The sequence below is a fragment of the Coloeus monedula genome (genome assembly GCF_965178545.1).
Source record: "Coloeus monedula genome assembly, chromosome: 8".
Classification (NCBI taxonomy): Eukaryota; Metazoa; Chordata; class Aves; order Passeriformes; family Corvidae; genus Coloeus; species Coloeus monedula.
Window position 1 is genome coordinate 21922439 of NC_138788.1, and position 72089 is coordinate 21994527.

The following is a 72089-nucleotide window of genomic DNA, read 5'->3' on the forward strand; positions in this document are numbered from 1 at the left end:
GAGCTCATTCTCTTGATTACTGTCTTTGACTCCTGATTGCAAATGAGCTTTCAACAATAAAACCATACAAAAGAAATTAGAAAAGTGTCAGGGCCAGATCCACCAGTCCCTCCTGAGGACTGCAGGATTGACAGAAATACTCAGTATAGCTGATGAAATGAGAAAAATAATAGCTCATCTCTGAGCTCTGAGCTATAAACCTTTCCACTTAGCAGAGCTCACATTTGCTTGAGTTGTTTGTTAAAGCATCTCGTATCTCTGATCTGTCTCTCGTATCTCTGATCTGTCTCTCAAATGCAGTTTGATCACATTTATCTACTTAATATTTTAGGAAGAGAAGTTCTGAACCTTAGGGAAAAGTGATACATTGACTTTTATTTGACAGTTTAGTATATTGCAAAGGACATTGCATTTCATGGAAAGCTGACCCAGTGACATCAACAAGTGCCTCTGAGGGCTAATTTAATGCTTTCCAGCTTCTCTGTAAGTGAAACTTTTCCTGCACAGTGTTTCTATTCATTAACAGCAATTCCAGGCATGTCTCATTGAACCCCCCCTTCCCAAATCAAATTGCCTTGCAAGTCATTAACATTTTTACTGGATTTTTAAAGTGTTTTTAATGTATAGTGTGGTTTTCAGGTCTTTCAAATCTCTCTAGAAGAATGAGCTTTTAATCATCAGAAAATACTTTAAAGTCCACTGACAGAATTGAACTTCTCTCAAAACAGTATGGAATATTATCCCCCTTCTTGCCACTCTATCACAAAATCCATTAATGTGGCATTAGAGAACCTACATGTAGGAAAGAGAAGTCCAATTTTTAAATAAATCCAAGATAATGAAAATCCCCTCTTTCAACCCTGAGAGAACTGTTCTAATATACCAGATCGCACAGCAAGGGAGGAATACCTCCCTTCTCCACTTTCAGTTCCCTTGTGCAGAAAATCATTTAACTGGAAGCGCAGTCAGGTTAGATCCAAACATTATAGACCAGCAGCTAGGGCATTAACCTTGGAGACAGGAGTCACTGGTTCAAGTTCCCTCTTTGAGTACTTCTTTAGAAGTTAAATCAAACATTCCTAGAACATAAACCATAAACTGGCACTCTGCTTCCAGAAGAGTGCCTTAATCAGTGAGCTTCAGAGCCATGCTCATGCTTGCCATCACGTTCTGGTTCCACACAGAGACATAAAAAAGCATATCTGTGTTTCCATAACTGGAAAACCATTAAGTGGTGTTAGATGAACGGATTAAGTCTCTATTTACATAATGCATGTGGTTTTGCATTAAGGCAGTCAAACTACCTTTCAAGAATTGTTACAAGGTTTGTCTTATATGGAGACAGGCTTAAGCTGGAAATACTTTCATCATATCAGAGCACCTTTTTTTTTTTTGCACTACTTTGTTTTGCAGTCAAGTAAGTTGTTTTATTGTAGATTGTTGATTTTTTTTTTTCTGAAAGAACTTATTTTGAAAGTAATTTTTTTCTAATGCCAGCTTCTCAGATCCAACAGATCAGGATTTAGATAATAGCGTTTCTCATTTAACTGTCTTGCATGGGATCTGTGTGTTTTGAGGACTGGTACTGATTCATAGATTCAGCCTTTAAAGGCATTTGGAGATGCTGCAACTTTTGGTTAAAGTTTTAGTCTTAATAGACCACTTCAACTAGAAAAATGTAGCTTTTTAATATCAATCTGAAGAAGTGGTCATACATTTTGAACAAAATATCTGCTTTGCTATTTTTATTATTATTATTAGTCTTTGCTTAAAAGAAGACATTTTTATGCAAAGAGAGCTGCTTAACAAACATTTTTTGCAGCCATTTAAAAACAGAACCATTTGGTAGGATGTGTTCCATAGCCTCTGTTTGGAGGCAAAAAGATGATGAGCAGAACTCCAAAAGTAGGAGGACAGTCCCTTAAATAAGCTTTTATGTTTTGTCCAGACATTTCTGAAGCTCCTTACTCTTGTTTTGTCCATTAATGTTTTATTCTGATAATGTGTGTTATTTTGGTTTGCCCTGAGATTAAAATTGAATTACTATTGCTTGGGCAAATCCCTCTAGGGATGATTTAGAAATCTTTACAAAATCAAACTAATTGCAGAATGATAAATTAATTAAACTCCTCAACATTTATTCACTTGGAATAATTCCCAGATAATAAAATATAGTAAAACAAGTCATTTGTTAGAATAATATTCTTTTGCTGGATGTAAAAATATGAGTGTAGCTTCTTACTACTGGAGTATCTCTAACATAAGAGTGTAGATCACTGTAAATGAGCTTTGTTTTGAAAGTTCGGTGATTTAGAAGCAACATTTGAAGTCAGAATTTCTGTGGAGAGCAGAGGTCTCTGAGATAAGCAGTCTGTTGCCTGTGAAAAATATGTTCAAGTGACATATGGCTCACTGTAGGTGTGTATGGTATCTGTAGGCCATATAATGATTCATGACTTATACACGAGTACTAGTCATAATAAAGAAGCACAAAAGGAAAACAGATTATTCAATTTCAGCCTATTCACATTAAGTTTTGTTGCTCCTGTTAACAAATTATTCAGTCTAGCAATATATATGCAAATAGAGGTGGGATTAGGAATACCTATATTGAGAAGGACTATGCTTGCTTCAGGAATTAGACTTCACCTGAATTTCTCAAGCAGGAAGGAGATGAAGCACAGTCCAAATGACTCAGCTCCTCTCAAGTTCAGGATTTCTTATTCAAACACACCACGGCACAAGAGTGGATGGCAGCCTCCCTGAAAGACACCAGAATCTTACTCTGCACTTTCCAAGCAAAAGAGAAACCAGCTGCACCTCCCTTGCTATAGATTCCAATGTGGCAGGCGGGGCACCTTCAGTAAGTGGACAGCCCTTTATATGTAGTGCTGGACAAAGTGTATTTTTCTGGCTACTTAATTTTTTTACACAGCAAGTGCTGCTCCTTGTTCATGCAAAAGGCTCCTCTGATTCTGCAAGTGAAGTGTGCTGAGGTAATGCCTTGTAGGAGTTGTATTTTACTTTGCTCACGTCTCACGGATTTTTGTGGCCCACGTAGCTGACAAATACTCAGATAGGCATTCCCAGATGTGTCTCGCTTCCTTTGCCACGTGCATGGAAATATAATGTGCATAAAGACTTGGCACTGTCAGGATAAGATCAGAAGGCACCCAGCTGTATTACTCAGGAGGTACCACAGCAACATTTGTAATTCAGATGTTTGAACAAGCAGGAGCAATCTTAAGAAATCGTGGAGAAGAGCAAAAGGTAGCTCTTGTTCCTTCCTGTCAGGCTTAGCACATATGAGTTCTTACACTTAGATCGTGGAAAGGAATTGAGGGGATACATGGAGCAAAGCTTGCTTGTGCTCCTGTGCTCGATAGGTGATGGTGACACTGCTGGTTTGTACCAGTCTGACCTGGACCTGTGCTGGCCAGAAAGGAGGGTGTGGCCTGCTCTGCCATCTGCTGGGCTGAGAGGGGCTTGGGGCGTTGGAGTGCTAGGTCTGGGTTTCAGAATGAGCTTCTGGGAAAAGGGTGTAGAAGAGAAATCTTTGCACTTGTAGGCCGTTGCAAACATTGTCACATTTTTTAAATTTATGTATGTTCTCTACTTTTTCCTCATGGAATAAGCATTAAGTGCAAAGTTAGTTACTCTTACCTCTGTAATGTACTCTTACCTTTCTGCCATGATCCATTCTCTCTATTTTTGCCTCTCATTTCCAGGAGCACAACTATTTTGCAACTGGTTGGGTTTTTTTCAAGTTGTGTTTCTTTTCATGATCTATCCTAGCTTTGCAGAGAAGCTCTAATATATTAAACATTTGTATGCTCTAAGCAATGTGCCAATTTGATGTGAGTGCCTGACAAATAACCAACATTTTCTACATCTTGCATGGATCTAAGACGGAGGGACAATCATGTAATTCCCTGTCACTGGCTCTGCCAACTACTCACATTTTTTTGCTTCCCAAAGCCAGCAGTTAGTAAGGTTGACTGAACAGGGCTGGACAGAACTAGCACTTGGTATGTATCAAATTTCCCAACATTTTAATCTATACCAGAAAAAATTGAGTTGGAAGCAGAAGTGGTCCCCTACTTTCTGAATGAAAGCTGCAGCATGTTACATACTTTCAGTCTTAATAGTACACCTTCCTCAGGTGGAAACCAGAAATGTGTTCTGCACTGAAAAACCATGGTTTATCCACCTTAATCATATCGCAGCAGGTTCAGATTGTGCCTGAAAATGTTTTCCAATCAAAAGAGCCCAGGATAATTTTTAAAAATACGCTGATACTCTTCTGAAAGCTGTCAGCATCAGAATAGCAACAGTTGGGCTCTTTCCATCTGTACTTTTTGTTGCTGGATTAATTTTAGCTGTGCTGCATATGGATTATGCATAAAATGTTGCCTCCCTGCTTTTGTTGTTGCTGCAATTAGCTTCGCGGTGAGTAACTCTTCCGGGGATTTCATGGTCCAGCACGTGAGCCTCTCTGACAGGGCTCTTGGCTCTGGGAGCAGACACCTACTGAAACCTAAGAAGTCGTTAGAGGTGTATTCAAAAAAGGTACTCGTGGTTCTGACACTACCTGTGGCGGGCAACTGGAGAGGCATGGCCCCAGCACAGATTCCATCAGCTAGCTGTGTGCTCTGTCCAGAGCTGGGGGTTGGTAGCGATGTGCTGGGCATCCCTTCCTTCAGCTGTGAAGCTCTTGAAACTATCACACTCTAGAATTCAAGTTAATTCAGATGCAAGTAGCATATCTAGTTTGATTTGCTACATATTACCCCTCAAATATTTTCTAGTGGCATCAGGGAAACAGAATTATTATTATTAATGATGGTTAAATTATAAAAATGTGTCCTCTGGTGACTGTCATTTAGTGTTTCTCTGTGGATTTCCTCCATTTTACAGCTGCTGGTTCTTTAAATGGTATATATTATCTGTTATCTAGTATTATCTGTTATCTAATGTTTAAATGTGTCTATTGCCATTTGCATTCCTCAGTAATTCCTGAAAATACAGCTAGCACAGGGAAACAGGGCTTTTGTGTTCTTTTAATTGAAAAAGTTGAAATCCTGCTTTAGAAAGAAAAGCATCCCTTGGTGATAATATTCACGTAAAGTCATGTAAACAAAGCCAAAGAACAAAATATAGCCTTTTTAAACTTGGAACCTTTTCTAGCACTGCACCATTCTTGTAAAATATGCACCAGAATAAATACTATTGCTTTTTTTAAAGCACTTAATTAAACTTCTAACTTCTTAAGTGTTGCCCTTTTGGTTTTTTTTTAATGATTTTTTACTGAATGTAACAAGGATAAATGGTTTAAAATGATTGTCTAGTTAGTGGACTAACATTAGTATTAAAGTTTCTCTTCTGGACTGTTTTCTATTCAGCATCACATCCAATGCAAGTACACTATTTTTCTCCTTAGGCTTGTCAGTGTTCTGGTGCTTCCAGTGAGTATTGGCATTTCCAGCATAGGTCAGTATCACACAGAAAAATCATAAGCAAGAGTTAATTTTTTGTACAATGGATAAAATGTTTATTTTGTGAAATTTTCTATGTAACTATATTTTTTATGTCAAATCAAAATTCTAACTACATTGTGAATAGGAACTTAAAACCTCCTTTGCAAGGTAACTATGCACTGAGCTGAATAACAATGAGAGGAGATAAACATTAAAGTAATCTTTCTGTAGTGTTTCCTATTAATTAATGCTAATGTGGCTCTTCAGACACTGCAGCATTACAGATGCATTTATATGCCTTTTTGGGGCAAAGTACACATCAGAGCGATAGTTGTACCTCAAACGGAAGGTGGAATAGTAATATATATTTACAATTCTTTTAAAGAAAATTAAGTTTATCTTATGTAAATTGTAAACTAAGGCTTGTACACAAGCCTACTCCATGACTGCTTGTACACAACACAGAACGCAGCTCTTCCTCTTGTGCTCCCTGGATGCTCCAGTAAGTGCAAGAGCTGTTTGTGTAGGGCTGTTTCAAAGTTAGACCCCAGAGATTTCAGCTCACGCAGGATGATATGAATGCACAAACCACATGGTACCACTCCTTCAAATATTAGGAGTAGCCAAAAGCCTGGCTAGAAATCCTCATTTCTCATGTTTGAAACATTATAAGTGTGTTTATTTTATGATACTGAATATAACTACTATACTACATTGCAAATGCTGTCATTTTATAGGTTGTCTTCTTTATAACAAGAATCTCATATCATAGCTTATTTCCCTACAATATACTGGTTGCCATTCATGTAAGAAATATTAGTGTATATAGAGGAACACAGACACTTTCCCAAATATGTCAGATTTTGTCAATAGGATTAAACTCAAGTGGGTAAAACATTAATGTCCAGAAGAACAGACTGGGAAAGTGTGTTCATTATGTAGGAGAGCATGTCCTCAGCTGTCTACTTAGTATGCTGAAGTCTCTGGATTATGGAAAACAGAAACTTCTATAGTATATAGATGAACACATTCAAGTAGAAAATCAGAAGTACAAACTGATGAAAATTGAGCTAATTAAGATTAACAGCTTTGTTCTTCCTCCAGTTATTTTGTTCCGTCGTACTAGAAGTCTTTTCCCACCTTCTTGCTGGTGCCCTACTCTCTTCCCTAAGATGCAGCCTGAGCTGTGATATTGTTGCTCCAGTTAAAAGGCCACCACCTCACCAGCTGCTTTGGAGCAGCATGAGGAGAGTTTTAGCACTTGCTTTTTGACAGTTAAAGGAGCAACAGATCTGTTCCTTCACAAGTGGATACAGAGTCCCTGGGGGAAGGAAATGAGTTGCAGTTTTCTTCTCACATTTTCCATGGTTGTGCTCTAAGCTGCCCTTTTCATTCCCACAGGAGATCAATGTAACATCCCTGTCTTCTTACTAAGTAGTAAATGACAGAGTTACATCTCTGTGATGTGTGTAGGTGAGCTAAGTAGGAGAAACTCTCAAGGATGTTTTTGAGGGACCTTTTCTCAGGCAGGAAAAAAAGCCATCATGAGAAAAATCATAAAATTTCTCCTGTGAGAGAAGCTGAGGGGTGGACTATAAAGACTAAGGATGTCGGTATGATGATGTTAGAGATGACCATCACAATGGTCAGTTATGACTAGGATGGACCAAATGATACAAGGACTCAATAGGCAATGAGAAGGCTTGCAGGGACAAAAGGGCAACTAGCACAGGATTAGATGGTGGAGCATAGAGGATCTACAAAAATTGTTTCAGTGACATTTTATTGAATAGAGAGAAAAAAGTTGGTAGAGTCAAGGTTTAAAAAAGATAAATTTAAACATAATGTGTTCAGATCTTGGAGCTGTGGGTGGAGTGACAGAAAGATGCCATAGTCTTTCTGAATACTAGGTAAAGGAAACCAGCAAAATCTGGAAAACAGCCTAAAAGTGGGCTACTGCCCCCAGAGGGCTTGTTGAAACTATTAATAAAGCGGGGAGTAATTCAGAAATTCCGGGACTTTCATAAAATATTTTTGACAAGAGTGAGATTTTTCTTCATCTGAAATGGAGTACTTGGGTCACAAAATGCCCAGAGTTGATCATTCATTACACGTATTCTCATAATCAGAAGAATTTTTTGTCTAAATCAGCATTCTTGACATATAAACTAATTTATTTCAAGTATCTAAAGGCCTTTTATCTGAACTAATCACCTCCCACTGAAATACCACTAAGACTTCTGTGAAAAGAGCAGACTGTACCTGCAGTTTACAAAATTAAACAAAAAGTAGTTAATCTGAAATACTTTGAGAATATTTAATATCAATGCCTGCAAGCTGCCTTCAAATATATCTAATAGTGAAACATTTTTGGGAATGTGCTGATAGTAATACACCAGCTTGTCACCTTGTTTAGAAACTGTTTCTCTACAGAAAAGCAAAAATCAGATTCCCAGTCATGGTTGTCTCCTCCTGACATCCAGCAATATCACTACCAGGTAAGTTATGTGATTTCATAGTTATTCCTGCCTAAATACCTAAGTGGAAAATGGGCTTTCTGATTTTCTTTACATCTTCCTGCTTCTATATCCATTCTCAAACATTCACAAAATATTTCAGACTATCACTTTTATTATAATTGTGCTGTTAGTATTCAAGTACATGAGTAAGTTCATTTTTAATTTTGAATTTTATTTAATACTTTAAATAATATAACTAATAGTTAAATTATATAGAAGAATGTTATACTGCATGTTAGATGAAAAACATGGATAACAACATTTTAAGCTACAAAAGGAACATCTTCTAAAGTGAACTGATGCATGCAAAAAGATTACAGAGATAGAAAAAAAAGATAAAACAAGATTACAAAATATTTGCTGACTTTTTTTTTTTCAAAGGTGCTTCCTAGAAATCTATTGATCTAGGATCAAAGCTTAAAAGATCATATTATAGTGTCTGTTGAAGTATCAACCTAGAAATCTGACTCCACAGTGGTTTTGACTGCCAGGCCAGCTCTTAGTAAATAAAATCTTAGATAAGATGCCCTGGTTTTAGTGTTCTCAGTTGAATTCTCTGTAAAAATAGGAAAGCTTCCTTTCTTCTTTGAATCCATAGATAAAATGTGCAATTATTTGTTACCAGCCACTTCTGAAACACTGAGGAACAGAGGGACTGGGAAACTTTGAGCTCATTCAAATGCCGGTCCTGTTACCAGAGGTTAGTAAAGGTTTTACTATAGAATAAAAGTTTTGGAAGTGCAGAACACCCATAATCCCTTTTCCTTTGTGTTACATGACAAATCAATTATAAAATGTTGTTTTTCTTCAAATCCATTAAATTTCAGTTTCCATTCTAAACACAGCTGGATGAATAACACCAGCTAAAAGAGCTTTAATCTGTAGCTCAGATCTGTTAACATTTAATTACAAATGTCATTCACCTATTACAACACTTAAATGTTAATATTCTGAGTACATGTGCATTAAATCATATAGCTTCTTGAACATCTGTCTCATATCCTTTTGGTCAACAAAGGCAAGTATCAAGTTTAAAGTAAAGACTTAAAATAAATTTATCTGCAAGTCTATATATGTCAATAATTTCTAATTAATGAGAATTACTCCTTTTCAAAGACAGGAGGAAGCACAAACGAGAAGACTAAAACAGATCTGTTAACTCTAGATTTATTGTTTGCTGGCTTAAATCTTGAGCAAAAAGACCATTTAAGAATTTCAGTTTACCAGTATTGCACAACAGCTAAAAACTGGTCTAGCTGCTGATTTTTAGACTAATTTTAAAGAGAAAGTGAACTTACAAAAGCATAATTTTTTTTTTGTGCTGAATCATCACCATGGAAGAGCAAGAAAGCATAGGAAGAGAAACTTTTCTGACCTTTGTGGCCTTTCAGTAAGCATACACTAAAACTTACTATCAGGTGACTTGGTGTACAAGGATACAGGGATGCAGAGAGATGCATCCAGACTCAACCATGCAACCCACAGGATGTTTTATTAATCACAGGCCCATCAACTTGAGCTAGTTGTGTGCTGGGAGAAAACCCATAATAAAAACAGAAAGTATGATCTGTCTTCTCTTCCTATAGGGAAAAAATTAATCCTCCATCTTCTAATGAACAACAACTGGAAAAAATTTGCTTCATGGGCCCACGTGGATCCAAATTAGCCAGCCAGCAATGATCTTTGCATGGTACAGCAAGAGACAGAGCTGCTTGTTTACACTATAATCCACAAAGGGTCAATGTTTTCCAGTTCCTTTCAAAGCCTTTGCTAGCCAAGAAGTAAAATCTGTACTACAAATTAAAAAGGTTGAAATATTATCAAATGTCAGTTGGAGGACAGAGATACCTATATGAGTTTGTATCCCAAGTAATCTCAGGACCATTTTCTCCAATAAAGGCTTAATCTTTCTCTGTGTTTTATCAGAACTAGTCAGTCTTTTCTACTACTTTGTTCACTAAATCACAGTTTAGGCTCTACAGACTGTAACGTGAAGATAAGAGCTTGAAGTCCAAATGGAAAAGGACTTATCTATGTGAGCTGCAGTTTATAGCAGATAAAGAGAAATGTATTTTTGGACCTCATTCAGGTTATTTTTCTTCTGCAATCTGCTGTGCTGCTTAACCAGTGAATTAGGTAGGCCAATTCATGGAAATTGAGAACATTATAATCTGTTTACCATCTCTTCTAGGTGATAATTTAAAAAACAACATTTTTTTGCCCTATCAATTATCTGGGACAGTTCTAAAGGGAGCATTATAAAGACTAGAATGTTCCTTTGTGACAACAGAACAATTTTGAATAACATTTTAAAACTTGCTTTGATAAAAAACCTTTTATGCTCATCAGTCTGAAGATCTTTCACTCAGGAAAGTCATATTGGAGCAAAAGACTGAGACCATGCATTATAAAAGTCATGTTAAATTCTCTGGTTTTCAGGGTTGCATTTTGATTTTTTTTTTTGAGTGTTACATAGGCTTCCCCTGCCAAATTCAAGCTTACAGCAGGTAAAATATTCATTTATTAGATGCAACAGGTACTTTTTTAGCTTCAGTTGTGAAAGTGGAAGTATTTCTGCCATCTAAACTTTTGTGGATAGCTAGGAATCAGGGATAAATTCACTTGGACAAATCCAAATAACAGAGCTTGCCCAATTTCTCATGAATTCCAACTGCTGCGTGTCAGGATGTCAAATATTCTTCATAAGGCCTCACTGAAGCAGGTAGTACCACATCAATATGTTATGGCTGAAGAAGTGCCTCTGGTCTGAAGCCCTCCCTAGGAGAGCAGTAAGTTATATATTTCATGTTGTGCTTAATGGTTCTGTAGGATGATGTAAAGCACATCTGGACAACAGTAAACTTGAGTCCTGCTTTCTGCTCCCGGAATTTTATCAACAACTTTGACTGTACTTCTACAAAATATTCACTGGATAAAGAACTTCTTAAATGTAAATTAACATCTGAAGTAGTAGGCTATGGAGTCATGTATTGCTTTGGTTCCATTTTGGCCTGATTAATATATTGAACTGCTTTCTGCAAAGGCTCTTCCCCAGACGGGCCAGACAGTGCTTCTGTCACTTGGAAGAGAGTGCTAATACACTCACTCTCTGAGTAAGGGGTTGTGGGTTTGATGTCAGCCTTGATCATGGGTTTCCATGTGCTGAGTAACTGATCTGACAGCATTATAAGAACATAGATACTGCCACAACCATCTCCAAAAGGAGGTGACCAGCGACATGCAGAGCTCTGGTTCTGCTGGATGCACAGTCCATGTTCCCAGGCTGTGTTGGATTGGCAACCTGGACAGATGATCATCTGGTCATATGGGCTGGCTCTGGCTCTGCAGACTTCTGTGCCTTGCAGGAGCTTACCGAGAACAGAGAAGGGGCGGTTTAGATGTGTCCATGGCAGCTAGGTAGTGTATTATTGGATCACAATTCCAGAAATATTTCATTCAATCCCACAAAAATTTTGCCTCAGGGTAATTTTTATTAGATACACCGTATTTCTGCTCAAAAACTACTATTTTTTGTTCATATACGAATCAAAACAAGAGCTTTTTTTCCCTTTGTTATCACATTCAAATTTGAAAACAAGCTTTTCCAGCATGGGAGCTCTTAATGATTTGAAACAGGCAGCAGCTTTTCTACAGTTTTTTCCTTTGCTTGCTTCTTGCTTTTGCTGTCCTTTTCAAGAAAATGATCACTCACCATATCTTTATCCTCATAATGTTTCAAATGAGAGATAAGCTTTTTGTTGGGGGTTTCTCTCTAATGAGTCATCTATAATTCATGATAATTAATAAAATAATTATATTTAGTTAATTGCCATCCAGTTGTGAGTTGTTATTAAAATTTCATTTTCTACCATAAATTACTCCTCAGAAATCATATTTTATTCACTTGGTAAATCTGTTGCACTGTTCATAGTGCTATTATACCTGTGACACTGTAATAGCAACAGTGAAAATCAAGTCATCTTTCTGCTGACAGAATAAAAGCAGTAAATGTCAAACTAATGAATATAGAGTGGGCATATGTAAATGGCCTAGGAGAGCAGAGAGGTTCTTAACATTTCTCATTTTAAGCATAGATCAATGTGAGTTTCACCATGTGAAAGACTCTTGCACGGTTCATCTGCACTGGCTGTAACTTGATCAGAAATCATTTTAAAAAGGGCTTCATATTCTTGCTAAAAAATTTAGTCATGTTTAATAGATATCCAGCTTGAAAATAAATCTTACTGAGCTGCTAGTCCTCATCAGTCTGAGCTTTGGGGACAGCTGTGCCCCGTGGTGTGCCCAGGGCTGCCCAGGGCAGGGGATGTGTTGGTGTGTGCCCCATCTCTCCTGGTGCCCAGGCACTCTGCTCCCTTCCCCATGGACATGGAGCAGGGAATGGTACTGGGGAGGAAACCTGCCTTGTGGCATGCTCCCCACATGTACATCTGGATTCAGGCACTGGGAAGTAGCTCTAGACTGAGGACACAGATTTAACCTCCTTGTTTGGTTTGCCTTTGTTCTGGAAAATTGCACATACATGCTCAGTGTCTCAAATACGGCTTTTCTCTGATGTGATTTCCCATCACGGCTTGTGCTGCTGTTTGTGTCTTTAATCTTTCCTCAATCTGGTAATTGAAACCATGAGAGATGAAGTTTGCTCAGAACAACTCAAATGGTTACATGAAAAACTGATTTTTTGAGAGCAGTTTCAAAATACTCAGTCTTCTAAAAATCTCTTCTATGATATGTTGAAAAAAATAATCAAATTATTATCTCTTTCTTACAAATCAAAGAGCATTATTGGCTATTTTGATTCAGTTGGAAATAATTTCTGTTTATTTGGCTAAATGTCCAACTTAGATAAGTGGTATTTTCAACAAAATAATTCAGATAGGTAGTCAACCATAGGAAAAGATTCTGGCTAAAGAAATAAGCATTGATTCAACAGATTTAAAAATAAGAAAACACTAGCATAAATGAAATATGTTATAAAACACCTGCACATCATTTTCTGAGGATGTCCCAAGATGGATGCCCTCTGTGCATTGAGAAGATCATACTAGACAAGAGGTTAGATGATATAATTCAAGAAATTGGAAAAAAATATGCTTTCTAGTCTGAGCAATCTTTTCTGGACTGAAATGCTAATAAAATTTTTGAGCATTCACCCTTCCCTGAAAAGGCTTGAATAGATGAAATCAGCTTTTGTTTAGGAGCAATCAGTCTCGACCTGCTCCGTACGTCCCCTGCCAGTGCCCTTTGTAGCAGCACTTGTGGTGAGCAAACCAAACCACACTTTCTTCAGGAGAGCCACTAAAAATCTCTCATTCTTTCAGTTCAGTGTTATCCAACAAGTGTAGGTACTTTCTTCAACAATGATTTTAATACAGTAAGGATTTTATATTAGTTGACCTGAAAAAACCCAGACATTTTTGTAGATGAGAATGTCTTCCATGAATCTAAATTAAAATCACTTAAATAAATGGATTCTCTACTTAATGTAGCATTAGTTCAAAGAAAGCACATGACAGAGGGATTAGTATTCAGCAGACTTCTTATTTTATTGTATAAAAGTAATTACCTTTTAAAGACTATCAAAATTAACATTTTAATATTCCTCTGGGGTTATACATTTTAAAAACGTAATATAACTCAGTACCTAATACAGAAGAACCCTATTTCCTTTTCTGCTAAATCAGTCTGCTGTATAAATTTGAATAATTTGCAATGCAAGTGGCAGCAATTCTTTTTATTACAAATAAGACTCATATTACAACAAAAGATACTCAATGTTTTCAGCACAGGCCACTTAGAACTTGAAGAGCTTAACTTCATTAAATTTGTATTTCTTGGTAAGCTATTTATGGAAAAGAGTCTCTTTTATTAACCATCTTCATGTTTTACCAGACCTCATCAAGGTAAAATATGTGACCTAAAATAGATTTCCATCTCCATACTCTGGTGAATTTTGCATATTAAAAGTCCTAGCTGGCTGAAATAATAAATAAAATTCACTTTTGTCTGTTAAAATTGAGACCATCTGACTGTTTTCATACTACGTGTAGATATGTTTTTCGTGCTTTCGTGTAATTTCATTTATCAGCGTATGTTATGACAATAAGAAAACCTTTCTTCTTTTATCACCATATTTGGTTTTTGCTTAGGTCTGAAGCAAATAAATCACTTTGTCATATTGATAAAGCTACATAATTTAGCAAGAATTTTACAGTAGAATCAAGGGGACAGCTAGGAAAAGGCTTTAAGATTGTACAATAAAGGAACAGATTAATTTGGGAAAAAAACAGACAGTAAGGGAAGTGCAGGAGAGATTTAATAAAAGTGTAGTAGGCTTGCCCACAAAATATATCAGTGGTCTGTTAACCACAAGAGTACATGGAAAAAAGACAGTCTTGGGTGGATAGTGGAAGATCAAGGGCTATGCAATTTTTTTAAAGTCATCTACTTTATCAAATGACAATGGTAACTGATAAATGCAGTGGTAACCACTGTAAGGCAGCCCTGCAAAAACGCAAACTGTTCACTGTGCCATCCTTGAACAGGTTAAGTGACAGAGCCAGAGAGGCATCCTCTGCAGATCCAGCACAGTGATTCTGAGCCTTGTTTCTGGCATCATCCCCTCTGCTGTTGTTATAACCACAGCCTGGGGACTTGGATTATCTCAGTGTGAGCCAGGTCCATGTGCTGCCCTTGTACTGTGGGCTACAGGAACTACTGAAAGCTCAACTCCTTATCCCAATAGGCCATCTCATCTCCTGACCTCTTTTGATCAACCCTACTTTTTCCCTAATCCTCTAAAATATAGTGTACATTATTTGCTGGTATTGAATATGTACTTAGCCTTGGGTGACTCTCCTAGTAACTGTGTGGCCTTGTGCATTGGTTTAAGAGGTGATAGACCTGACAGTTACAGCAGGAAAAAAAATAAGCTTCATCTTCTATGGAAAAGTATCAGTATTGTGTAGTTCCTAATGTTCTCTGTGTTATTTATGTGTCTGAAAATTCCTGGGTGAAAAACTCTTCGTGGAAAAAAACAGGTAGAACTGCAACTTTGCAGGTCTGTGATGCCACAACCTATCCTAAAACATCCTCATAATTTCTGTGAGATTCTAGGAATGTAATAGGTAAATAAATATTTATCAGGTAATAATAGATTCATTACCTTCTTTTTATGAGGCAGAACCACCCTAAAATACAAGGGACATATGTGTGTGATATATATGTGTATCAGATATATCTGTCTATAGTTGTAGCTCCCTAGCAGCTAAAAGCTCTGACTCTTTTGCCCTCTATTAAGTTCCTCCTAAAATATGCATTTTCTCTTAAGCTTAAAATACTGACATTAAAAACCCTATAAATTTTCATAGAACAATTTCACTGGTAGCTTTTTTTTAATTTGAGTATATTCTTTTAATCCTTTAAAATATTCATATGACATATAATTTTTTCCATTTCAAATCAAGTTAAGGTTTTTGACACAGTATCATGAACAAGTCAAATGACAGTCTAATTCATCAAAGTAAAATTGGTTTATTGCCTTTGTGAAATGGACATGCAACTGAGACCATAAAGCTTGAAAATGAGTTTCAGAGTATGGCAGCTGCCCTTCATTTTAAGGCTTGGGGTTTTTTTAAAAAAAGAAACACAGCCGCCCCCCCCCCCCCCCCCCTTTTTTTTTTTTTACTGTTACAGTTATGAACTTATTATCTCCCTTTCTCACCAGGTTCAGTTATAATATTATTGCCAATGTATTTTTGCCTTCATCTGAGTTTCTCTGAATGGATTCTCATATAATGCAACCAGAACTGGTCCACTGGCCACTGACAATAACTGTCCCATTTCCTGTTAAGTACTTCAGGCTAACCAAGTAAAAAGCATTTCTGTGACATTCCCTTTGGAAAATAAAGCAAACTGTAAGACTCATTATGTTTCAAATGCAGAGCTCACAGTGAGTAGTTATATCAGTAAAATACTGAAATGAGCCTTGCTGACCTAGTAAAATGAAAATATGCCACTCTGGTGCTCTCATGTAAGCACAGGTGTTATCCTAGGGTGTCAGGATAGTGTGTAGAAGAAGGATTCTTTGTTCTAGGTTTTTCATAGGCTTAACATATATTTGATTTGCTTCCCATGCTGATCCCTTGCCAGTAAAAAATTAATTGGCCTGTTCTGGTATGTCTGCCTCCTTATTTAGGCAGCTACAGTGAACTTTCATATTAATTTAAACAAAGGAAATCAAAGCCCCAGTGGCACATGTAGCCACTGGATGATTTACCAGCAGCATTTTGGTTAAACTGCGGGTAAGGGACTAAGTTATCACAAATCCCACAGCTATGGAAATAAGGCAAGTGCTCATCGAGGTGTACCTTTAGCAAGACAGCCTTTAGGAATGGGATATGCCTCTGCATTGTGCATTCTATAACCACACATAGCTCAGAATCTCAGAAGGGAAAGGAATATGAGAAGCTCAAAAAAAAAGGTTAAAAGCTATGTTTAAGGAACTATCCTTTGAATCAATTTTCCCTGGGACAAATGGTCATTAATACTTGCCTACTTAATTTTTATCAAGCCAAAGGGATATGTTTAAATTATAACAAACCATTGGCAGAAATAACACTACTCAAACGCATTTTTTAAAATTATAATTAGTTCTCTCTCTAGCTAGCCAGTAAGACAAAAAGCAAAGTACTATGGAAATTCTCCAGCCTTTTATACTTATTTGAGTTGAAATGACAGAACTTCATAAATTGGCAGGTCGTCAAAATTATATTAAAGCAAAGCAATTATATTTGTAAATTAGCCATGGTGTAATACACATGCATTCTAATTCTGTCCCTAAACTTTCGTCACAGCGTAAATGAAAGCAGCTTTTTACAAAAGTTTGGGAGAACCAACCACATGTATGTTAGCAAGTAACAGACATTTACTTCATACAACAGAAAGCTTTAATAAAAATTGGGCTTTTATTGTTGTCATTCTCAATCCTGTTGCAGGTGTACAGCATCTCTTTAGCACAAGCTCTGAAAGCATCCACAGAGACAGCATTGGCCTGAAAACCTCTTCTTTTAGTACAGCAAAATACATTCAGTAACACTGACAATCCCTGAATAGGAATACCAATGTTAGGATCCATAAATATAGTAAACATATGAATGTTCTTCTACGTAGTTTAAAGTGGTGGAAATCTGTACAATCCTTTATCCTTGAGTTTTAGTGGCATTTTTTTCCCCCACCCTCTGTGTCAAACTTATTGCTGAAATTATTTGGCTTTCTCAGGCAGAAAACTATTTTCATTTGTATATGGCATCACTTTCCTCCATAACAAACAAGATGTGACTACTTCCAACAGAAATGTATTTAATGCAATGTATCAAGCTCATGGAGTATTTTTAGCACATTCCCATCAAAAGAAGATGAAGTACATTTCATAAATCTATCCAACTCTTCCAAAGCCAACTCTTCATTTTTCTTCTTCCTGTTCTGGCTTGGCTTTTTCTGGCTGCTTTGAAGCACATTTGGTCATGACTCTTTTTCCCTGGAGAAATCAGAACTTCTCCTGTTTTTAAAAAAGTGGATGAATTAGATGAGAAATATCCTGGAGCAACTAAAAGTTCTGACCAAATATACCACTGAAATAAATGGAAATGTTTCTCAAGAAGCAATTAGATCATTGAGATAATTCTCTAAAATCCTATACGGAGGAGGAAGCTGGGGGAAAGTGGAGCATTCCGGGGGCTTTCAGTCCTTTGTACTCATCATATTTCAGGTTGTTTTGAGCAGTGAGGAAATTCAGTCTGTTTTACACAAATCAGTGGCAAAAGCCCTAAATTCCTTCATTAAATACAGGTGACTTTATTGAGAGCCCTGCATTTGGTCCAGCCTTCCAGCCTCTGGTGGCAGCACAAACCTACACTGCCCATGGAGACCTCACACGTGTGAGAGAGGGAGAAAGGAGACAGCAATAATGAAGACTTCTCCCTCGCTTTCATAAAACTGTCTGTAGACAAAGAATTATTGCAAAAATCTTTGCATGTAATACACAAATTCCTGCCTCTCTTCTCAAGCTGGGTGAAGGGGAGAACCACTCTTGTACAGCAAGCAGGCTGAAATGCTGTAACAGAAACATCTGCAAGAATACAAGACAGGTTTTCGGGGCATTCCTCTCCAGTCTTGCAGCAGGGGACTAATTTGTCTTGTTATAGCCTCCCTGCTGAAACTATGGAATTAATCATATCTTTAACTGTATCAGGAGCAGGCATTTTTACAGGCAAACCTGCACTCTCACCTATTTCAAATACTTTATTACATGTAAACACGTCCTGGCAAAAAATGATCCAAATTGAAGGAAGGCAGGTAATTATATCCAAGTTCAAAACTAGATAAAAAGGAAAGATAAAGTTATTTTAAATCCTACATTTTAGGTAATTGTAGATTTTTTTAAAGCCAGAATAAAATTCTGGACTTGATATAATTTTCCCTTTAAGATGTTGTTTTTCTCTTTTCTGGGCTGACAAGAGATTATTTCAGAAAGAGAATGCTAATATTAAAAAAAATTGTTATTATGCAGCATTAACTTTACCTGCATAATATAACTTCTGATTTTTTTTCTTGTAATGACAACTGAAAGGTCCTTAACATGATTGTCACCTGCATTTACTGCATTCTTTGAAGACAGAAATAAAATTTATGGATTTGTCAGCTTTTGCAACTGTTGGGAAGTAAATGTTCATTTAATTTGCCCAATTTTTTATTTTCCTTGCAACCATCTTCAGGATGGTAGATTTGACTAAGGAATCCCTGCTGTTTTAACTCAGACCTGGTTAGTTTAGCCAAAGATGCAAAGTTGTCTGGGGCAACAGTGAGTTTATCCAGATGCATTCTTTTATATTTTTCCATGCTTTAAATCACAGATTTTTTCAAAAGGGCTGAACTAAGTATACTTCAGTAGCTTGCTGTCTCTTCTCTTGCAAAAGGTAAAAATAAGTGTACTGTAAACACAATTTTCTGGAACTAGCAAGACCACACAACTACTGAATTAATGAAATATTGTTGGTTTTGATTGAATAGATAGAAAACTAAAAGCAAAATATTTATTCAGTCTGGTATGTTGGTTTATAAAACTGTATGATCTCTTCTGGAAACTTTGATACATTTGAATGCATTTTTTTTCCTGAAGTAACTTCACTAGCTCTGTGCAAAACCTCACAAATGACAGAAAATATAATTTCAGTCAGTAAAGTCACGAAGTTACACAAATCATCAAAATATTACCCCAACAATTACCATATATTAATATCTTTTAGAAATAGCTCAGTGGGGGTTTTTTAGCTTGCAGCAGTGAGAAATGAATCTGGGAATCATAAGCATCTTTTCAGTTTTCAGCAAATAAAAGCCATTCTGTCCTTTTGGAAATTTCACGATGTGAGAAGGTATTCAGGAAAATAGCAGAGCAGCTGAATAGTGAGTGTAGGGAATGACAGGCCCCTGTGGCAAAATGTTTACAAAGTGGATGTAGAATATATAATTCTCTTCAAACTCATTCTGAACCCACTCTTTAGAGGCAATAACTACTTAGGAGATTTAAAACCATGAAGAGGGACCTAAGTTTGTGTTTCTTGCAAATTGTAAAGATTGCTCTTCCAATTCAGTGTTTCTTAGGCCATTTTTAAATTTATTTGGTTTTGTCCTTCTCTTAAAAAAAATATCTAATCCTCACAATCCCTACCTCCTCAGCATTTGAAATAAGAGGTTTCTTCTATTCCAGGATATTAATAATTTTTCATATTAAAACCATTCCCCAAGTCTCTTCATTTTCTCCCTTCTCTCTCTCTGTGTCTTCCTGAGAAATGTTTTAAAAGACAAAAACTATTTCTTAAGCAAACTATGAAGAGGATTTGATGACTTGTTGATTTTGCATATTTTCTGAGAACAGTATAATTTAAATAGCTTTTTTTTTCCTGAAAGATTAGAAAAATAATGATAAGAGTTAATTTAATAGCTAGGGGAAAGCAAGAGGACCAATGGCATTGCTTCCAACACCTTCCAATTCTGTAACTACAGCATCTTGGTCAGGAATCAAAAAAATCTAACTCAGAAATGTTCTTCTAATAATGCTGCACTGTTTGGAGCAATGACTGCCTGGAAATTTGTTGTTCTGCCATGAAGCAGGGGCAAAAGTGAATGTATTTTTCTGCATTATTTATAGTATTAATTTGATAAATAATTCTCTTCTTTATGTCTCATTGCAGTAGATTTATTTTCCACTCTTTGGCACACCTTTCTGCAGGTGGTGCTAGCTCTGAACAGAGCATGGAAGACACAGTTTTTCTTTTTATGAAACTGAAATGTGAAGCAATAGATGCACAATAATAAGATATTACCATCAAGTCACATGTTTTACTACTCTGTTATTTCTATTACTACCCGGTAAGACTCTTACTAAACAGAGGAGTTTGGCAAGTGCTAATAATGTGTTACAGTATTAGAGGTACAGGCTGGTAGGTGGTGGGAGCTGGAAAAAGTGTTAGGAGTGAGGTTTCTGCCACAGACAGTCTCCCTCTAAAAAACAGTGCTAAGCAAGCAGGGGGAGTACAATTCTCACTTTCCCCCTCTTCATTTAGTCAGTGTTATGATGGCCTGCCTGTGCTCTGGCTGGTTCTTGGAGTCTTTCGTTACCATTTTTTTCACAACCCCTTCTATCTGATTCACCCTTTTGGCTTTCCTCTGGAAACACGTGTCAGAACACACAGACCAAGAGTGCAGTCTCTTCTTGAGTTTGATGAAAGCATGTACCAGGCTGCACATGTGTTGACATGAGCTTCTCATTCACCCATTCTTTTATCACCTCCTTTTCAGATGTGTAGTGAATTATTTAAGTTTAAAAAATGCTATTTCTGCGGTTAGATGGTGTGATGCAGTTCTATTTATTTATTTATTTATCTTTTTTAAAAGTGAAATGACCTGTTCATGAATGCAAACAATTATTTCCTTCTTGTTCTTATCAAAGCAACGTTCCATTAGGCTTCTGTCTGAAAACTTTCTCTTCTTCTCAACTTTTCTTCTCTGTGTGTCTGGGCAATGGGGCATTCTTCTAATCTTCTCAACTTCTTTACTTTTCCCCTCAAATATAGCTCTATCTAAAACCACCTTCCATTTGTCTATATTTTGGTTTGGGTGTATGAAGAAACTTTGTAGTCTTTTTTTTTTGTTTTGGGGGGGGGTTTTTTTGTTTGTTTGTCTGTTTGTTTTTTGGGGTTTGTTTGTTTGTTTGTTTTGTTTTTCTTTTTTTTTTCCAAACATATCCAGAGATCAGCTATAGCTGTTTATCTCCAAAACCTTCAAGGATTAGTATACACACACCATAACAACTCTTACTCCTTTCTGGGGTCTCATTACCTGAAACAGATGGTAGAGGAAAGCTGGAGTCCTGCAGGATGTTTTCCCAGAGGAAGGCAATTGCTTTTAGTGACAGCTGGGCAAATGTCAAATTCTGACTCACAAGACACATATTTCATTAAAAAAAAGGGAAAAATCTTATTTGGAGGAAACACAGTTTCTCACACTTTCCTGCAGAGTAAAAATGATGAAACTTCTGTCCAGAATTCTAAAATCACCTTCAGAGTTCTATAGTCCCACTTGGCATCTTCCCAGATATATCTATTTTTTTATACCCATATATATCCTTACACAGAGAAAAACCTTATAGAAGGCCTTAAAAATTTCTCACTTATGCTGGGAAAAAAATAGAAAAGCTACTCTTGTAAGTAATAAAGAAACAACAATCATTTCATGTTGAATATGGAAAATATGCTTGAGTTAACATGAGTTCTACTCCGTACTCCAGAGCTTGTGGATATTTTGGGCCCAAATCTCTTCTTGGCACTGTGCATAGTATTAAAACATTTAAAAGAAGTAGGACTGTCCCAAATCAATTTGAAACTTCTTTAGAAAACTGTTTTGAAGCTGCGATACATTCTCTTACTCTTACAAAACTATGATTCTTTTCTGAAAATGAGGCCAAAATGTACTTCCTACTGTAGTGTATGAATGCATCTAAAATGACTTAAGCATGTTTCAGTACACATAGCTCAGCACATCAATCCAGGTCTTGCCTATGTGCCAGTTAGAGGCTCAAGTGTTTTCAGTTATGTCTGGGTGCTTGGAACAAGGGATCTGGCACAGACTTCTCACTACTTAGCCCAAATTAACATCACTGAACTCATTTAAGTCATTTTGGCTTCATAGTTGAGAAAGCAGGGACAGAAGTTAGCCTAAAGTGTGATTTGATGCTGAGGCAATTTGATAATGAATATGTCTCCTCACTGATGTCCTGATATTTGAAAAAGTAGATCAAGCTCCAAAGCAGTCTTTGTTCACTAATGTACCCCCACCCTCTGCTTCAGCTGGAACACGGTGTGCAGCGCAAACTTGGGCCAAAGAACTCATCTTGATCTTATGAGTTGTTCTATTATTATTTTAAGTTATTATAGTAGTATCTTACACAATCACTGCTTGTTTTATTAATATATTACTAGTAATAGATTAATATAATCAATATCTTTATTATTAATTTTTAAATAAAATCATTGTTATAATATTTGGGCCTGCTCCACTGAGGGAAGAGATTTGTTACCAAAGTCAGGAGAAGTAGGATCACATACTTGGACAAACTGGAGTGGTGGTAGAAAAAGCTAGAACCAGAAAAACTAAATTATCTTTATTCTTACACAGGGCAAGGCTTTAAATCACTTCAAGCACCAGTGATGTTTAAAATTAGCTGTAAGGATAAAGTCCAGATGTCTCTGAAGTCATAAGGTCTTATGTTTATTTTTTCCTTACTGACTTCAGAAGAGAAAGAAATCCCAAAAAGTAGATGAGCTTTCAAATAGAGAGTAAGAGCTTTCAAATAGACAGTAAATTAACTACTGAAGTGGAATAAGGACTAGCCATACATCAACAGAAATAACTTGAGCACAGACAGCGTCTCCATCTAGATTAGAGAAGTGCTCAGCTGAGAAGGCCAAGAAAATTAAAGAATGAAGAGATGGACAAAGACCAGATAGATCCTGAAATAAACTGTAATCAGACACATTTGTTATGTTAGAAATATAGTACAAGATTACCTGGTGTGATTGGCACAGCAGCACTGCAGCTACCTGCGCTGCATGGCTGCATACAGCAGTGGATGTTGGTCCATGTGACTTTACTCAAACTCCTATAATCACATTGGAAGTGTAACATATTCTTTCAGTGCCAGAGTTGCTGTGCAAAGGCAACATTAAATTTCACAACATAGTTCATTTCCAGGAAATCCAATAAATTAATGCTTAATGAACATATGGGGTTCTATAATAAAAAATACTTCTAAGCAATAGAAGATCTTTGATCCAGCTTCTACTTAAATGATTTATTTTTGTAATAACAAAGTGGAAGTAAATTAACTTTTCATCATTCTTAAGTCTTTATTACAGTAAAGAATCTCTAGGACACAAGATGCATCCAACATTCAGACCTACTAAACATTTTTTGGGCCAAACAAACAGGTTAGGCCAACTTTGCTTTTTCCTCACTAACAGTTCAAACATCTTGCACCACATTCCTCCTTTCCTATATTCCTCTTTCACCCAAATTCTTTAGATGGTGGTCTTGTTTTGCCAGGCTGATTAGGACTGGTGGGCTCTACCTTGCTCCCTTCCCTTGATGACTGCATTAACAGAGCTAAAGAAGCCTGGTTCTTCCTACAACTCTTCTTTCGAATCTGTGGGGGAAAAAGCTAATGTGATAAAACAACAAATTATCACAGTAGAGGATGAGCAACCTTACAGAACAAATTCTGGCTTTTCTGCAAGCTTCAGAGCCTCGTGCATCCCTGCGGCTGAGAGCTTGCGGTTGATGTTCCTATATCTGCATTGCAGCAGGTTGCGATAGGTCGTCCTCAGGTCCCGATTGAAGAAGGCATATATAAAAGGGTTAATGAGAGAGTTTGCATAGCCCAGCCATAGAAATGTTCTCTCCACCCAGAGTGGGATACAGCTGCATGCTGTACCACAGATAAAGGGCCTTGCAGTTGAGAGGAGGAAAAAGGGCAGCCAGCAGACTGTGAAAGCCCCAACAATAATCCCAAGGGTGGTAGCAGCTTTCTGTTCTCTTTTAAAGATGGAAATGTTTTTCTTGTCATGCTTTAGGAGTCGTGAAAAATTAGTACATTCTTCAGATTCCTTGTGCAGTTTTACAACTCCATTCACAGAAATCCCTTCTATTTCTTCCAGACGGGGAAAACCAGTAAACTTGTGTTTAGCAGCACTCCTCCTGGCAGCTTTATAAATCTGATAGTACATGAAAAGCATCACTGACATTGGAATATAAAATGCGACTGCTGTGGAGTAAATGGTGTAGCCAAAGTCTTGACTGATGAGACAAACCTTTTCATCATTTACGTTCTGGGCCCAGCCGAAGAGTGGGGGTATGGTGATAGAGGCAGATAAAAGCCAGACACACAGGATCATTTTGGCCATACACTTCCCATTCTGCCTTACGGGGTACGTAAGAGGTCTTGTTATTCCCAGGTACCTGGAACGATAACACAGAGTCACCATAGAGGGCAGGGGTTAACTGTTAAAAGTTATTTCACGTAGCCTACCCTAAACCAAAACCTTTGGCCAAGTTTTCTGTTTCTTAATTTTCAGTCCTCTCTTTGCATGTATTACTAACTTGTAAATTCACGTGTCTTTCACATTAAAATTTACAATGTTAGTATTCTATATAAAAGGTCTTTTATTCCAGAAGGAAATCTCCCATTGGCCATAACAATGTGATTTTCATGAATTTCTTCAATCTCCATGCACATAAAGCATATTTCGGCTTTTAAGGAAATTCTGAAGCCTAAATTATGTTTTGCTACCTTATGAAATCTTGGACTATAGAAAAATGCTCATTCCACAAAGCCATCCACTTTTTGTATTGCGTGGATGGTTATAACAAGCAAGCATTCATCTTCACTCTTCTGATGTATTCAGCAGTTAGGAAGAGCCCTGCCACTAAGCTGAGATAATTGGGTTGTCTTTCTTTCTTTCATGTTTCAGGAACAACACGAACAACAAACTGCAAACTTATACCAAGAGTAGATTATTTCAGTACTAAAATAATTTTTTTATCATCACTTAATTAGAAAAAAACATGTCTATTCAATGTCCAAACTTTTACTGAACAAAATAAAAGTCTATCACAGCTCCAGAAGACCTGGGGAAGAAAACACAGTTTTACAGACAAGAAAAATATTTATAATGGGTCAATTTTTCAATAGAAAAAAAAAATAAGTCTGTTGACAACTTTTATATTTCCTAATTTGTGATATTTTAAACTAAGTATCTTTTTCTAATTTCAGAAGTATTACTATGGCTCTATATAGCTGGGTAAGAATATTCTGGGTTTGAATTTACTCTCAAGTATAGAAAATGTCTGTACTTCCTCTCTAACAATGGGAATTTCTCTTAGATGGAATCAGATGCTTTTATTTAGACCTAAGATTTTTAGTTTCAATTTTGGCTTCTCCTCAACTGGAACTTACCTATGAGTTACTGTTAACTTCTCAAATTGTTCATTTTCACTTCCTCCAAAAGAATTTTGAGAAAAGCAGTGTGATTTGCTTTGTTACTTGTAAAAGAAATTATTTCAAATCAAGTTTCTGAATAACGTCTTGGTTTCAAGAGCTACCAGGGTTTACTCACATAGTGAAGGTTCTGGAGGGTTACAAACGAGAACTATAGTAATGTAATTAAAAATATTTTGGGGGAGTATGTTTTCTCTGTCTATTCACTTAGCACATCAAATATGAGATTTGCCTGGGTCTGTGGAATGCTGCATTGTTGATTTTACTGCAATGCAGTAAATTATGGCCAGTGCTCTTGCTTTATACAAGCACTCAGGTATGCTACAGTGATGGAAGTAAAGGAAACATCATTTAATGATCTGTTCTGATGAGTATCAACAATCCTTCTCAACCGTGACATTGGTTTTATATTGCTATTATGACAAGTGTTACACAAAGGACAGGCTGGTTTATTGTGCCCTATTCTTTACAGGCTGCACAAGTAAATTACAGCAGGCCAGTATTTTGCCAGTCTGCACCTGGAGAGGCCATGAACTAAGAATTCTCATTGGAACTGTCTGGGATCAGAGCAGTGCAATCCATGGACCATGCTGTTAAAAAGGGCTGCTTCTTGTGCCCCTCAGCACCAGCATTAGAATATGGTCACTGGCCCAGCTCCAGCAGCCACAGGCATCATGCAGAGACCATGGAGATTTTTGTTTTACAGCACCATGGCCAAAACCATTTTCACTCCCAAGGAGCCGAGGGTTTTCCAAGGCGCTCCAAAATATGGAAGAGAAGAGTTAGTGCAGTGAAATTTCAGTTTAACTACTTAAAGGATACATCATACTGCTTTAAGCAATGCAATTGCAGCAAGGGTGAGTTATCAGCTGCAGCCTTTCTGGGACAAGAGTGGCCTTACCCTTAAAATTTGTCTAAGAATAGCACAATTTAGGTACAAAACAGTTAAACGCATCCTTCGTGCACAAAGACTTCTTGTCATTTACAATGGGTTGTTTTAAAAAAAATCCTTAAGAAGTTGGTTTGCCTTCCTGAAGTATGCACTTCTCTAGCTATTACCCAACTGGTCACTAAAAATAACACACTTTTGAGGTGAACTTTATTATGTAGCTAAAAAAGTTAAGCTGGATTTCTGCAAAAATCAGATCTGTGGGCTGCATACTCTGCCTACTGATGCATTCTCATGCACCAGAATATAACAAAAAGAATTCATGAAAGCATAAGTATACTGAAAAGAATTTAAATTCATTAGTTTTGCCCTGGCATCACTTTTTTTGGAGAGTATCTTTTCTTCAGAAATGCTATTTGAAATTAAAATACATTAATTAACATAAAAATACACCAGCATCCTTTCTGCCTTATTCATTTTGCTAAATGTAGTATGATGGGGGAAAAGAAGTCAGCAGGCACAAATGAAGGAACGTTATCTTTTAATCTCTCTATACGAAATCCATTACCCTTGAAAACTCATTTGCAACGTCAAAATAATGTAAATCACTACGGTTGCCTAATACACTAGAGAGTGTTCAGGGCTTAATAAATTCATGAACTTCAAAAATATTGTGTCAAATTCGGTAGGAAAATATGCTTTGTAATGCTTAATCTTAAACTAGTACTTTAATAAAAAAATACTAAATGTAAATCAGCTGAAATTAACATATTCAAGTATAAGTAACACCTTGAGGTCTTATTACTGGGAAAGAATGAAGTCAGAGTCCTTAAAAAGCCCATTTCATGTGTCTCAGCTATCCTCCACATGAAAGAAGTGTCTCAGACTTGTTATTCTGAGAGTTGTTTCTTTCACATGCCACAGATGTTCATTTTGATCTTGGTGGAGAAGAAACTGTGCCTCAGTTCTCACTTGTAAAAGAAGGGCAATGCTATTTTGTATTCTTCCTGCTCCAAATTTCTTGACTCTATGGTTCTGCCAGACAGGGCATATCTCCATGTTACACCCAGCTCAGTGAGGTCTGTATCTAGGTTACTCCCCAACGGCAGAGAACTGCCGATGAATGGCCTTTATTTCTTCTAAAGTGGCCCCAGCATTTTCCATTCAGCACTGCCTGATGCTGCATGCAGAACACCGACGTGCAGGATGCTGTACTGTTGGGCAACCCTATGAAAAGGCACAACACACACAGCAGTCACATCCTGCTGCCATTCCAAGGATGCTGGGTGAGTGGAAAACAGTGACAAGGAAAAATCTGGCACTACTATCTAATGGATACAGCAAAAAAGGATGATGTGAACTTTTTTTCTACTGCATCACTCGTGGAAAACAGACCCTTGCTTGAAGAGCTCAAAGTAAACAGCAGAGATCAAAATGATGTTAAATGGTGAAGGGCAGAGTAAACTTCTTGTTAAATGAATGTATATAAACACATGAGCATGTCCTGATTCTGGGTTGGTTTCTTATTATTTCTTCAGTGTCCCTTCTTCCCCACTGGGGGTTTGGAAACTGGTTTCTTTGTGCAGTCCACACATCGTGTGCCCAGCTCTGGGGAGGAAAAGTTACTGCATGCCATCCTCTTTCTGGAGCTCTGTTCAAACGTGCGAGGGGAGGGGGTAAAGAACTCCCTCCTTTAGTCAGCCATTGTACACAGCTGCCATTTGCCACACACAACGAACACCAACAGTGGAAAAGGTAAATTAACAAATCCTTTCCTTTCTAAAAATCTGATTTCCTGTGACATAGAATTCTTTCCCAGTATCTCTAAATGGTTAGCATTTAATGACAAGAAATTGTCATAGACAATTTAATGCAAAATCATTATAACTGTATAGGTCTGTTTCTGAGATTATTCAGTTTGTGGGCTTTTTCATTCTGGCTTTTGATACTGATCCATTTCAATGACCACACAGAATATTTTTTATACTACAGGGCTAAAAAAGTCTCTATTGTCACTTGAACTGTAGATCGGACAGGCAGATGGGTCTAGTCCTCATACCTTTTGAAATATCCAGAAAACAAGTTGAGATTTAACAGCTACATTGACTTCAACAATAGAAAGAAAATAATAACAGGATGGTCCAATATGTGATCATGTGTCCTAACTCTTTCTCTTCTACCCCCATTATATGGCTAAAAGATAAAGAGTAAAAGGTCTTGCCTGACACTGTGAGCAAAGTCATAGAGCAATAGAAAGCCTTACATCTCAAAGAATTAAAATAATTTTGAAGCTTCCTGCCCAACTCAATAATAAATTGAATACACCAGGACAGCGGCATCACATACGCCACTTTTGCACTACACGTGTTACTCCTTTGGTCTCCATGCACTTTATAGGCAGATAGAATTCCATTCTAGTTAGTCCACATTCGTTCCTTAGCATTCACTGACTTGATCTAACAGATTCCAGAGTCAAATTAGATCTTTCACTGTCTGACTGCTTTTATGAAGCAGATTGGACTGCTACAGAACAAAACTAGAACCATTATACTGGAAATTATACAGATGTGTATTACAGCTCTTTCTGCCAGGAATCACAACATACTGCTTTATTATCACTTACTATTTGATTAGGAGTTGTGCTTAATATGACGTTCTGTCAGTTCTCCTACTGTTGTATTTTAAGAGTCATAAAACTGCTTTGTTCCAAAGGCACAACAATGCTTACTCCTTCGCTTCTCTCTTTCTTTAGCACAGAAGCTTTCTGTCTTCAATGCACATCTCCATGTACGGATTTCTTTGCAAACCCACAGCTATAGATTCCCTTCCTGTATCTCACCTGAAATAATAACTTATTCTCAAGAACGATGCTCATCTACTGACTTTTCTTCATTGACTACGATTCTCTCATCATCTTTCTTAATGTTTTTCTGTTTGGTTCAGCTCAACATTAAGAGACACGTCACAAGAACAGGAGCAAAATGCCACTCCTCAAAGCTATCCATCATTCAAAAATATTCTCCCTAGTATATATCTCAATAATTTTTTTTCCCTTTCTTTCAAATGTAAATGTAGAAAGTTGAAACAAATACTAAATCCTATATTTCTGTTATGGCTAAGTCAAAACACCTAGCAAATACTGTTCTCTTTTCAAAGATGATGTGTTTACACAATGCAAGAGATGCTCTGTCCCTCAGACATCCTTTTAAAGAGAACAAGATATACAAACATACAGATTTACCAGGAAAATACTATTCCTATCACATACTTAAGTAATTGAGACAGAAGTAAAAGAACAGAAACATAAGAAGACCTAAATGGTGAGACATGAGCACTGCAGTGCACAGCTCTGGTGCTATAATGTGACAATTACCTTGCTAATAACTGTACAATAATACTTGGCCTTTCTGCAATACAGAACTGGCCTCATAATCACATCATGATCACTCCCAGTTTATTGCCTGGGAGGATATTTCAGAGGCAGTAAAATATTTTTCTCCTTAGCAGAAATGAGCAAAGTTACTAATTTCAATGCATATATTAAACATTTCAGAATATGAATTGGGTCACTTTAAAACCTGAACATAAAATGTCATGTAATGGTAGAGTGAGACAGGAGAACTAACATAATCAAAACACTACTCAGTGGAGAGAAAAAGACTGACTAATTTTATGCTCTATCTGGTTAAATGTTGCATCTTTTCTATGCTGTGAATTAGTACACAGGTTATAAAAGTCTTAGCACAGTGGTCAGCTTCCACATCTAAATTGCTAGAAATCCTAGAAAGCTCTACTTTATCCTTCTCAGCTGATGGTGAATGAAAAAACATAAAAGATGTTAAATCTATGGTTTTATATCGATTCTTCTAGCTGCTTATGCTTCACACTTCATAAAATTTCAACCTTATTCTTATCATTGAAATGGTGATGTGTTAATTTTTATATTTGGAAGAACGAGAATCAAATACTTGTTTTGCTTTCAGTAAGGTTAATGCTCTACATTATTCCCCTTTTTGTTTTTAATTAAATGTATTTTCTTAAATTCTCTTTATAATAGGATCATTTCTACAGCTACAGTGGGTACATATTGAATTTATTCTACATCGTAAACGTTCTGACTTGATTTTTCTTTTTCTCAAAAATCATTGTAGGGGTTTATTTTTGATGAACTCAAGAAGTGTAGGTGTTCCTGGCAGTGGGGGAGGATTAAGTCAATCAAAATTAAATATCTGTTCATTCTAAAGGAATGTAATTTGCATAGTAGAAGATTGCTTTCTCCTCTTTTATATTTCTTTTCATTTCTCTGTGCTTTCCTGGGCTTTCTTCCTCTCATACTGTATAATTTTACAGCTTCATATTTTTCATATTTATTTTAGCTCATTTTTCATTCTTTCATTTCACTCATTTTTATTTCACCTTCTTGCTGTCTTATTTCTTGTTCTCTTTTTGCTCTGTATTTTTCCTTCTTTATTTCTGCTTACTAATCTTAGACATTCATCTCATAGATAGGGGAATGCATTCTGTTCTTTTTCTAAGAAATACATGACAACCATATTGTCAGGATATGTGCAACATTTTTCTCTTCAACTTCTATTATCTTACTTGTACTTCTGAAACCATATTGCTCTTTACTTTCAAACCTCGGCAAATTTCTTTCACCTGCCCTCACCCTTTGCCTTTCATTTTCACCCTGCATGACTGTCAAAGTATTTATCACCTGTCACATCTTGTTCTCAGCTTCTTGACAAACCAGCTCAGTAGCCTTTCATTTTCCACTGCAAATTATACATTGCTTGGAAAGAAAGGTCCAAACATGTAGTTGCTGATGTTTACCTTGCAACACAGCCTGAATGCTAGATAATATGTATTTCCTACCTAATATTTTGCAATTACCCTTATAAATATTCTAAATTATAGATTAAATGCTCTTATTAACTCTCTTTGAAGAAAACAGTACCTGTATATTTTCCTTTCTCTACCATCAACAGAGACATTAAGGTAGGCGATATAAGAAGAGAGGTGGATTTCAGCCCATTAATCCTTCACCAGCCACCTAGAAACCAGATACATTTGAAAACTGAGAAGGTTTTGGACACAAATTGTTTAGAACTGAGTTGCATTGTGTAATGGAAGAATTACTATTTTTAAATTTTTTCAAAACATCTGAGCTGCAACTTCATGGGTTTCATCATCACTAGTTTCCTGTGTACAAGTGTGGTTTGCTTACTGAGTGAAATAGGATTAATTATATACCGAGCTCAAAAGTGCTTTTCACCCCACTTCTTGATAGATAATCTGTAACACTTCAAAAGCTCTCCAAATCCAGGCAACTCGCACATAGGAAGAATCATTTTTCTTTACAATGTTCAACAATGTGGAAGGTTGAGGGAAAATAAAAACTCACGCTTTTCTAAAAGAAAATGCGTAACTGTGTCAGGGACATACTACCCACTTCTGCCTTTTCACACACACGCACCCCCTCCCAGATTTGCAAGCTCCTTTATTTAACACAGATCTATTTATTTTTGTGGAAGAAGTGAGAAGAGAGTCAAAATGCTTTCCCTACATTTTTCCCTTTTTTTGTTTTTTAATAAAAAGTTATATTCATCAAAATGCAGAATAAAGTATGATTTGCAATACATACTAGTAACATTTTAGGAACACTGCCTAGAGAAAGACTTCTCAGGCTTTTTAAGAAATATCTAATTTACTGAAAAATTCTTCATGAAATTCATCCTCGTATACACACAAGCTGCTTCACAAGTGCAGCTTGTTAATACAGCCTCATACCCTGTGGTATCATTCACAGTAGTTGTTAAGTCATTTTATCAATCAAGGAGTAGAAGGAAAATCAAAACCTCTTCAAGGATGGCAGTTTGTTGCTATATTCAATAAGGGGATTCATATCAGAAAACACTATTTCTATTAAAATTCACATTTCAACTTATTCCACATTGAGAACATCTTTATTATCCCAAAATACTGTAGGCTCACAGAAACAAATGCAGTGCAATTGCATCATGTCAACTGTTATAGCTGAGTATATCTAATTACATGTAGACTGATGTCTGTCTTACACGACTATTTTTTCATTTTTATGTGTATGATGCAGTAGTTCATGTTATTAAGTTATTACAACATGCCTGGCCTCTTTTTGAGAGGGCAGAGAAGATATTTAACCTTCTAATACTACCTGGGAGACTAAGATAGAAAAAAATGGTTTCTAGAAAAATAATTAAAGAGGAATCGCATTCTTGTTTATTTCTGTCTGGCTGTGATGCAATGCTTATTAGCAACTGAACATGCAGGAAAATAGTTTAGGTTGGAAAAGGCTAGGGAAGAGGTTTTATCTCATATGGCCTTTTGTATGTTAGAGGAGAACTGGGTAAGTCTGAAATGGAAAATGAATCTGAGTAAATGATGTGGCATGACTGGAGGGAGTTGGTGCTGTCAGTGAGCTTGAGGAGCAGCAGAGACCTCAAGCATGAATGCACAGTCCAAATGGTACCGAGGAAGGATGAGGCTTGACTTGGAATATTGCTTAATAGTGTTACAGAGGACTTATTCTCCCCTTTGAAGATGTGGTTTCTTGAAGCACCAGCTCAGATGAAATCCCTCCTCTTTTCAACAGAGGCAGTTTCTGAACAAACAAAAGCAAAAATTAAAAAGAATATGTACTGCAGATAAGAACTGAAAAATCCTCATTTTCCTTTCATGTTCACCCCATCTCAACCCTCTTGTCCCTCATACCCGGGGTTATCGTCAGAGAATGTGTGAAGGCTCAATTTCAGAGCTATGAAAAACTGTCTTTTCTTTTTTAAAGAAGAAAACCCTCATCTGACTACCACAAAGCGGAAATGGCTAAGGTGATTTTCTCCAACTTCACTACATGAGTCACGCTTGGATTGACACTAAACATCAGCTTAAAAGGAATTATTTTGAAAGTTATAATAGTGTTTCAAAATGAAAGCCTCCCACAACTTTAACTAGAAAATCATGACTGATGTCTTCAGTACAATTAAATTAAACATTTCAGAAATATCCATAGTATAAGCAATGAATGAAATGAAAAATTACAGCCCACTGAACTGATAATACCACTATATTAAAATAAAGTATCCTCAGGGAATAGCTATTTCAATGTGCTGATGTTTATGTCCCTTCTCTTCCTTCCTTGAATACAAACAGTTTAAACACAGTATCTCCAGACAAAGCACTTAAGGAACAACCCTCTCTAGAATACTTCTTCCCTCCTCCCCCTTCTTTCTTTTCCTCTCTCTGAAGAGACAGGAAAAATGCTGGGAAGACCAGGTCCAAATTCTCCTTTTTGCTTCTTCATGACAGTAGTTCTGCAAGAGCCCCAAGGAACACCTGTAGAGTCATTATGGGTGAATCTCAATACAGACCTAACCTACTTAGACATTTTTGACTCTGTCCATAGTTGTATTGGCCTGAGGGCAGATCTGAATTTTTTAAAAATCACACAAAAGTCTTTCTATGTTCCACTGGATCAGGTATGTGAAAATTACAAATGTTGACCTCAAGCTTTACTTGTCTGCCCACGCTTGGCCAGACAAAAAACAAAGTATATCAATAAATTGTGTTAGATACACAGAAAAATCCAAATCTAAAGCAGGTTTAATTAAGAATATTCTTTCAAAAATTTTGGAATATGCAAAGCATCTTGTATAGTGTTTATCTAGTTGTTTTTCAAAGATGCACACTGGAGTTGCTTTTCCTACAGCAGTAAAATAATTTCTCTCTTCCTAATATGAATAATTCTTAACACAGGAAAAAATCACAACTCGTTTTGGAAGCAGAGGCTGTGGGCTGGACAGAGCACAGCATGAGGGGAAGCTATCAAGGAAGGAAGGCAGGAGGTTAGATCAAAATGTGAGTCTACAATTCAAAAATCTTTTAGAAAACTGCTGTTCACAGTCCTTTCAGCAGAAACTTTTGGTTCAGTGACTTATCATTAGATAATAAGGTGATTCCTTCCCTGTAACTTATATAAACAGCAAATTTTTTGTCATTTCTTGATATTTTAGCAGTATATTTTCTGCTCAGTATGTGGTACAGAATGAGGTTATCATGTCTCATCATCTCATGCCAATGAATGTAAGGTTTACTGTAGCTACCACATTTCTCGACCATATGTGATTTATTTCCTTAGCACTCATTTTAACTAACATATTCACTTACAGCATACTTAAATACCCAGTCTCAAGTTCTTCCTTCACATGTAATTTATCTGCCTGCTGTCATTTCCCTCACAAAATGTCTCATTCAGTGAAATTTTGAAATTTAATATCAATAAATAAATTGGCCAGGTTGAGCTCTCTTATACAAACTGGAAATAGAAAATTTCCAGGAATTTAATAGTTCTTCCCTTTGCAGTCACTCAGAATCCCTAAATACAGAGCCCCAGGTGACCTTTAACTGAAGGAGAAGGTTGAAGGAGAGAAAGATCTAGTGAGGAGAAGTAACTGCAGCTAAATCCAAATTGCAGTGGGTAATACTGTATATTCAGCCTTTCCCAAATTCAATATTTAGTAGTTCATTTGTCATAATATTTATTCATTTTTGCCAGCAGCCCTGGGAATGAAGAAAGTAATGGCCAAATGGACACTATTTCTTTCTAGCTAACAAATCCCACACTCTCATGAACTTCGAACCTCCTGGGTCTTGCCCAGACCTGCCAGGCTGTGGTTCCACATAGGGGGCTTTTTTCAGCTTGCTGCATCAGAAACATTTAATCCAAATCCAGAAGTCCATACTCCCCATTTCAGATGTCACCAGGTCTACCTTTGTAAAGGTAGCTGCAAGTAAGCTTAGAGATCACTAGACAGGAAACCTGGAAAAAGATTATTCAGGATAGCGTGTCCTCTTTGTCTAGTTGAAAATAGGCCTGCCCACAGCAAATTTCCACTACAGTGTATTCTTTTTTTCAGCAACATCCTTCACATTTTCCTTCTTTTAAAAATCATGCAAAATCTGCAACATTAAATATTTTTAAAATATAGAACACATTTCAACACAAACTGTTACCACCAACTTCACAGGCATGAAAACATAGTACATCCAATCTACAAAATGAACCTCTTGCTTTTTTTCTTGTCAAGAAAGGAGTTTCTGGCTCTCTTCCCCTGAGTTTTCTGTACAGAATGACAAAATTTGAGGACAGATTCAGCTACTGATCATTCACAAATAACCATTTGTCCAGCTCGATGCGGTCACAATACCTAATCTTTTCATGCTCCTCAGAATCTAGAATTATATATTCATGCTAAAACAGAAACACAGCCAATGATAGGTCATCTCCTCCAAAGCCTTTAAAGATAGCAGGATGTGAAGATTATCAAGGATCCCAGAACTCTCTTTTATGTTCATTTTACAGTTACTACACCACACATGAAAGCCCTTCTTCCCACCTCTCAGTGAGTATGTCTTTCCTTTGTTTATTTTCCTCAGCAACAAGATGGCAACACTAATGTTCTTCTGAGGTATGGTGGTATCAACTCTGTGGACAAAGAGTGAAGTACCTAAGGTTCATTGCTGTGACTACATCTTCCAATGATAACAGCTTTCATTGCCAGGCTGAAAACTTCAAACATTCACTTGAATTTAGGAGCAGAACATTGGCATCAGTGTGGGATGAATCACCACAGCTGGCCTGTGGACATCTCAGGTAGCTCACTGCAATCTGCAGGTGTTTGAGAAATTTGACAGGATCCTCCCTTTATTTCAACAGCTCAGGAGCAGTGCAGAAGTTTTCTGTTAAATTACAGGCTTTGGAAATGTTAAGCTGCTTCTTGTGTTGTTTAATTCATAGACAAATGGTCCACTATGCTATTTTATTTTCAGTTATGTTTTTTAAAATTCAATAATGTGTTCTGTTAATGGCCATACTCATTTTGCAAAAAAATATCTTTTTAGTATGGGACAATACACGCTTGAGACACTACAATGAGTACCGTTGCTAAAACTGCTTGTGACGAGAAGTGGGTCTTCAAATGCAGATACTTAGGGTAAAAAGGAAACTGCAGTACATAACAATTCAAAAGTTAAGTCTTTTGAGCCAAAGCTGTACCACTTTAAGCATCAAAACATCTTATTAAAGAAAAGCTTTGCATCTTGTCACCAGCTGTTTTGAGTCATGGGTATAAATATTTCCAAGCAGTTTGTGGCCAGACAACATACCCTTTGTTCAGGGATTTAATATTTCAACTATTTTCTAAATGTCAACTTATACAGCAAATAAACAAAATTTAACAACCCACATGGAGAACTGCTCAGAGAAAATTATTCTGGCAAATGTTACTGTATATATGAAATATTTCATGACAATCACAACATGTTTTCATGGTTTATATTCATGATGACAGTTACGTTGTAAATTCTTCAATAAGTTTAGATAATAGCACACTCTTCAGCTATCTGTACTTATGCCTTCCATTTCTACCTTCCAGTATTTATACCTACTGACAATTTCTGAACCCCTGTTGTCAGAGTAAATCTTCTGGGGCACTATTCTTTCCTTTGGTTAAAAAGTTCCTGTACTTTCTCATATGGGAACAGTCTTCTAGTGAACAGACACAACTGCCCCAGGCTTGGGATTTTTGCAGTTACGCTTTTTGTCCCTCTCTGCAGATCTGCAAAACATATGTTGAAATACATTGTCCCCAGTCTCCAACATATTTCATGAAAAGCAAACAGTTTATAAATAAGGTACTTAAAGAAAGCTCTTTATGGGTGGCTCAATTTCACTTGCAGCAGCAATAGGCCATATTTCTGATTACAGATACTTGTATGGGTGACAAGAAATTATGATTTGAATGCCACCAAGGGTATCAGCATTATTCAGTGGCAGTGAAGGTGGCACATCTCCATGCCAGGTTATTGGGAAGAGACCTCGTCACGTGTTTGCCTGGATCTCCAATTACAGTCTCTTTTCAAAAGACTGGAGAGTTTCCAGCCAAAAAATAAAAAGCAAAAAGTTTGTACGTAAGTCTGCCACAAAAATAGTGCTCTTGCAGGCAAGCCTTTACTGCCACTTCTGATTTTACCCAACTTGGTGAATGTCTGAGATACAACAAGCTCTGTCCACTCTCCCTTGATCCCTGACCAGTTTTTCCACCACTGCTAATGCGTGGCAAGGTGCTGCTTGCCCTTCAACCTGCTATACCATGCAGAACAAATAATTTCTACAGTGAGAAAAATGTTATCTTTCATACGGCTCTGCCTCCACTTCCTACAATCTCCTTAAGAGACATAAGAACTGTACATAGAAATGGATTTTTATTGGATTACCAACTCTCCTTGTGGTTATACTTTAAACTTCTACAAGCTGACAAACTTGGTTTTAGGTGTTTAACTGTACCAAAACCCCACCCATTTCCTTGATACATCTCAGGAAAAAACTCTGCTGCCAATTTTCTCTTCAAGACACAATGTACCTCTAAGAATAGACTTCACCCCGGTTTTCCTTAATTTAAAAAAGCTATTTTTGTAATATCCCTCTTGGCTTTGTGTTTTGGCTTGTTTTTTAAACACTTATGACCATTTAGCAATGAAATAGCTATCAATGATGAAGTAAATCCCCTTCAGTGGTGTCTTGTGCTCGCTCCAATTTGATAGCAAAGGCCACGATAGACAGAAAGAATATACTCAGTACTCATCTGATTTCCATGCACATCTCTGTTCTGCACTACTAGAGAATTCATTCTTGTCTGTACATTACCCCAAAGCCATGTTTATTGTTAGAAGTGAATCACTACCAGATTTGCATACATGCTAATGTGTACAGAACCTCCCATATGTATCAGATAATCTAGATTTCTATACAAAGCCTTGAATAAACAACAGGGTACAAAAAGAAAACCAATGACACTCATTCTCTAATTTTGCTATGTTAGTTCAAACAGAATAAAAACAAATTTTCACTATGACATTTACTCCTGGGATCTTTTGAAAATGAAAATTTGCACTAAGAGTTTGTTCAAAAAATTTCAGCCGGTTTTTTTGCCTCTTTTCAGTATATATAGGGAGAGTTATACTATTCAATCCTTTAGAAATAGTTGCCTCTCCACTACAACAAGAAAAACTGAAACTTGTAAGTTTTCCAGCTGAAAGAAATTCTCCTCATCTTATAGACTGTAGTGACCATTAGAACAAAACTGCAGTGAGCACAGGTTTATGATACTTGTGCTTTGGACATTCAGGTATCAACACTTGTGATTTTGCTCCCCAGGCTTTCTTCTATGACAGCCGCACCTCAGCAGACTCAACTATTTCTGAAGCTCTTTATTTTCATACAAGGCCTACAATGGCCAGCTTTCTTCAGACTTTCTAGTCCACAGAGGAAGGACCAGATCTGTGTGTTGTATATTGAGAGAAAAAAAAAAAGAGGTGTTTGCAGCTGACAGACAGTACCATATGTACATATCAACTGCAGATGAAGAAAGTTTCAAAAGTTGCCACAAACACTTCCAATGAAATATTTCAAACTCAACAACAATATCAAAAAGAATACTGTGTTTCTTTAAAAGGAATAAGATATTTTATATAATTTTCAGGGAGTTCTAAAAATAATTTTCAGAGAAAATTATTCAGGGAAAGTGAAAACATTCCCTGACTAATTTCTGTTTTTCTAGACTCTTGTGTGAGCATGCTACTACTGATACAGTAATCTTGTTTCAGTGTACAAAACTGCAAAAGCTTTGATGTTTCATTCTATGATACTCATCCAGTTCAAGAAAAACACTAGGAAAATATATTTTGATACCAGTGTAATCAGGTTACACTACACATCATACCAGTATGATATGCATTTGCATTTTTGTGATTTATATTAGGACATATTTTTGAAAGTTCCCTTCATGAACTAAGAGGAGTGTTTCTAGAACTGCATTTTTGCTGTGAATCTTCAAGCAAATCTACCCTTACTTACAGAAACTATTTTTGTGACCTTGACAGGAAAGAAATCACTTTTTAAATGTCTCTGGAGTGCCCTGCTTGGCAAAAATGTGAATTAGTGTTCCCTTACCTCTGACTTATCAGGCTCCTTTTGAAATTCTTGGGATGAACCCCCAAGAATTAGAGACCCCAAAATCACTTCTGAAAACTCATCCAGTGTAAAACCCTGGTAGGAGCAAACAGAAGATAGTTTCAAATGTGGGGGGAAAATGCAACATCCAGTTTCAAGAAAAGGCATTCAGGTAAATGTGGTTTAATTTCAAATCTCCTGCTACTCACTGAACTATAATTCCCAATTCATGCACCTTGAAAAATTACCAATTGCAGTCACCCTTGCACTGCCACCTCTGGGTTATCTTGCATCTCCCCACTTTGTGACTCCCTTTCAGTAACACTGCTTAAATGCATCCAGTAGAGAACAGCAATAGAATAATCAATCTACAGATTTCTTTTCTATAACATCTTCTAGCTTCCCAAATTTTGTCAGCCTCTACAGTGCAGACACAAGATACACCCACCCAACTTCAGATCTTATGCCTTTTTCCTCTGCAAAAGAACAAAACTTCCACTCATTTTGATGTTAAAACTCCAGGTTTTTTTCCTGTGTTACGTTTTCACAAAATAGTCCATCGGTTTTATAAAATAACTTTTATCTGTCAATTCCCACCTACTTATTGTGTATCTGGCATGAAGCATAATGTCTCTGCAAAGACATACTAGAACAATACTTGTGGCTAAGACCTGGTTACTCTGTAAGTAACTGCATCTCTTTCAGGCTGCCTACATGACACAGGAAGATACCCAAGGATGTCACAGAAAGGTACCTAAAGAAATGGGATCATGTTAATGCAACAAAACACCCCAGATCAATTTATTCTTTTGGAGTGGGCTCTCAGTGACAGATACACATTGCACTGCCTTATACTACTTAAAGCATCCAACTTCCAATTGAACTTCTCCATCTCTGAATTTTGGACCAAAAATTTATATTGTATCTTATTTCAAATAAATAATGAAATGGAGATTGTATAAGTGTTCAGCAATAAATTCTCTGCAAAAAAGAAACTGCATCAGCTTAAGGAACATTCTCTAAATAGACTACATTAGAAAAACTACATGGAAAGGATTAAGATCAAATCTGTTCTTTTTCACTTTAGTTTAGTTTATTAATGCTGTCTGTGTCTTTCATAAGCTAGACAAGTTATTTACAGGATCAGAAAGAGTACTGTTGTTTATCAGACTAAACAGTGAAAAAAATGGCTCTTGTGAGGGTAGCTGCTGTTAGCAATTAGCTGCCATATTGATCTCAAAACTTTCTTCTCCAATATAGACCTTAACTGCAATAACTCCATCACACACTTTTCCTATAGTTCCTTTTAGATTTTTCTCTCCTCTCTCAGTTATTTCTGTGTAAATATATGTATCGAACAAAATCGCACAAGTGGAACTACTGGTGGCAGCCTATGTTTATTCTAGATCCAAAAGATATCACATAGAGGATTTTTTCACAGCTATTTCTACATATTTATTCTACATGGATTTTGTGAATGATCTGAGCAGGGATGGCAGAACAGACTGCAGCCTTTTCCACCCATGGCACTGAGGCAGAAAAAGTCTTCATACCAAATAGGAAGCCACACAGGACTATTAGGTACCATTAGGTTTAACAATTTTCTAACAGTTTTCAGGTCATATTATCAGCTTGGGATGTAGGTAGAATTTAGACACCTGGATTCTATTGAAAGTGCTTAAATCTTTATTTAAATTGAGTTCCAAGTTCTTCCTTTGAGGAAATTTGAGGTCTGCGCAATTCCCAGACATGGAACAAAGACTTGAGGAGCGAGTGAACTTTTGGGACTGACACGTTCTAAGGAGAAGCATAAGTACTCATACTTGGAGCCTTGCAAAACAGGAAAGAGAGCTGATTCTTGTGTATAAAAATCTCAGAATCAACAAAAAGGCCCACTTATTTGCATAGAAATTCTAAATCCTCATCAATTTAATGGAAGCCTGGAATAGTCGTGAATTGTTGGCCAAGATACAGACTGGAAAAGTTCCCAAAAAAGTGTTTCATTACTTGTGTGGGTGTGGGGAAAGTGTTATAATTCTTCAACTGTATCTGAGTAGTTATGTTTCTTTATCACTTTCTAAGCCAAAGAACTATTTTTAAATTGAATTAAAAATTGCTACTTATGCAGTTATCCTGTGGATACTCTCCAAAACAGCATTTCTGTAGCTATCTTGGGTCAGAACAGCACGATGACTCAGCATGAAAACACCACCAGTTCAAATACAATTAATTCCCTTTATTTGTTCATTCCCCACTAAGATATGGTTCGTATCCATCCATCATAATTCACTCATAACTTTTTCTCACTCTTAAATGTAAAGAACGTAAAGGAATTTAAATGTGATATAATCTATTTATTTCAGAACCAGAAAAGTGGAGCCTTAAGAGCAACAGAAAAAAAAATCCAAACACACTAATAGGAAATACTTAAAGAGTATTCACTGAGACCTGATTATCCTGCAAAAGTCTCTGTAGGTCCTACCTTTCTACGGAGCTACTTCTCGTATCACAGATGGGGAGAATAGCAAAGGTAATTATTGACTGAGTATCAAGCTTCCTTGCCTGTTTAATCCTTGTGAAATTTGAAAAGGCAAAAATACTCGTCAGTCCATCATATCTGCTTTAGTTCTGACAGATCTGCCTGTATGCACATAGCCTTCTTCCAAAGTGCAGGCTTAAATAAGACAGAGATGCCTAAAAAATATGTTCATCTCAGGTCACCCTGATAAAATCTGTGAAGGTTTTTACGTTGTGAAACAAAAGGGAAGATATGATCTGAAGAAAAGCATAATAGTCCAAATTCTGGTAACTTCAAGGACATTATCTCATGATCTCTGCAAACTTAGATCTTTGTGAATGATCAAACAACCTGTCCAACCTGGCTTCTTCCTTGTGCACCCTGTGCAATGTTAGATATCCCCATAATAGCACACTAATATCTACTTTGCACCCTCATTGTTTACACAACTCAGAATAGAAGCAACTTCAAAAGTACAAGAAGTGCTTGGTGTGTCTAACTAGGAAAAAAATACAAGGTTTTCCAACAGAACAAAACCAGCCTATTTGTATACCCCATGGTAACATGCTTTTTTCAGAGTTTTCCAACTGATAGACTCTGCTAAAAAACGTATCCGCCACTAAGGGCTGTGCAGCAAAATCTCTCTGAGCAATGGGCTTGCCAGCTGCTGGCATTTCAGGGCTCTCAGTGGCATAAGCTGAGTAGCACATATTTGTGCAAGAGAAACAAATCAAAAAGCCTTTTCAATTTACTCGTTTTATCCTGCTTGGCAGCTCCTCAAAGCCTCTGTTTTACTAACTTAATTGTTTGCTTAATAAAAGGTATTATTATTTCTCCTTACAAGCTCTCCCTAACAGTTTGTAACAAACTTGGTTTTTTTAAGATTAATTCAATAGTAATATTCTTTCAGCTATTTACCTGATTCTCATATCTGCTTCAGGAAGAACCTAGAGATTTAACAAATTTTAAAATAGTCTGTTTGTTTACTCTCTCTGCACTGTCTGCAATAGCCTCATCTTTTACTTCAGGAGAGATGTTACTGGATCACAACAAAGGTTTCATAAAGTGCCCTAAAGAGCCAGGTGACAGTGCAATTCCTAATTGTATTTCAAAAATGTTTCTTTGTCCTGTCTTAACCCTTCCTCCTAAACAAATGTCTCTCATGTGAGCCCAGGATCTACAAGATTTAAGTACATCTAAATGTCTCTGAGGATAGTGGCCAACTTGAAGGATGGTGAGTTTCATTCACTTTCCCTGCTTCTGGAATTATTATTGAAATTTCCTGGTCCTGTATTTGTATTAGTTGCCCTGAGATAGTAAGGCTGGTAAGGGAGGTATCATTGGTAATCTCCTCCTACATAACAGAAAACATGGAATTGTTTTCACCAAAGCCTTGCAAAAATGGACCCTGTGAAAATGGTCTGACCCTCTAATGCACTATATACATTGTGATTTGCAGCTCCTGTACCACAAACAAAACTTAAACTGCAGGTATGTGTTTTCAGAGATAAATTTTCTTCACTGATCATTCAAGGATTTCCTAACTACATACATGTAAGAACAACTGATAAGACAGCATCATTACCATCAAAGCTATACTGGCAACTTTTCATCATTCACACTTGATTTTCATGATGCCTCCCTGGTTTGCATATTTTGTACACATGCACTACTCAAAGATTTGTTAATATCCCAGACTAATCTTTGACCTGGCTTAGCAGTCTTACAATAGTATATGATTAATTATTTTTAAATAGGATTACAAATCATGGAGGTTTTTACATTCTTTATTGCCAAGTAGTAGAGACATTTTGTTAATGAATTGGTGACTTGTCTCCTTTTATTTATGATACCTACGTACTTAACTATATAATGGATTTGGGTGACAGAGGTTAAGGCATCGTAAGTCACAGAATTTTAATTTCAAGTAGGTAGTAGACAACAGTATAATGCATTATCAAGATATGGCATTCATTAAACATTCAGCTAGTTTAAATCAGCACTAGCTGGTGAAAATCAGTCATTTACAAGGGGTTATATTTTTTCTCATACAGAGATATATCCCTTGCTAGAATTTTAGGGGGAGAAAGGAGTGGAGGAAAAACTGAAAGAAGACAAGAGATGCAGTCATTAGTATGACCAGTTCAGTCAAAGCCCCTGTTCAGCACACAGCAGTGACCTCAAATGTTAAACTAAGAAATGCAAAAGAGTAAAACCCCAGTGCTACAGTGTGAATCCTCGCACATCCTTAAGAAAGTTTAATTATGTTAACCTGTTTTCAAGAGGTAAGTAGAAATGGAGGTGGAGAGCTCAGAGACGGACATAAGAAAAATCAAAGAATAGAAATACTTTGTGGGGAGAGAGTGGAAAGATGAAATCACCTATCTTACAAATAGTATAGAAAAGCAGAGAATAACATTGGGAAGGTAGATAAGTCTATTCATATTCTCTTGCAATACAGGAATTAAGTTAAAAGTTTAACTTAGATAAATTAAGTTAAAATTAAGCAAATTTCAATGTAACAGCAATTAAAAACAAACAAACAAAAAACCCAAAACAAAACAAAAAACCACCACCATAAACCCTTTGATACTGTCGAAGTCTGTATGTGGATTTCATTGCTACAAGATGCTTTGCAGCATTCAGGTAACTGCTGACCAATACAGAAGTCACAAAATAAAGAGCACTGGAGCAGAGGATGCTTGTACAGAAATTAAAGTTCTGAAATGAACACAAACTGTGATGGTCCTTGGAATGAAACAACCTCCATTTACTGTAGGAAACTCTTTTGAAAGACTGTTGCTTTCCAGAAACCTAATGCAGAGCCTTTTTGAAGACTTTCTGAAGTAAACAGTCAAGGCTGCTGTTGGATATCGAACTTGGTAAACTACTTCTGCAATCTAGCTATGAAGTTCTTCAATTTCAGCCAATTGTGTGGAGTTGTAATGAAAAGTTACTCTCTAGCTGTTAAAATTCTTGGAACAGAATTTAGGCTGTGAAAAAGGGAAGCTACAGGCTACAACTTACTTTAGAATAGGAGCTGCATGGAAAAAAAGGAATCTGTTAGCCTTCTGTTAGTTCTCTGTTCTGCAGAGAATTCTGATACAGGCAAATGTGGGCACTTAGGTATGGGTTTGACATCAGAACTGAATACCTAAGATACTCTTCTGCGGTGTGCACACACCTCCTTGTTGCCCCAGTGATTGTATCTTGTGTTAAAAGCTAAATGTCAATGAACATAACTGGGTTTTTAAGACAGCAGGTAAAAATTTTTAAAAAGCAAATATTTGAAAGTAATTTTTTCCTTCAAACAAAGCATTATTTGTCAAAAATGAAACTGAGCTATTCTGGGATTGTCCTAGAATAAAGATAAAACCTTAGTAAGCTATAATTTCTCCTCCTTCTCTGGTCTGGTAAAAGTCCACTGAACCCTGTGAGGTTACACTGTCACCAGCTTTGAAAGAATCAGCCCAAATCTACCTGTGGTATAAAGCAGTTTAAAGACATATGTTCTAAATTTTAAAGCAGCTGGAAATGCCCTATTGGTTGCATAGAGTCATGGCAAACGTTGACAGTTTAGGTCCAGTTTTGTTTTGACACCTTAGCCCTCGAGTGACAGCAAGGAAGTTACCCAGAGGGACAACCGGGCACCTGGGCTGACATACGGGCGGCAGCTCACCCTGCTCCGGCGGGCTCCTTCGAACAGAGAGGCTGCGGGCTGGCACTCGCCTCGCTCCCTGCTCTGAGCACGGCTCATTTCCAAGGGACCCGGAGGAGGAGGCAGGAGACCGCTGGTGGGACCGCTCACGGCGGGTCCCCGCGCCGGGGCCGGCGGCCGTCCTGGGTGCCCGGGGCTGCGGGCAGCGGCGCGGGGCCGGTCCCCCGGAGCGGCGGGAGGCCAGGGCAAGCCTCGGGGCGCCGGGCTCTCTCACCTGTCGATACTTATCACGCAGAGGGTCATGATGGAGGCTGTGCAGCACATGACATCCATGGCGATGAAGACGTTGCAGAAGAGGCGCCCGAAGATCCACTCGCCGCCGATAAGGTCAGTGACGCTGACGAAGGGCATGACGGCCAGGGCCACGGAGAGATCGGCCAGAGCCAGCGAGACGATGAGATAGTTGGAGGGCTGCCGCAGCTTCTTCACGAAGCAGACGGAGATCACCACCAGGCAGTTGCCGGCGATGGTCAGCAGGGTGATGAGGCAAAGCACGGCCCCGATGAGAACTTTCTCCGCGTTGCCGTAGCTGAGGATCTGCTCCCCGCACTGGGAGTCGTTGGCGGGGAGGGGGCTCGCCGTGGGCAGCGCCGACGGCGGGGGCGACGGGCCGAGCTTCGCCAGGCTGCGCGGGGGCCAGGAGCCGGCGATCATCCTGCCGCCGCTCAGCGCCCGCGGGTCCTCCAGCACCAGCGGCCGGAGGTTACCGTAGAGGTGGCTGCCGTTGAGGGCGAGCACCATGGTGGCGTGAGCAGCCCATGAAGCCCCGCCGCCCGTTCTCCGGCTGTCCCCGGCGCCGGGATGCTCGGGCCCCTCCTCGGGCGCCCGGCGCCGCCCTCCCCCTCGCAGCCGGCCGAGCGGCCCGCGGGGCTCAGCCTTCAACTTCCCCCGGGGCAGCCGGGCTCGCCCACGGCGCATCCCGGGTGGCCGCGGGTTGGGCACGGCGCTATCGCCCCCAGTCCGCGGGCAGAGGGGCGGGCGGGGGCGGCGGCCGCTCCCCTCCCACCTGCGCCCATCGCCCGCTCCCGCCTGCGGCTGCTTTCCGAAGGCGACAGGAGACGGCATGGGAACCGCTCCGCCTCCCTCCCCCTTCTGCCCTCTGAGCTGCAGGTGGAGTGCACCCCTTCCCCGCAGTCTGGGGCGCCGGTTCCTCCTCCGGCTTCTCCTTTGCGGCCGCCCCAAGCGAAGGGCGCTCTGGGAGCCCCGTGCGTATATGTATATGTGTATATACGTATACACCTATATATGTATACACGCATACTGGCCGCACCCGGGAAGCCGCGGGCAGGTGGCCGCGGCGGGCGCAGAGGCTCCCGCAGGCTGAGCTGCCCCGGCCGGAGCTGGGTACGAGCCTCTCGGTTTGCCGGCTCCGGCACAGCCCTGTGGCCGCATCGGCTGCTTCGGAAGCCCTGCGGCACGTCCGTGCCGAGGGATTCGGGCCAGCAGCACCCTGGCGGCTGCTGCCTGGAGAGTTGATAGTGGCCACCTTTTAAGATCTGTATCTCCAACAACACGGTCAGCACTGAAGCACTTCTCTGTGTATCCAAGCTTGCACATTCTCCTTCATATTAAGTTGATGTGAATACCATCACCTGTATTTTCTCTTTTATTAATATTTTTATACCCTTATTTTAAGTTTACGCAGTGTTCCATGTGTAATTCCTCCAGTAAAGCTAAAAGCAACAACCTCCCATTGCTTGAATTACCTGCTTTTCTTGAAGATTACCTGGACTCTTAGATACAAGCCAGTTTCTGGGACTCACTAGATTTCTCAATTCTTTAAGTCCTGTTCTTGCCTCAAAGTGGGCTGAAAACTAACTGTTTGAATTGTGAGTTACCCATGGAATGCCAGCAGGTCACACCCCTTGGTATAGTAACATGCCAGACAGTAAGGACTGAAATAAGAAACACCTGCTCCTGAGTGTCCCTCATATTTTCAACATGAGACAGAAGCCAGATGAACTAGAGGAGAGGAAATGAAATCCGTTGGTCCCAGATGTATCAATAACCATGGACCATGACATAGGAATGAGGGGAGACCTTACAAAAACACAGCAAGTTTTATTTAAGTATGCACCAGACAGGGAAGAACCATTCGTGTGGCTCAGTAGTAAGAAAGGCTGCAGAATGAACACACATTACACAGACTTAAAATCTGCTTTGAAGACAGACCTAATAAGTATCCAGCTATTGGGAAAAAAAAAACCCAAAACCCTTAACTGACAGTCACATGGACTACTGAAACACAAATCCATGGCAACTGAGGCTTCCATACTTGGCTCACAGAATATCTCAGTTTTAATGAAACCTTCCATTCTGTCAGCATCTCTTGTTTTCTCCACCTTCTTCCTGTTGGAAGATGGGCTTTCCAACATGCATGACTCTGCATTGACCCATACGTGAGTATGCACGGACTGAGGGGTTGGGCTCAGCTGAGCCTGACACAAGTTAAGCACAGGTAGAACCTCCCGAGGTCAGAAACGCAGCAGGATTTGGTAGTTCAGTTGCTGCCCTTCCCTTCCACCCCCACAGCTTGATTTGTCTAAGATAATAAAATAAGCAATGATAAGGATGAAATCTTGTTGGGCAGCTCTTTGACCATTACGAAGTTGAAAGTGTTTTCCTGTTCAGTCAAGTATTTTCCTACACTTTGTTAGTTTCTTTATTGTATCCACAATAGAAGCAGTAACAGCACAAAATAAAAATCCCTGTTAAACCACCCAGAATGTGTTCATGAGCCTTAAGCTTCAGGTGAGTTACCCCACCAGGTGATAAATCAAGTCCTTTGTCCTCCTCAGTTAAGCAAATATTAGGAAGGAAAAGGTCTTTAGAAATGGCAAGGATATATCCAAGTTAAAACATTAAGGCAAAACTTGGAAGGAGAATGTTTCCTTATTGGTTGAACACATTTTTAAAAATAGTGTCTGAAGTACAGCTAAGGAGTTAGGAACTTAGTAAATTTTGTTCAAAATAGATTCTTATCACAAAAGCTGAAAAAGTTGTACAGTTTAATACTCCCAGTAAAAGCAATTTTTCAGTTGCTTAAAATGTCACTAAGGCAGAGCAAATTATAATCTGGTGCTTCCTGCAAATGTGTTAACACAGTTCATTAATTTAGTCATTCTTCTTGACAGCTTTTCAATACACTTCTGGAATGTGACTCTCTAAATGTTCTCAGTGGATGATACACAAGATCATTTGTGTGTACTCCTACCCATTCCAACCCAAAAGTAGAATTGAACCTTGTCTTTTGTTCTGTATCTTCAATTCCCTTAAAGTTCATCAGAAGTTAATCCCCTGATTTCTTTCCTTCTCAAAGGCCATATGTTACCATTCTTTGTATTTGCTGTCGTAATCTTACCTTTGAAGAAACAAAGCAATTTAAGTCAATTTATGTACCATTATAGAAAAGGATTTGTGTACTATTGCAGAGAAGACGTGAAATCCTATCAAGAAAAAGCAGCTCACACCTCTCTAAAATATGTTCCTTGAAAGCTTTTTACTAGGACACACCTAAATTAACTTCTGGTTTCCCAGGCTGGGCTGAATCTGGTGTGGTGCTTTTCTTGAGGGTTTAGAGGGTCTCACATGGCCAGTGTCTGGGAAAGCACAGAGACTCCATCATTCCATGAGACAACATCTATTGTAGATGCTTAAAACAACACCACATGAAAGTAGGACTCAATCTTTCCAAGCGTACGTCCCACTTTTGTCTTCAGTGATTCTGTTTAGAAATTCTAACATGTTGTTCCAGACAGCATACAGAAGTGAAACAAATGTCCAATTAGGTGTCAAGAATAACAAGTTGACATTTGTTCTCTCCCCAAGAAATTACTTTTTCACCTTCCATTAGGCCTCAATAAATATCATCAAATCATTTTTCTGGCTGGGCTTAGTAAAATCCTGTCCTTTGAGTAATTTTGGCTCTCTATGCATAAAAGCCTCTTAATATTTCTATATACTTCCAATTCTGTGCTAAGTCCTTTGTCCCTCATTCTTTCTGCACTTATTGAAATTAAATTAATTTGTAAATATTTGATACTGTACTTCATTTGCAAATCTAACCTTTGGTATTTTATTGTTGTTATGTAGAAAAGTTTCAGATTAAAAAAAAAAGTAAGAGAATTTTTACTTTGATTTTTTTTCCTCTCCCAAAGTAGTTAACTCCTTTGATTAACTTTTTCTCCTCCTCCAGAAATAGCGGTAATCACATAACATCTTCAGCATTTTTCACTCATACTAAGTGTATAATATAGCAGTGGGTATTGGTATCAATTCTTTGCCCCCATGTTCGTGAGATAAGGTAAAACAGGTTATCAGGGCTAGCCAAGGAAATACAGTTTCCCAAGCACATGCTGATTTAATGGGGCCAGACTGTATCTATCAAAATGTTTGTGTTGAAAAACCTCACATTAAATCCTGGCTCCTTCATCCCTCCCTGGAGGACTTAATGCTTGCAGACAGCAGGTCTGTGCTAACTTGGAGGATCCTGACTGAAATGGGTCAAGGAATGCAGTGCAAGAGCTTCAGCAGTGAAGGAGAAAATGCTGACAGCCCAGCATGGTAGCACTTTCTCTCACACAGCTGCCTCTAGAAAACAATAGCCCTGCTTGTCTTAGCTTAAAGAGTTGAAGGCACTGCTACATTCCCCTTCTTAAACCATTCAATATTGTATACATGGCAGGAAGGTAACATGAGTGTGCAATGCAATAAATAAACAGATCAGAAAAGTTTTTTGTTCTTTTTTCCTTTCTTATCATCCCACTTTTTCCTCTTTCCTTGCCTAAGACAGCTTATCTCCTTGAACTGTTATTTTTATTTGTCTGTCGTATTTTTTTTTCTTTTCTTTCCTTTTCATCTTTTTTCCTTAGAAACCAATATAAGATTGGTGAGGACCTACTGTTGGGAACAATAAATAAAGTATAGGTATATATTTCTCCTGCCTTGGGGAAATATTGTTGTCAAAATGTTAAGGATATTTTACCAGAGACTGGCTGGAGGTATTACTGAAACCTCGATTTTTATTCCCAGCATGTACTGTTTAGCAAATAACGCTCTTGTCTAACTTCTAGCAAATATGTCGCAGCTGCACTTTTCTTTTCTGCCTTTTCTTGTCTTTGTGAAGATAAATCATCATCACTCTGTGGCAGTAAAACAGAGAGGTAACTATTCCCATATTTGGCATTTCTTATCATTGTCAAAATAAATACTTGCATCTGTGCAACTTAAATATGAAATTATGCCTTCCCTTTTTTTGGAACCAGCAAATACTAACAACAGCAAGCTGGCATCTGAAAAGAAAATGAACAATTAAGATGACATTTTTGCTTAAAATTCTGTATCACTCAAAATGAGAGCTCCCAACTCTGAAAATTCCGTCTGTACCTTTACAAAGGAGCTTATTGAGGTTATAAGGTTATGATAAAAATGACTGATATTCATGTTACTGAGTTGCTGAGGCAGCTAGTACTGAGTAATATCTTAGCTCCCTAAAAGTGCCAAATGCAGATCTAAAGCAAAAAAACCTAACAGTTGCTACCATGGGCTGCCCGTTGAAGACATATTAGAAGAATTGTTACAGTTTCTGCATTAAAATTTACTGAAACGACTACCTTGAGGTCTAAGTGTATTGAGAAAGAAACACTTGGGGTGAGGAGATCTGTTTTCACCAAGGAGAACATCAGGACAGCAATGAAACAAAGCATGTTAGAAGCTTGCAGCTCAACAGTGAGGAGCATAAGGAAGTTCTAAGCAGACCGCTGGGGCATAAATAAAAGCAGTAATATCTAAATAATAACATAGAAAATAAGGCTGTGCACTGCTCTGAGTACACAATTCATGATGCCTGGTGCTTAAAGTGCTTCATACTCAGATTCTTACACCATTACAGCAAATAAGGTTCTGCAGATCTTCTGCATGAAGATCTGTCTAGATGTCCTCCATTTTAAGCACCTCAAGGAAAGGTTTCTTTTGCTTGTATATTGCCAAACACAAAGGTTGCTTACTCCTCTTCGGTGTGTCTGAATGCTGCTGCAGTAGGGCCATTCAAAAATTACTGATACATGCTTTTGCATTGCTTTTTACGTTCACTAAGACAAATCAAGTTACATCACACACTGAGCCAAAGAAACCTGGAATAATATCTCGAGCTCTTCGGTTTTCACACACATCAAAGAAAAACCTTGGCAATACCATTCAGGCTGTGCTGCTTATTCAAATGGCTGGCAGAGACGCAATATTGACTGATCTGATATAACAGGCTGTTATTATCCAGTTTTAAGGTTCTTAGAAGTGCCTCTGCCTGAATTAAGGTGCAAACAAGACCATATGCCAGTGACAATAGTAAGGTCTTTATTTGATGGTAAATATGAGAGAGAGAGAGAGAGAGAGAGAGAGAGAGGAAGGAAGGAATTCGGAAGGAATTCGGAATTCGGAAGGAAGGAAGGAAGGAATTCGGAAGGAAGGAAGGAAGGAATTAGGAAGGAATTCGGAAGGAATTTGGAAGGAATTCGGAAGGAAGGAATTCGGAAGGAATTCGGAAGGAAGGAATTCGGAAGGAATTCGGAAGGAAGGAAGGAATTCGGAAGGAAGGAAGGAATTCGGAAGGAAGGAAGGAAGGAAGGAAGGAAGGAAGGAAGGAAGGAAGGAAGGAAGGAAGGAAGGAAGGAAGGAAGGAAGGAAGGAAGGAAGGAAGGAAGGAAGGAAGGAAGGAAGGAAGGAAGGAGGGAGGGAAGGAGGGAGGGAGGGAGGGAGGGAGGGAGGAAGGAATTCGGAAGGAAGGAATTCGGAAGGAAGGAAGGAAGGAAGGAAGGAAGGAATTCGGAAGGAAGGAAGGAAGGAAGGAAGGAAGGAAGGAAGGAAGGAAGGAAGGAAGGAAGGAAGGAAGGAAGGAAGGAAGGAAGGAAGGAAGGAAGGAAGGAAGGAAGGAAGGAAGGAAGGAAGGAAGGAAGGAAGGAAGGAAGGAAGGAAGGAAGGAAGGAAGGAAGGAAGGAAGGAAGGAAGGAAGGAAGGAAGGAAGGAAGGAAGGAGTAGAAGATAGGTGAGGGGGACAGAAAGAGTGACAGGGACAGAATAAGGAAAATATCACCACTCTGTGGATCCCAGTGATGCTCATTGATCCTCTCCAGCTGATCTCTTGGTGGTGAAGGTCCCCCCAGAAGGCACAGAGTCCCATGGGTGTACATGCTCAGGCTGGGTGGGCATGTCCGGCCATGTCCCCCTGGGGTGGGGGTCAGTCTCTCACAGCAGACTCTGGGTTTGTTGCATCCCCTGCAGTCCTGCGGGGCCAAGCCTCTCACGTGAATGTCCCGTGGATGTGGCCTGTGGGGCTGCGGGTTCCACATCTGGGCCAGTGGGTTCCACATCTGGGCCAGTTTGTGCAATCAGAGGATGGGTGTTTATTGCCTCTCACCAGAGGTTGCACCATGCACCCAAAACCTCCTCCTCCCCCCTCGGTTGGGGGGAGTATGTGTCAACCTGGCTTCTGTGAGCTGTGCTCTCCCTCCACCACAAACTCAGCCAGGGACAGTTGCAGCTTGTGGCTTTGGCCTTTTGTGGATGCATACCTTTCCCTCAGCCTGAGATGACTGAACAATGCATTTCCCTTTATCTAATCAACAGGTTGACTTTCAGTTCAAAAGGGAAGCTTCAGGGAAGCTTCTTCGGTTGTAGCTTCTTTATAATGAGCAAAACTTTATATCAATGTTTGAGGCATGAACTATTTTCAGTCTCTGACAGAGGCAAGCACCTTATAGATGCAGATGGACTAAAACAAAGCTTCACTAAAATATCTTGACCTAATAATCAAGAAAAAAATGCTGCCATAGATGTGGTATGAACAAAGATGGTTTACCAGCTGGGGTTTTTTACCCCTTTCAGAGTGATGTGGTTTTTTCCTGCCATCCAGATGTGGCAGGCTGTTTTCTATTGCCCCTCAAAGCTGCTTCAACTCCTGGTCCAGTGTCTGCAGCCCACAAGTAGCTTCTCTGCTACCACCATCCCAGGTATTTGTAATTCATCAGATAGCAAGTCCAGAAACAGGCCAAGAAGGCACTTGTTGTTTCTCAGCCATACTTTGTTAAACAAGTGATCTTTTTGGCAGAAATGAGCCAGGTCCCCAGAAGTCCCTTGTGCACAGCTGGCACAAGCTGCATCAAGGTCAGACTCTGTAAGGAGGGACGTTCCAGGGTTTGGCAGCAGCCTTGGCCTTGGCTAGAAGCATTTTTGCCTCATTAAGAATTTGGGGCTCCAGATACCCCCCACAGACTTCCCCTGGTGAGCATTTAGCCCAATTTGAAGATAGAAAAAGTGAAGCACCCCTTGGCCTGGCCACATGAAGTTGGACTGGAATTGCAGACCTGCTGTCTTCAGCAACTGCTCTAAGTCACCAAAAACCACCTACTGAGAATTTCCATTTGTATTTTACATAGTCTGTGCTATTTCTCAGCAGTAGAACTATATTTGTACTTTTCATAGCAGTGCTACACAGTGAACTTTATCTGGTTATTGGGTCTGTGATAATTCCTCAGCCCTTTTCCGTGTCAGGGGATATCTTTGACATGGCAACTCGGGGCTTTGCAGGAAAGAAAATAACTCTAGAATTATATAAACAGAAAAGATTGGGTTTGATTTTCATTGGCAATATTCAGGTGGAGCTGAACCAGATTAACAGGGGATAAATACGCCACTGGAGCAGGGCTAACGCTCCACCTGGTGGGCACCCGGCGGCTCTGAGGGGCGCGGGGAGCCTTGGCCGGCGCCGCTCCGGCGGCAGAGCCGGGGGATCCCCTGAGTCGGTGGGAATGTCCCTCAGAGCCCGGGATGCGTTGCCTCAGAACCTTCAGGGGCCCCCCCTGAGGACTGAGCAATCACTCCACAGGCTTCCCCCGGCCACCGCCAAGGCGCCCGCGGCCATGTGGAACAGCCGCCCCGCCTGTGGCCGCTGTGCTGACTGAGAGCGGCGCCGGCCCGGCACAGGCGGGACTACAGGGCCCAGGCTGCCGCGGGCGGGTGGGCGGGGGCGGTGCCGCTGCCGTGCGCCGCTGCCGTGCCCGGGCCCGCCCCGCCCGCCGCGGCGTGAGCATGGCCGGCTTCGCCGACCTGAACCTGCCGCAGGGGCTGGACAAGAAGTCCCTGCAGAGCCTGCTGGAGGCCGCGGCGCACCGTGAGTCCTGCGAGCGGGGAGGGCGGCGGGGCCGGCCCGAGGCTCGGTGGGGCTGAGCTGGGGAGGGCAGGCCGGCCCCGGCCAGGAGAGCGGCTGGACGCGAGCGACGGCTCCCCTGGCTCGGGAGGCACAGCCGGAGCCTGCGGGCTGGCTCGGGCACAAGCCGGACTCCCCGGGATGAGCCTTCCCTTCCCTCCGCCCGGGCCGACCCTCGCCACCAGCCCCGCCGGCGGGCGCGTTTCCCCCGGCGCCTCTCCGCTCTCCCCGCTCAGCCCGCGGCTTTCTGCAAGCCAAGTGCCCCGGGCTGGGTCTGCCCGGGACTGGGTCGCAGGGGAAGCTCCTGTGTGCCCTGCAGCTCTGTCTCTGCCCCCTTATCCCAGCGTAACAGTTGGCTTTTTCCCAACATGGACAAGTTTTTCTTCCTGCAGTTCCTCACGGCCCGGGTCGTTTCCTGCAGAACTGTTGTACAGCCACGTGCTGCCTGTCCAGTGTTTGGGGCGGGTGGTTTAAATGCCCCTGGCAAGCGTATCATCTTCCTCAGAACCCTTTAAACGCACCCTCGCCTCCGTTTACTTGGCATCGTTTTGAATGCTGGCCTCGCCTTCTCTGATAGCAGTATGTCTCCCAGCTCTGCGTTGTCCGCAGTTCTAACAACTATCCTGAATGTACTTAGCAGTTTTCCATAAATAAAGTCATAAACAGGACCAAACTAGGCCAGACCTTTGGGAACCCCAAGCACAAGTATTCGTGTTCATAAAGCTTTGCCACTGAGTAAGAGTTGTCAGGCCTGGGCTGTGTTAAAAGCCAAACAGATTTTTTTTTTTTTCTCTTTTAAAGCAGTTTTTGGGTGAATCAGTCTTCTTAAAAAATATTGTGAAATCTAAATATGCGGGTGATTATTAATTTAAAGACACTTAAGTAATGAGTATTTTACAGTTTTCCCATTGGATTTGTTTTCTTTTTGTTTGCTGGACAAAATATTCTTACTGTGTGTTTTTCAGTGGGATATTCTGCAGTTGCACTTAATCATGTCATCGATTTTAAAGAAAAGAAACAGGTAATTTTTCTTGGGGTTATTTGTTCTTGCTGTGTTTTCTTTAGTAAACCTACTGCCTTATTGCATGTTCCCAAATAGCTTTAGCTGCAGAATGCACATCTAGACACAAGTACATTTTATAATTCAGTAGAACTGCCCTGGGATTAATTTTTAATATGGTTCATGTACTGTCCCACAAAAATAGTTTTGTTAGCCTGGTCAATTTCTTCTTAAGATTGGAACACAATTTTTGTTTACTTGTAAACCTCACCCATGACATTTTTAATAACTTTATTCTGTTCTCTTTTAAGGAAATCATCAAGCCAGTATCTCCTTCAGAGTTGTTTCCATCTTTACCTATTGTACAAGTATGTCTAGTTACGTTATATATATGTCTAGATAGATAGATAGATAGTTATTCTGAGTTACCTTTTTTTACCTTTGTGTGTTTGTATATGTGATTTTATGTATTAGGAGGTAATCAAAAAAGAGAAATGTGTCCATTATTTCATGGTTAAAACACCAAGCATTGAAAGAATAGTACACTTGCATCAGGGTAGGCTCTATTCGTTATTTTAGAAATTATTAAAGAAAATGCTTTGTGTGAATTTTTAATCTGCTTGTAGTTGAATAATTACAGTACAATTCTTGAAATTTAAGTTTTGGAAATAACTTTGTGGTTTCGATGGAGCAAAATTTGGATATAAAGAAATACAAATACTGTGTTATGGGTCACTGATATTGGTTAATTCAAGAATTGCTTTTCCTTGCAGTTCTGTCCTGCCTGGGGAATCACAGCAGTAGTGAAACATACCCAATTTTTCTGCACGATTGTTTTTCTTTATTTCTTCTTTTTCCTTTCTATTCATCCTTCCCCAGAGAAACACAGAGAAAACATATTCTTTGTAAGGACAGGTATAATATCAAAGAGATACTATAAATTAGGGAAGGGTCACTACAGACTTTAGAAAATTAGTATAGCAAGACTATAAGTATGACACCATTTTCTTTTTATAGCAGACTGGGTGGAAATTACCACAAATTTTTGCTTTGGTTTTTTAAAAAAAATGGTTTTTTATTCCTTTTTCTGTAGGGGACATGTAAAAGAATTAAAGTCTTGACCCGGTTAACGCTTGTTGTTTCTGATCCTTCCCACTGTAATCTCTTGGTAAGTATACTTAACAATCAATTTTCTAACTTTCATTTCCTTTTCTCAGTTGAATGAATGAAACTTTGGAAATTCTACGGGTAGAACTACCTGGATTTTATAGGGCACTCAGCAGTGATTGTTCAGATTGCATCTTTAACAAATAATGTGGTCATGAGGAGATGGAGACTTAAAAGACTGGATATGGCTTCTGTTGATCATTTGTCAGTATGGAACAACAGTTCTGGTCCTCTGTTTCTGGACTTCTGCACATAAACTAGGAGACCATGAGCAAGCCTTGTCTCTGGTTATGTTTTAGTGCTACAAGTTCGAAGCAAATGGTGTAAGTGTCCTGGTAGATGGGTGGGACAAGCCTCAAACCGAGAATGAGTGACTTCACTGTAGAAACCTGCTGTGTAATTGGATGATTATTGGCTTTGTTTTAGTACTTGACAGGGAGAAAGGATTTTTCTTCTCATTGTTTTGGTTATAATCATTGTGCATAGCTTTGACATCTGCCAGAATTCGAGGTAGTAATTGTTTGCTCCTTTTGTAGAGATCAACATCTGCAAATATAAGGTTATATGACATCATAGCAGTATTTCCAAAAACTGAGAAACTGTTCCATGTAAGTACAATCATCTCATCGGTAATGCTCATTCAGTAACTTGTTGTGCCTTGTGCTAAGTACATGCTTTGTTTTGATTTTATTTCCCATTTTATAAAGACCTCATGGACCTAATTAAGCATTATAGGCTGTCTGGTCAGTTAATAGGCTGAGGAGGGGGGGTTGGGAGGATTTGCAGGAGGCTGCAAGACCCTGAGGTGACAGGTTAAAGTCTGAAACATCTACCTCATCTACCTGATGAATGGACTTGTATGCCCCTGCACTGTGGTTGCCTTTATGTTCCTTGTACTCTAGTGAGGAGAAAAAACATCTTTTTTTTCCCCCCCGATATATGTGTACTGTCATCATATAGAAAATGTCTGTCTTGAGCTTTAACTTCTCAAGCTCTTGACAACTTCCCTAAAATGTGCTTGCGATCTTCTTTGTTCCTGGTCTCTGAAATGCTAGGGAGGATTTTAAAGTGGACCTAATGTGGTTCTGTGAGTTACCTGATAGGTGTTCACCTCCATTTCCTTCATATTCTTATTTAAATTTTCTCAAGTACTTGATAACAGCTGATGTCGATGTTCTGATCAGGTGGAGCACCTTGAAGCAAGTTATGTTTTTGTCAGAATTTTTCTTACAAACCCGAAATGGTGATGTCTGACCTGTTGTAAGCTCACAAATAATAACCTTAAGTCTGAATTGGGTGAGTAGGTGGAAGTGTCCCATCTCTGTTAGCCTTGGCAGGCAGCAAGCAGGTGTGCAGTTTAAAGCAGTGTGAAGGAGGCACAGGCACAGCAAAAAAAAAGGGAGTTTCTTTGAAGAATTTACCTCAAAGGGAACTTCTCAGTTAAAAAGTGAGTCTGGTGGTTGTTTTTTTAAAATAAGTTAAAGCCACTTTCTAGTACTGCAGAGTACCTGTTTTGCCACATTAAAATTGTTTTCTTCTGTTTTGTTTTTCTACGTTATTTCCTCTCCTCTTTCAGGACTTGTCCAAGTAAAGTACAAAGCAAGAGGCTATAGAAGAACATGAACTTTAAAGAATTTTTCAGCAGGATTCAAGCATTAATTATAAGAGTTACAGCTAAATGAAACTAATTTCTGAATTTTATTTCCCTTGCAAGATTTTAGGACTCTTAGGGATGTGACAGAGGCAGATGGTTTAAAATATTTTCATGGGCCACGCTCCACTTTTCTTTTGATCTCTGGCAATAGTATAAAATCTCACTTCTCAAGTGAGCTCAATTAGTTTATCAAGTGTTTAAACAAGCACCTGAAACTAGGTAATCAGCAGGGGTGTGCTGTGTTGTTTTTTGGGAAAAGGGTGTTCTCTCACTTAAGGTTTATTATTGTTTATTTTCAGCCATGTCATGACTCCTGCTGCAGTTGGATGTCCAGCTGTGGTGGTGTTTAAACTGGCATAAACAGCCACTCATTTCTGCAGGTCCCTGTCTGCCCTGCTGCTGAGGCTGCTTGCTTGCTTAGCTGCATGGCAGTTTGCTTTGAGGAGCCTGCTTTTGGCTGAGCAGTAACCAGAGTTTTTGCCAAGTTATTTTTCAGGCAGATCCGCTTTCCCAGTGTGATTCAGCACTCAGCCACGCGGAGAGTTGTGCCAGTGCAAAGCGGGTGGCAGTGCTCTGGGCAGGCCAGAGCAGACAGTGCCTGGTTAAGCTGACACTCTGGCAGGTGATGGACAGACAGGGTGTGGGGAAAGAAGCAGGATTGTCAGTGAGATTATCTCCTTTGCTTCCATGCTGGCAGCACTTCGAACTGGGGGTGGAACCCAAGCGTGTTTCTTGCAAACTGCATGAGATGAAAGACTTCATCCTTACATTTTCACATTCAGGGCAGGTTTGTATGGTTGGCTTTTGTTTAGAGATTTTAGAATGTCTGACTCTGTGGAGAGCTGGGTCAGTTTCATAGAGGTATCACACAGGGAGTCCGGTGCAAGTGACATTGTGCAGGGGGTTTCAGCACATACAGTTTGACTCTTACAACTCATGGATGTTGCATTATTAAGGATAAAGCCTTCAAGAGTGGGTCTTACATGACAAATAAACTTCCTATTGGCTTTTGGTGACAATATTACCTTAAGAGCATCACTTTCTCACCAACACTTTGGCATTTGTATTGTTCTCCATAGAACAAGATTTTTCATGTTGTTCTGAAAAAATTACATGACCATTGGAGATGTCCTCTAATTTTAGCATGGCCCAAAACTAGTCTGTGCCTTCTTGTCACAAGCCAGGGAAGCTCTTCTGTGACTGAGTGTGGCAGTGACATGTAGTGAAAGATGTGCTTAAATTCTCCAAATAATTTATATCCTCAAGGGCATGAGGAAGCCATGTTTGCCAGCTTTTGTTCATTGTTTAAGTCTCCCAAAAATATTATTTTGGCCTGCAACAGGAATGCCCACTCCATGCAGGTAATAGGGTCTGTACCTGCTGCTTTTCAAAAATTTTGCTTTCTAAGAGTTCTGATTGTTTTAATGGTATTAATTAGCTCTGTCTGCTGTTTGTAAGCAATTAGTACATCACCAGTATCTAAAAAACTTACATATATAAGTCTGAAGGTGTAGGGCAAAGTCAAATTTCAGTGTTTATTCCTAAAATGTTTGCCAAAGCTTGCTTCAGAGCATCCAAACAGTGGCAAATGTATTTATTAATGGCTGGCTGGGCTTTCCCAGTAGATGGGGCTCTTGCCCACAGTGTTGCCAGGCGGGTGCTGGGCTGTGCAACTGCTGCGTGATATTTTCTGGATGAAGTTGTTGCACTTCAGATCTTTTCAGCAGGCAGGGTAACCTTAACTTGCCTGCGTGTCTGACTTGTCTGGGAGCCAAAGCTAGGCTGAGCATTACAGTTCTTGGAGAAATCTGCTCTCCAATTTTTCATACAGTGCAGGAAATCCTCATGGGGAAGTATGAGTCTGTTTTTCTTTGGTGGTATTTTCTGAAATGGTCATGTCACTGGAATCTTGTATATATCCTGGCTTTTGAGTCACTCCCTCTCCCACTGTGCTTAATTTGCAAAATGGAGAAGAGTTTTCCAGTGTTTCTGGAGCTGATTAGGAAGGCTCGATTTCTCATCACATAGGGCAACTTGCATGTGTCTGATGTCTGTTCTTGCTTTCCTTAATTTCCAGCATTATCTTTTCCTGAATTTTTTATGACCTCACTGATGTATTTTCTAGGGCATGATTCAGAGCTATTTTTTCTGTGCATGTTCTGATAAATCACTTCTGTGTAGTAATTTGTACCTCCTGTAAGCAAAGGAGGAAGACTGGCTGTTGTAGGGTGAACTTCCACATGCAAGTCTAATTCTGTGCCATGGATTCCAACTGTGTCCTGCCTAATGGAGAATAAAGGTAGGGCATGAAGAAAAAGTTTAGTCTAAATGTCCTGGCAGAGACATTTTAACTTCAAAAACCTCTTGGTTTGCCTGCCATGTGTACTGTGGCTCTCTTGTCTAGGAGAGAATGCTATCAACAGCTAAGAAACATTCCTAAAGTTGGGCCTCTGCTCTCATCTCCTCCAAATTCCATGTGAACAAACTGGTAGAAGACCAGCTTGCTAAGGAGTAGAGTGCCTTGTGTTAGAGCAGCCCCTACCCCTGGGGCTCCTCACAGCCCCCACTGCTTTAGTTCTGCTGGGAGGATGGATGGTTGGCACCTGGCCCAGGTGTATTTGGAGCAGTTGTTGGCAGGTTTCTGAGTGGTGAGTGTTCCCCTACACACAGAAAATGCCTTTTCAACTTCTTCAGCCTATCTTATCTTCTTTGTAACAACACTGCTTACAGACATTAGTCTGGCCCTGTGTAATCATCCTTGCAGGGGAGGCATACATAATTCCTACCTTGTGTGCATGAGATCAATGTAAATCAAGGACATCCTTTTAGGTAACCTTGATTTTCCCTGTATGTCAGTGTGAGGAGCCTCTGCCCCTTGTTCATTCCCTCCATCTCTTACACACCTGTAAATTCAAAGCTAAATTCTGAAACTGTAGCCTTCAGTGCTGTCTCCAGACTCTGCCAGAGGCATGGCTGTCAGGAGGAGCTGCACATTCTCCACCCAGCCAGGAAACTGAGACTCTGGGGGTTGGTCTCCAGTATTGGGTGTGTGGCACCACCAGTCACTGTCTAACATCCTGCTTTTCTTTCAGTCTTTTCTTCTTTGCTTCTGGTCAAAGTAATTAATCTTGAAAACAAACAGGTGCTGTACTGGAAGCAGAGCATGATGGGACAAGGGGCAGTTCCTGGGCTCTTCCCTTTGTAAACTGGGGTTGGCCTTTATTACCTGTTAGTTCTTTTGTCAAAAGCCAGCATTGCTTTTGCATGTCCTCTGTCAGATTATAAAAGAAAGAAGTAAATACTGCCTTGAGGTTGGCCATTATTTTATTGGAAAATTAGTTCTGTAAGAAAGGGAAGACTTGGGTTTTAAATCTCAAATGCTCAAGCTCTGCATCTATAGTCCTGCTGTTCTATTGGCATATCTGCAAGGCATAGTACCTCTTAATTTTAAAACTGAACTCACCCTGGAGAGACATTTGTTGCATTAAGAAATGAAGGAGACTATTAGTGCACCCTAAGTTGGTTATGCATTTTTTGGCATATATAATAATCTGTTCCTGTTTCTTTGCTGTAGATTGCTTGCACAACACTAGATGTGGATCTGGTCTGCATAAATGTAACAGAAAAGCTGCCATTCTACTTCCGAAGGCCCCCTGTGAATATGGTAAATTTACATCTAAATTGTTTTCTTGCTGTTAGACTGACATTAAATACAGAATTTGAGTCAAATTCCCTACAGCCTTCCTCCCACCATTCCTATCCAAGTGGTTCTTTTATTTTCTTGCATAATATATAATGTTGTTTCAAATGTCCTTCACTTCAGGGTCTCCACAGCAGCATTTAATACACAGTGATGTATGTTCTTTCTTTTTCTCCTCCTGTCCCCCACTTAAGAAGGCAGAAGTGGTGTTCCCAAGGAATGAAACGAGAGCCTTAAGGCCACTACACTGCTAAGCAGGGAGATATGGTGTGATTGCTGACTAAGCTGCTTCCCAAACCAGAAATGGTACAGCTGTGTCAGAATAGATAAACAGCCGTTTGATTTAAAAGACAGGAAATGTGAATGGCAGTGTTAATTTAGGAGAAGGATGTTGTGCTGGTTACTTGAAAGACAACTGTATTAAATCCATACTTGGACAAAATAATGTCTTAGTAAATGAACCAAATGTGGCATTGCTAAATATGTGCTGTGGGACCCAAGATGGCTATCAGTGTGGATCAAATGTAGTTCTGCCTGCTGTTGGTAGTTTGCCAGAAAACTTAATCGGAACATACTCTTAGGGGAACTTGTTTTCTCCTCTGAATATATGTAAAGGTTTGTTCCAGATGGATATTCTTGGCTGATGTAGTCCTTAGTACTTAAAAATTTAAATTTGGAATTGGCTAGTAATCCTACTTCCTTTTCTCAGAAAGTTTGACCTAGAATAAGAATTTAATATTAACTAGAATTAATTCTGAGACAGAATAAAAATAATACATTGGACTTTATTATAAATTGAGGATTTCAACATTCCACTTGGAATAACAATTTTGTATGAAACGTTGTATGAAAGCACCCTAGCTGGCTAAAACTCCAGCAGCTGACCCAGGTAAGGAGCTATGTGGATCTTAAAGCCCTGTGTTGGGAGACATTTTCCTTGCAAGCTGCTATTCATCTTCCACACTCCCACCTTCAAGGCAGTCTGTCTGTTGGACTGATTTGTGCACCCTGGCGCAGTCAGTTTTGGCTGTTATGATGCCAGACAGAGTAGCAGGCAGCTGAAGTGGTAGGGATGAGGTTAAAAATCACCTTGACTGGAAATTGGTGTATTGCCATCACCTGTTTGGCTTTGATAAATTAAGGCTGATCTTGTTTGCAGATATCAGGCCAGTTCTGTGTAAAACATTCAATGCCTATGTGGCTTCTGTTGTGCTTGCGTGCAGAGGTCATGCATGGGTGGGAGCTGGATTAATTGCAGCTGTATTCAGTTACTGGACTCTCTTACAGTATTACCATTGCAGCATATTTTAATAATATTTGTGTAAACATAGAGTGTCATTTCAGGCAAACGTAGGATTGCCATGGAACAAGGAATTCCTGGCTTTACATTGTGTCTTTATCGCTAGCACACTGTGTGCAAGTTGCTTAACCTTTCTATGTTTGCGAAAACAAGAATACTAGGCTTTTGGTGAGGCACTTTGACAGATAGCAAAGGATGTCAAAGCAGCTGAAAATATTATCAGTATTACTATTTGAAACTTCTCCTTTGACTCACTGTTATTTAACATAGTCACAAACACCGGAGTATGCTGTGAGACAGAAGAAGGGTCCTCATTGCTGCTTTGTGCAAGGAGAAATTCTTCATCTGCAAGACATGGGTACTGAGGGAGGTGGTGATCTTTCTTACAGCAGGGTGTGGGCCTAGTGGAGTAGAGTCCTCAAAGTTTCAAGGCAGCAGATAACCAGCAGTGGTTATCTGTCTCCTCGGCTCTGTGATACTATGTATATATTAGTGATAGCCAATTACAACAAATAAGTGGCTGGTATTTGTTTGTTAAACCTCATTTATCTGTCATCTGAAGATTTATGCACATGTATCTGGTGTACAGTGAAGCCTTCCCCTGCTCTTCTTTCATGCTATGCTGTGCTCTTACTGGAACAGTTCTGCTTTATTTTTTTTCATATATGACACAGTTAAACTGAGAATAAGCTACATCAATAATAGACAGCAGTTGTTAGATTGTTAGGCTTCTCTCCTTTTGATTTTTGATCACTCTCTTTCATGTGAAGGCAATAGATCGAGGCATTTACTTTGAACTTCTTTACACGCCTGCCATCAAAGACTCCACAATGAGAAGATACACAATTTCAAATGCCATCAGCCTGATGCAGATCTGCAAAGGAAAGGTAAGCTCTCAAAGTGAAAACAAGGTAATTAATTCAGTTCAAATACTTCTGGAGTTGTACAGACTGAGCCATTTTAAATGAGTGTGATGCTGGGGCATCTGAAGCTGTGACTAAATCTTGGCCTACTAACACAAGGACACAATCATTCTAGCTCCAGATACTTCCAGTCTTGTACCAGTGCATGCTTTCTTCTTAAGATATCAAGCCATTAGATTCCTTTTCCAGAACAATCCATGTGTTCTTATGGTATGCAATTCCCAAAACAAAGGTGGGAGGGGATGGAGGGGGGATAAAGTACCAAACATCTAAGGGTTTGCACTAGAACTGAAATCCATGTATTTCTTTAAAATCCTCCCTTTCATATTTCTGATAGGCCAAAAGCTCTTTTTTGACTCTATACTTTGAATATGGGGGCTAGAAAACAGAAAGGAAAAAAATGTAGAAGCCTTGTTTTGCTAAATGGTTAGTAAATTCCCTGTGTCCAAAATAGACCTAACAGCTAGCTGGCTGTCAGCCAAGGCTTGGCTGCAGTCAGATGAACTGCATTCTTCTGTGCTACTGAAACCCAAGGAAGAAGTAACTTTGAAATGCCTGTAACCCATTGCTTTCATAACTTACCTCCTCCCAGGCTACCAGGTTAAGCTGTCTGTTATGCTGTGTCCTCTCAGGCCATGCTTTTTAATAGGGGGTCATATCCTAATACATATCAAAGTTAACAGAAATTGTAGCTCCCCCTTCTGCATTGTAAATGGCCTCTGCCACATGTGGCTTGTCCAGAGAAACTGGATCCGAATGGTAGCTGGATTTGGAAAATCTGAAGTGGGATATAGAGCTTGGAAGGCAAATTAAAAGTAGATCCATCATTAGCTCAGTTCTCCTCAAGCATGGCAGATTTTGTAGGACAGCAGGGTGGGTCAAACAGATAAATTTCCTTGGTGCTACAGAAGAAATATTTGCACAGCCTTTCCTGAGAAGCCCAGCTCTGGCAGTTAATGACATGAAGTACTGACTTGGACATGACTTCTATACACACTAGAACCCCATTCCTCTGAGATACCCTTTTCGATGCTGCTCCCCTTTCATCTGTGCAGTTCAAGATGTGCTTCTCACATGGTTTTTGATGAACTGGAGAGCACCAATTGAGTTGGTTGTCACAGGGCAAGTGAGACATTCAGGCGCTCAGTCTGTGCACGGTGCCCTTTCATTCTGCGTCTGTCAGTCTAGTGTTTCATCTGTGCCTGGAAGGTAAATCAGCTGGAGCTGCATATGACAAGTTGTTGTTAGGCACTGGAAGAGGATTGCTAGCTTGTCTTTGTTCTTTGCCTCCAGACTGAGTAGGTTGTGGACCAGCAGAGATGGTTATTAGCCCTTACTGAGAGTTTGCCTCCATCAGTGAGGTAAAGGCCCTTGTTTAAATGAGACATGGGATGGCTGGTCCGTAGGCTGCTTCCATTGGCACCTGGCATGCAACTCTTACCTTCTGTAACGTGTAGTTGCTGAACCTGTAGTAGCTTTTGGATCCTTTTATTCCTCTGTTATAGCAGGGCAGAGAAACTTCCAGAAATTTACTGGTGTTCTCAGGGCTGGCATTGAGCAGTGTCTTTAAAACATTAAAGTGTGCAGGGAATGAAGGAGAGACTCACCTGCCTTGCCAGACAGAAGGTGTGTATAGCCACAGTCCCTCACCTCCCGTGTTTTGGTAACTGAGTTGGAGGCTGCCCGGAGCAGTGTACTGAACAGCTGCTGTCTGCTTTACCTGGGGAGACAGTGTTTTGCCTTTGAGTTTTTCCCTTTAGCTCTTCTCTTGGATTTGCCTTTGCCTGCCTCTCCTTCGCTTGCCAGGAGTGCTTTTCTTGTCTGCTCTTGTCTCCTTCCTCCATCTTACCCGTCCCCTAATGGAAACCAGTTGCCTTTGAATCAGGCAGAGCATATCTCCAATGCGCAGATGTGATCCACAATTCCGTGCTGGTTTGAGATGTCTCATGCAGCTGCTCTGGGAGCTTCTCTGAGCCCGGGCAACAGGCATTAGTTTCTACAGTTTGGAGCAGGAGACTTGAATTTTCCCAGCAAACTCTTGCAGTAAGCACCACTGAGGCTCAAAAGCACCTTTGGGATCCATAGTGTAGTCGTTTTAAAGGTGAACTATTCAGAAAAAAAAAATGTCTTAGGCTCCATCTGGATGTGTGCTGTTAAGTCACTTTGATGTATATATTGCTTCTGCTTCTGGCTTTCCTTATGGTAAGGCAGAGTCATCTGTCCTCATCAGAGTCATCCTCTCTTCCTCAGCACGCAAGGAAACCTTGGGCATAGTGTGAACATGCACTCATTTTCATGTAGGTCTTACAGCTGCTGAGTTCCAGGTGCATACAGGGCATTTTCTTCCAGTGCCTGCCCAGCTCTTTGTGCTGGGGAGGTGGCAGGAGAAGCCAAGCAGAGTGGGGAAGGGATCTAAAGCCCCACCTTGAAACCAGAGATGGCGTGATGTGTTGGTGGTACTGATGTCAGAGAGGGAAAGTCTGTCTCTGCCTCAGCACAATTCTCATTCTCACCCACTCAAGCAAGAATTCCGAAAGCCTTTTATTCAGTATCTTAAAAGGTGCAAGGAGATTTTGCTGCTGCAGAGTTACCAGCTGTGCAAAACAGGCTTCCCCTAGGTGAGCATCCTTGGAAGCTTAACATCAGAAGAGTTCTGGCAGCTGAGCTGTGGGATCTGCCAGCCCCTGTGTAGTCACATACATGTTCTGCAGAAAGCTTTTGTGAGAGAAGGGAGAAGGATTTCTTTGCCTGGTGATTTTCACAAGGGTGCCAGTGTTGAGGGAAGTGAGTGTGTGGTGCAAAGAGGCAGCCACTGCCTAGGTGTAGATACATTTCCGGAAGCAGTGTGAGTATGATCAAGGCCAATGTGAATTGCTTAGCATTGAGTTATACTGCAACAGTATAGGCTGAAAATTTGGGAGCACCAAACTGTCTCAAGGCACCATCTGTAAGCTCCTTCTGGGGGGTTCTGGACTCCTAAATCTGTTTCTGTTACAGCTCAGGGTGAGTTGTTTGTATTGGGCCTCTTTCAGCTGTTGTAAATAAAGGGGACACTTCTTAACACAGTGCCTGCAGCTTTGCATTTTTTCTTTACCCTTAAGGGCACTTTGAAGTCGTCTATGAGAGATACAGGCTAATAGGTGCTTGCTTAATACCATCACTCTTGACACTTAGACTGCTTAGCCTATCCCTCTAAAAGGTGCTGTACTTACTCGTCTCCTGTCTGGCTGTGAGAGGTTTGTAATTACAAGGGAGGGCTTGTGCCTGTGCCCCTCTTTGTGTAGGGGACAGGGCAATAACTGAGTTTAGTTGTGTCCCCAAATTAAGATGCCCACCCTGAATAGAGCTCACTTCATCTGAGGGCATCAGATGCTCTGATGTTGAAGTGGGCCCTGAGCCTGAACTTAGCTAGTGCTCATGAAGCCTTTGCTTCTTGCTAATTTTTTTTTTTCATTTATTGATGCTGTCTGACAGATGAATGTTTGTTTTCTTTTGTTTTCCAGAACATAGTTATATCTAGTGCAGCTGAAAGGGTAAGTCCCAGATTTTTTTTTTAAGTCAGAACAATTTGAAGATTTATCTGTGGCTGAAAATACAGCTTTAATTACACATTAAACATATAAAATTTGTAAGTTTAAATATGATTGCCATTACCAAAGAATTGTATTGTGGGTTTGGGGATTTTTTTGGTTGGTTGGTTTGTTTTGTTGGTTTTTGGGGGATTTTTTTGCTGCTGCAAAAAAATGCATTTTCCATGACAGTTTTCTCCCAGACAGAGAGACTGTTTGCCAAAATAGTGGTATTTGCTTGATTTCCTAGTACCTTCAGTAGCTTGCTATTACATAGCATTTAATCTTGCCTGTCTGATAGCCTTGCCCTGCCAGCTCACACTGTCAGCCTGCAAGCAAGGGCACTCACATATCCAAACTTCTTTGTTTTGTTTTAGCCTCTAGAACTCCGAGGTCCTTACGATGTGGCTAATCTGTATCCTTTTCCAAAGTCAAAGGCAGCAGTTAGTAGTAACATTTGAAACTTTAAAGTGGTTTTGAAATTCTTTTCATCCTTTACAGTTCTTGAACTTTATACAGTGGTACTTGTTGGTGACCAATTCACTGAATCAGAGCTCTGTGTGTGGAAGGGGCAGCAGATCTTGGTCATGAGGTGGCATGAGCAGTCACTGTAAATAATGATGTTTGTGTTCAGCTACAGGAATGTTTTGTTATGATACGCATTAATGTTGGGTGGGTATAAATGGAGAAATAAATAAAACCTATAAAAATCTATGGACACTGTGAACCAAACAAGAAATTATTACTTAGTATCTCCAAAGTGCCACATTTTTGGTAGCAGAAGCTATAAAACTGTATTTATGTAAAATTAGAAGTTTCCATCTGAGCAGTAACTACTTCTGTTCTGAATTTTCCAATCCTTAGGTACCCATGTAACGTTAAATAAGAGGTTGTGTTCTAGAAACAAAGGAGAGTGTCTTTTCTTCCCTCCTTTTAGGAGTTCAGATGCATTTTTATTACTCTCCCACCCCAGAAGCACATATCTGGCCTGTCCCTCAAAGTGAAGGAGCATGCTTTGAGTCATGAGAACTGTGTGGGAGGCTGTGTGGCCTGGAAGGATTTTATGCACAACATTTTCTTCCCTCTTAAAATGAGCAGTCAGGCTCAACCCAAATTAACATAGCTAATGTGATGTCATCCCTGCTAAGGTGGCTGGAAACTTCAGCTTAATGCTTTTGTATCAGACAGTGCCATGTCCCCAAAACTGAAATTTTCTTGGGGTAATTTTTTTGCTTGATTATGCACATCTGAAATGTTCCTGCGTTGACAGTCTCTTATTTTCAAAAGTACAGCTTCTTGTCTGGAAAGACACAACGCTGCCAGGAGCTTTCCAGGAGGGCTGCTGGGGAACTGCAGCCAGGAGAATTGGGTGCCTCATTTCTCCGCCTCTGGGTAACCTTATGCAAAATGTCACTTTGAGTTACAGCTTCGCTAATTCCCAGTTATTTGCAGAGTAAGCAAACCTATCATGCAGAGAGACTTCCCTGTTCTGTTTGTTGCTTCCATGTGTTTTGATCCTGAGCAGCAGTGACAGAGGTTTGCTGTTTGGCCTGTCAGAAAGCGAAGCAAAGGCAGCTGTGTCCACCAACTGCAGAGCCACCATGCTGCATGGAGGTAAGCACTTGTAAGCTCCTCTAAGGAGCGTGTGCATTTGTTGAACTAAGCTCTTGTTGATGCATATTCTTCAAAAGGTCTGAGACCTTACAGAGCAAGTCATTGGGGTTTTAGCTTCTTTGTCCAATGCATGAAGAGGAGCTTGCGTGGCAAGGGTGTTTTTATTTTCCCTCATTGCCATGTTGGCAAATCAGTGGCTGAACTAATGGTGCTGTCTGTGCTGGAGGACTCGCTCAACCACATTAATGATTCATAAATGGTTTAGCCAAAATAGGGGCCTGCTTGCTGTGCTTTGTAGTGAAACTATCCCATTTCAGAAAGGTTTGAATGCTGATCTTGGTGACACTGACAGAAACTAAGTGATTGATTTCAAGAAATGGGTATGCGTGTGTTTTGCATTTGCCTTTTTGCCGTATGTGTGCAGAAGCAACATTAGTCATATCCCTTTTTGATGCTTTAGTATGTGGATTATTTCTGACTCACTCTTCAGTGTGGATAATTTCAAACTCATGGCAAAATCAACAGGCTTTTCTCCAGCCTGCTACTCATCTACATAGAGATACAGAGTGTGTTGAAGGAATTGTCAAATTTATGTGGGATTTCTCAAGCCTGTCATCTATCTTATCTGTGAAATTAAATAGCAGGTGTCATTTCCCTTGTCCCAGAGAGGATACTAGCCCAGAATAAGTCAGTATATTTTGGCAAGCTTCTTGCAGAGCCTCTTTGCTAATAGAGTATTTGTAGGGAATCTCTTCTAACTCAAATTTTGCACAGAAGCTTCCTGCTGGTAATTACAAAAGTGGATTGGGCTCCAAGTGGGTTATTTGACAAATGTGAGGATTTGGGTAACGTCACACACCAGTATTTTATAATAATGTTGAGGGTTCAGTAAATAAAATGCTTGAATACCATCAGGTCCCTTCCTTGGTGTGTAGGGGATCCTCTGCCAATACAGCTGTGCCCATATAGTCTAAGAATCCTGGGGTATGTGAATGCATTTTTTAGTATTTTTTTAAGAACAGTAAGTTTGGCTCAGAAATGCTTTTGACAGTGCTTCAAGAATGTGTCCCTCTGTGATGATTGAACTGACTAAGCCTGGTTTCCTATGGTTTTGTGTCTCTGCAGCTCCCCAGGCCCTGCAGACCTCGGTTTTCCTTGGTTTGCTATAACTCTACACCCACCATTGTACTTCCCCCCTGCAGTTTCTCTGCTCTGTAATGCAGTGAATCCCGAGCTCCTGCCCATGCAGGTTTCTTCCCTGCTGTGTGTGCTGACTGACTGGCTCAACATGTCCAGCTGTGCTTGGGGCATGGACACCTGAATTGAGTATGCCTTAAATGTGTTTTATTTGGGTATTTGAGGTACTGGTACTGCAGCTTCTGCTTGTATATTCCAGAAACTCGAAAGAGTGCCTGTGGTGTGGTGTACACAGTGAAGAAGCCTCGCAAGGTTGAGGAGGAAGAAGCCGCAGTGCCAGCCTGCAAAAAAGCTAAGACTCAAGCTTGAGGACTGAACCAGTTGTCAGCAGGAGCCTCCATCTCTTCTTTACCCAGTGTTGAGTCTTCCTCCAACCTCCAGCCAGCCTAATTTTTCCCTTACTACCTTGCTTAGTCTGCAGAAGAATTACTCTTCCAGCATTCAAGTGAGGAAAGCTGTGTGAATGAGACTGTTGAATGGTATTCACCACATCTGAGAGGTCATGCTGGGCTTCTGGCCAAGGTCAGGAGACTGACTCTTCACCCTGCCTTAGGTCTCCTGAAGTTAATGCAAACTCAGCAGAACGTTTCTATCATGGAAATTTTCACTTGTACACATGCATTCCTTTTTTATTAAAAACATGTCTAAGAACACGTGCTTTCATAGTCTAGCTCTTCTGGCTTCTCAAGTTTTAAACACATCTCTGTACAGCTGCTAGCCAGTGGATGAAGTTTAACTTCAAGTGGCCTGTGAAGAAGAGTAATAGTACAGTATTACTTAGTCCCTTTTGGTTGTGTGGCTCACACGCATGAACGCACAGACGCAGGGATGGCTTCGGTAATATTAAGCTGACGGCAAGGAGTTGAGAAGGGTCCTTGCATAGAGTTCCACAGAAAGCTGTTTATTGCTATGACTTGTGAAGGTTTACAGAGGCAAATGACCCCAAGCCTGTGACATCTTGAGCTTAAGTA

At 39.6% G+C, this 72089-nt stretch overlaps 2 protein-coding genes across 2 annotated transcripts; one reads left to right on the forward strand and one right to left on the reverse strand.

Annotated features, from left to right (window-relative positions):
• Window positions 1-23835: 23835 nt before the first annotated feature.
• Window positions 23836-46536, reverse strand: HTR7 (5-hydroxytryptamine receptor 7; the record flags this gene model as incomplete). The annotated part of the gene is made up of 2 exons (XM_082286101.1): window positions 23836-24586; window positions 46010-46536. The coding sequence occupies 2 exons, from the start codon at window positions 46534-46536 to the stop codon at window positions 23836-23838; spliced, it is 1278 nt and encodes a 425-aa protein (XP_082142227.1).
• Window positions 46537-54859: 8323 nt separating this feature from the next.
• On the forward strand, window positions 54860-71771 carry RPP30 (ribonuclease P/MRP subunit p30). Its single transcript, XM_082285703.1, has 11 exons — window positions 54860-54958; window positions 55960-56015; window positions 56306-56362; window positions 57088-57162; window positions 57698-57769; window positions 62390-62479; window positions 64586-64702; window positions 68242-68271; window positions 68685-68722; window positions 69842-69921; window positions 71318-71771. Exons 1-11 carry the CDS (start codon window positions 54877-54879, stop codon window positions 71425-71427), a joined length of 807 nt encoding a protein of 268 aa, XP_082141829.1. The 5' UTR covers window positions 54860-54876; the 3' UTR covers window positions 71428-71771.
• The last annotated feature ends 318 nt before the right edge of the window (window positions 71772-72089 follow it).

Excerpts from the sequence above, each read along its gene's own strand:
- RPP30 (XM_082285703.1), top strand. The coding sequence starts at position 54,877 with ATGGCCGGCTTCGCCGACCTGAACCTGCCGCAGGGGCTGGACAAGAAG. Across the intron at positions 56,363-57,087 it reads CATCTTTACCTATTGTACAA|GGGACATGTAAAAGAATTAA; the intron begins GTATGTCTAGTT and ends CTTTTTCTGTAG. Across the intron at positions 68,272-68,684 it reads TATCTAGTGCAGCTGAAAGG|CCTCTAGAACTCCGAGGTCC; the intron begins GTAAGTCCCAGA and ends GTTTTGTTTTAG.